The sequence below is a fragment of the Platalea leucorodia genome, assembly GCF_965183815.1.
Source record: "Platalea leucorodia genome assembly, contig: HAP1_HAP1_SCAFFOLD_100, whole genome shotgun sequence".
NCBI lineage: Eukaryota > Metazoa > Chordata > Aves > Pelecaniformes > Threskiornithidae > Platalea > Platalea leucorodia.
Genome location: NW_028121429.1, coordinates 58,878 through 129,115, shown reverse-complemented (window position 1 = coordinate 129,115; position 70,238 = coordinate 58,878). Strand labels below are relative to the sequence as shown.

The 70,238-nt window shown below is 53.9% G+C and overlaps 2 protein-coding genes across 2 annotated transcripts; one reads left to right on the top strand and one right to left on the bottom strand.

Moving 5' to 3' along the window:
* Positions 1-21,389: 21,389 nt before the first annotated feature.
* LOC309603472 (olfactory receptor 14C36-like) lies at positions 21,390-22,316 on the bottom strand (the record flags this gene model as incomplete). The annotated part of the gene is made up of 1 exon (XM_082338313.1): positions 21,390-22,316. The coding sequence occupies one exon, from the start codon at positions 22,314-22,316 to the stop codon at positions 21,390-21,392; it is 927 nt and encodes a 308-aa protein (XP_082194439.1).
* A 30,884-nt stretch (positions 22,317-53,200) lies between these two features.
* LOC309603471 (olfactory receptor 14J1-like) lies at positions 53,201-54,157 on the top strand (the record flags this gene model as incomplete). The annotated part of the gene is made up of 1 exon (XM_082338312.1): positions 53,201-54,157. The coding sequence occupies one exon, from the start codon at positions 53,201-53,203 to the stop codon at positions 54,155-54,157; it is 957 nt and encodes a 318-aa protein (XP_082194438.1).
* Between the last annotated feature and the right edge of the window lie 16,081 nt (positions 54,158-70,238).

Below are 70,238 nucleotides of genomic sequence, written 5' to 3'. Positions count from 1 at the left end.
GGGACTTCTTTCCCAGAAGAAGACCTCAGCATAAGCAGGGGAGTAGCAAATGTGCCTTGGTGCATGGGTCAGGAACGGCGAGGCCATCCTGCACGTGCTCTCCGTCTCTTCCCAGTTCACGCCGAGGGAAGCAAAAGCCTTGCTTTCACCTCTGGCATCCCCACAACCAAAGGAATGCAGATGGGACAAACAGCCTTGACGACGTAGTCTGAATGTCCAGATGTATTTAGCGGGACGCCCAGCAGCTGTGCCCGGTGCGTGGCCAGCAAGGGCAGGGACAGCCCCCTGAGGCTCCTGGGCCCAGGGGCTGCCTCGGGGCCAGCAGCCCAAAGGCCTTCCTGGGAAGGATGCTGGGCGGAGGGCCGGCGGGCGGGGCTGCGCAGGGGGGGCCCCGTCACCCCCGTGTCACAGTGCCAGCACCCGGCAACGCAGCAGTCACCATGCCCCGGGGCAGCCTAAAAGGGAGCACGCTCCCGCGTCGCGCTGCCATAGCTGGCCTGGGGGCAGCGCCAAGACGTGCGAGAGGAAGTCCTTGAGGAGGCGGTGGAATTACTTGGCGAGGGCTGAGGGAGGAAGGCCGGAGGGGGCTCGACGAGGCCGCTGGAGACGAGAAGAACCCCCAACAGCTGGAGGTTCGCGAAGCTGGCTGGCCTTTTCAGCTGGCTAGCAGTGGCAAGAGCAAGGGAATGCCTTCTTGAGGAGCACTGCAGAGCTCGCCGTCCTCATCCCTTGCGGAGCCAGTGTCAGCAGCCGTGAGGAATGGGATGCAGAGATGTTGGCGGGGGTGCCGGTGCTTTGGAGCAGCCGCTGGTGCCTTGCCAGGCGCCGGAAGGATCGTTGTCCCCCAGATGGATGAGGCCGGGGGCGTTTTGCCCCTCTGGGAAGGCCCTGAGGTGGCAGCAGGTGGAGGGAGAATCGGGGCTGGGCATCTCCTGGGAGGCGTGAGCAGCCTGCGGGCCGAGGAGGCAGGTCTTGCTCACGTGCTCAGGGAATAGCCCATGGCCGGCGACGCTGGGGTCAGGAAGGAATTTTGCCCCGGGGCAGATTGGCTCTGGTGCCCGGGGGTTTTTTGCCTTCCTCTGCAGCACTGAGCATGAGCACTTGTCAGGGCTCCTCTGGGCCATTTTGGCTGGGTTACTGCCTGCTGCTCATGCACCACGAAGGTGGCCTCTCGTGCCCTGCAGCTGCGGGGAGGAAGGCTTTTTTCCCCCCACGGTGGGCTAGCAAGTGTCCCCGGGGGTTTTTTGCCTTCCTCTGCAGCACTGAGCACGGCCACGTGCCAGGGCTCCTTTGGGCCATTTTGGCTAGGTGCCTGCTGCTCCTTCTCCACCAAGGTGGCCCTCGTGCCCCGCATGCGGGGGGAGGACGCTTTCTGGACTCCCAGGGCGGACGCCCAGGGTGGCCCCCGGGGGTTGCTGCTTCTCCTGCGTAGCACTGAGCGCAGCCCCTTGTCAGGGCTCCCCTGGGCCCTTTGGGCTCAGTTCTTGCCCGCCGCTCTTGCACCTCCGAGGCGCCCCTCGTGCCCTGGCGCTCCCTGGCTCTTTTGCCCATTGCAGGTTTGGAGCGGGAGCGAGCTCTGCTCTTGCCTTGGCTCCGTTTCCCGAGGTGTCCTTGCTTGTGCAAAACAGCCTGTGCTTGGAAGGGCTGCAGGCTTGCTGCACCATGCGGAGCTGCAGCTTTTCAGCTCTCCCTGCATGCGATGCAAGCGCAGGGCAGGCAGGAGAGCGCTTTTCATGCCTCCCTGGCCAAGAAGCGCAGCGGAGCAAGTTTTGGAAGGCAAAAGGGGTGCTTGTCATCGACACGTGTCCTACTTGCGAAAATAGCCCAGGGCACCACACCCCTCCTCTTCTGCTGCTTTTCGGTGTGTGGTCGGTCCCCATCCTCCTTCTTCAAGTTCTTCTGCACTGTTGAGAAACGAGGGACTGCTTGGCCTGTCTTCCTGCTGCTCCTTTCTGCAGCTTTCCTTTGCCAGACTGCAAGGCATGCTTTTTCAAACTAAACTAAAGAACACATCAGCCTGCTCCTGGCTGCACATGCGCATTGTGTTCATGCTTGTGAGCCTCGGCTCTGAAAGAGATTCAGCAAAATAGCCTAAAAGAGCCTAAACCAAAATAAGATCAAATAAAATGATAAAATGATAAAATGATAAAATAACAAACCAAAATAAAAACGCGTAAAGCAAGGTCAAATAAAATAAGATAAACCAACATAAAATAAAATCATAAGAAATAACCCCAAAGAAAATAGAATCAAATCAAATCCAATAACATCACAGGAAAGAAACGAAACTAAACTAACATAAACCAACAGAACAAGACAGAAAATAAAAGAAAGTAGAAGAAAGTCAAATCAAATGAAATCAAATCCTGTTTCTACTTGTATCCTTTTTGATTTGTGTCCTCGAAAGTGTTTCTGGAGCTGTAAACCCCCTGGCATTTCAGGCAAACAGTGGTCTCCTTGTTATTCGCCTCATCGTGAGTGCAGGGAATAGAACACAAGTGAAGAGAAGAGAAGGGTTGAGTTGGGAGGGACCTGCAGCCATCCTTCCGGACTCTCTAGCTGAGGTGAAGACGACTAGCAGGAGCAAGGCAAAGGCTGAGAGGGCTGCCGTCACTTTCCGGAAAGGTATGGAGGGGGAAGGCCAAGGGAGGAGAAAAGCTCTTGAGTGCAAGGAAAAAGATGGTCAAGAAGAGAAAAGGATTTGGGACTTCTTTCCCAGAAGAAGACCTCAGCATAAGCAGGGGAGTAGCAAATGTGCCTTGGTGCACGGGTCAGGAACGGCGAGGCCATTCTGCACGTGCTCTCCGTCTCTGCCCAGTTCACGCCGAGGGAAGCAAAAGCCTTGCTTTCACCTCTGGCATCCCCACAACCAAAGGAATGCAGATGGGACAAACAGCCTTGACGACGTAGTCTGAATGTCCAGATGTATTTAGCGGGACGCCCAGCAGCTGTGCCCGGTGCGTGGCCAGCAAGGGCAGGGACAGCCCCCTGAGGCTCCTGGGCCCAGGGGCTGCCTCGGGGCCAGCAGCCCAAAGGCCTTCCTGGGAAGGATGCTGGGCGGAGGGCCGGCGGGCGGGGCTGCGCAGGGGGGGCCCCGTCACCCCCGTGTCACAGTGCCAGCACCCGGCAACGCAGCAGTCACCATGCCCCGGGGCAGCCTAAAAGGGAGCACGCTCCCGCGTCGCGCTGCCATAGCTGGCCTGGGGGCAGCGCCAAGACGTGCGAGAGGAAGTCCTTGAGGAGGCGGTGGAATTACTTGGCGAGGGCTGAGGGAGGAAGGCCGGAGGAGGCTTGACGAGGCTGCTGGAGACGAGAAGAACCCCTAACAGCTGGAGGTTCGCGAGGCTGGCTGGCCTTTTCAGCTGGCTAGCAGTGGCAAGAGCAAGGGAATGGCTTCCTGAGGAGCACTGCAGAGCTCGCCATCCTCATCCCTTGCGGAGCCAGTGTCAGCAGCCGTGAGGAATGGGATGCAGAGATGTTGGCGGGGGTGCCGGTGCTTTGGAGCAGCCACTGGTGCCTTGCCAGGCGCCGGAAGGATCGTTGTCCCCCAGATGGATGAGGCCGGGGGCGTTTTGCCCCTCTGGGAAGGCCCTGAGGTGGCAGCAGGTGGAGGGAGAATCGGGATGGGCATCTCCTGGGAGGCGTGAGCAGCCCGCGGGCCGAGGAGGCAGGTCTTGCTCACGTGCTCAGGGAATAGCCCATGGCCGGCGACGCTGGGGTCAGGAAGGAATTTTCCCCCGGGGCAGATTGGCTCTGGTGCCCGGGGGTTTTTTGCCTTCCTCTGCAGCACTGAGCATGAGCACTTGTCAGGGCTCCTCTGGGCCATTTTGGCTGGGTTACTGCCTGCTGCTCATGCACCACGAAGGTGGCCTCTCGTGCCCTGCAGCTGCGGGGAGGAAGGCTTTTTTCCCCCCACGGTGGGCTAGCAAGTGTCCCCGGGGGTTTTTTGCCTTCCTCTGCAGCACTGAGCACGGCCCCTTGCCAGGGCTCCTTTGGGCCGTTTTGGCTAGGTGCCTGCTGCTCCTGCTCCACCAAGGTGGCCCTCGTGCCCCGCATGCGGGGAGAGGACACTTTCTAGACTCCCAGGGCGGACGCCCAGGGTGGCCCCCGGGGGTTGCTGCTTCTCCTGCGTAGCATTGAGAGCAGCCCCTTGTCAGGGCTCCCCTGGGCCCTTTGGGCTGAGTTCTTGCCCGCCGCTCTTGCACCTCCGAGGCGCCCCTCGTGCCCTGGCGCTCCCTGGCTCTTTTGCCCATTGCAGGTTTGGAGCAGGAGCGAGCTCTGCTCTTGCCTTGGCTCCGTTTCCCGAGGTGTCCTTGCTTGTGCAAAACAGCCTGTGCTTGGAAGGGCTGCAGGCTTGCTGCACCATGCGGAGCTGCAGCTTTTCAGCTCTCCCTGCATGCGATGCAAGCGCAGGGCAGGCAGGAGAGCGCTTTTCATGCCTCCCTGGCCAAGCAGCGCAGCGGAGCAAGTTTTGGAAGGCAAAAGGGGTGCTTGTCATCGACACGTGTCCTACTTGTGAAAATAGCCCAGGGCAGCACACCCCTCCTCTTCTGCTGCTTTTCGGTGTGTGGTCGGTAGCCATCCTCCTTCTTCAAGTTCTTCTGCACTGTTGAGAAACGAGGGACTGCTTGGCCTGTCTTCCTGCTGCTCCTTTCTGCAGCTTTCCTTTGCCAGACTGCAAGGCATGCTTTTTCAAACTAAACTAAAGAACACATCAGCCTGCTCCTGGCTGCACATGCGCATTGTGTTCATGCTTGTGAGCCTCGGCTCTGAAAGAGATTCAGCAAAATAGCCTAAAAGAGCCTAAACCAAAATAAGATCAAACAAAATGATAAAATAATAAAATAACAAACCAAAATAAAAACGCGTAAAGCAAGGTCAAATAAAATAAGATAAACCAACATAAAATAAAATAATAAGAAATAACCCCAAGAAAATAGAATCAAATCAAATCCAATAACATCACAGGAAAGAAACGAAACTAAACTAACATAAACCAACAGAACAAGACAGAAAATAAAAGAAAGTAGAAGAAAGTCAAATCAAATGAAATCAAATCCTGTTTCTACTTGTATCCTTTTTGATTTGTGTCCTCGAAAGTGTTTCTGGAGCTGTAAACCCCCTGGCATTTCAGGCAAACAGTGGTCTCCTTGTTATTCGCCTCATCGTGAGTGCAGGGAATAGAACACAAGTGAAGAGAAGAGAAGGGTTGAGTTGGGAGGGACCTGCAGCCATCCTTCCGGACTCTCTAGCTGAGGTGAAGACGACTAGCAGGAGCAAGGCAAAGGCTGAGAGGGCTGCCGTCACTTTCCGGAAAGGTATGGAGGGGGAAGGCCAAGGGAGGAGAAAAGCTCTTGAGTGCAAGGAAAAAGATGGTCAAGAAGAGAAAAGGATTTGGGACTTCTTTCCCAGAAGAAGACCTCAGCATAAGCAGGGGAGTAGCAAATGTGCCTTGGTGCACGGGTCAGGAACGGCGAGGCCATCCTGCACGTGCTCTCCGTCTCTGCCCAGTTCACGCCGAGGGAAGCAAAAGCCTTGCTTTCACCTCTGGCATCCCCACAACCAAAGGAATGCAGATGGGACAAACAGCCTTGACGACGTAGTCTGAATGTCCAGATGTATTTAGCGGGACGCCCAGCAGCTGTGCCCAGGGCATGGCCAGCAAGGGCAGGGACAGCCCCCTGAGGCTCCTGGGCCCAGGGACTGCCTCGGGGCCAGCAGCCCAAAGGCCTTCCTGGGAAGGATGCTGGGCGGAGGGCCGGCGGGCGGGGCTGCGCAGGGGGGGCCCCGTCACCCCCGTGTCACGGTGCCAGCACCTGGCAACGCAGCAGTCAGCATGCCCCGGGGCAGCATAAAATGGAGCACGCTCCCGCGTCACGCTGCCATAGCTGGCCTGGGGGCAGCGCCAAGACGTGCGAGAGGAAGCCCTCGAGGAGGCGGTGGAATTACTTGGCGAGGGCTGAGGGAGGAAGGCCGGAGGGGGCTCGACGAGGCCGCTGGAGACGAGAAGAACCCCCAACAGCTGGAGGTTTTTGAGGCTGGCTGGCCTTTTCAGCTGGCTAGCAGTGGCAAGAGCAAGGGAATGCCTTCCTGAGGAGCACTGCAGAGCTCGCCATCCTCATCCCTTGCGGAGCCAGTGTCAGCAGCCGTGAGGAATGGGATGCAGAGATGTTGGCGGGGGTGCCGGTGCTTTGGAGCAGCCACTGGTGCCTTGCCAGGCGCCGGAAGGATCGTTGTCCCCCAGATGGATGAGGCCGGGGGCGTTTTGCCCCTCTGGGAAGGCCCTGAGGTGGCAGCAGGTGGAGGGAGAATCGGGGCTGGGCATCTCCTGGGAGGCGTGAGCAGCCTGCGGGCCGAGGAGGCAGGTCTTGCTCCCGTGCTCAGGGAATAGCCCATGGCCGGCGACGCTGGGGTCAGGAAGGAATTTTGCCCCGGGGCAGATTGGCTCTGGTGCCCGGGGGTTTTTTGCCTTCCTCTGCAGCACTGAGCATGAGCACTTGTCAGGGCTCCTCTGGGCCATTTTGGCTGGGTTACTGCCTGCTGCTCATGCACCACGAAGGTGGCCTCTCGTGGCCTGCAGCTGCGGGGAGGAAGGCTTTTTTCCCCCCACGGTGGGCTAGCAAGTGTCCCCGGGGGTTTTTTGCCTTCCTCTGCAGCACTGAGCACGGCCCCTTGCCAGGGCTCCTTTGGGCCGTTTTGGCTAGGTGCCTGCTGCTCCTGCTCCACGAAGGTGGCCCTCGTGCCCCGCATGCGGGGGGAGGACGCTTTCTAGACTCCCAGGGCGGACGCCCAGGGTGGCCCCCGGGGGTTGCTGCTTCTCCTCCGTAGCATTGAGCGCAGCCCCTTGTCAGGGCTCCTCTGGGCCCTTTGGGCTGAGTTCTTGCCCACTGCTCTTGCACCTGCGAGGCGCCCCTCGTGCCCTGGCGCTCCCTGGCTCTTTTGCCCATTGCAGGTTTGGAGCAGGAGCGAGCTCTGCTCTTGCCTTGGCTCCGTTTCCCGAGGTGTCCTTGCTTGTGCAAAACAGCCTGTGCTTGTGTTCGGCTTCTTGAGAGCAGTGGCGAAAGCCAGGGTCAGGCTGCGGGGACGTCTGCCGATAGAGTTGTCCCCAAAGCAGGGCAGAAGGGAGACACAGGTACGATGCCTTCAAGATGGAAAGCCAAGCCCCGTGGAAGGGGTTTACTCAGAGAGAGGAGGAGAACTGCAGCGAGCTGCACCAGCTACGCTCTGCTGTGGGTCTTTCAAATTCAATCTAGGGCAGCGTGGGCTCTTCAGAGGGTCACCACCTCCCCCCTTCCAACCGAGAGATGAGCAGCACACAAACCCCATGGCGTCACCAGCAGAAGGCGAAACCTTCCACGCTTGCAAAGTTTCACCTTTTGCCACAGGCTCTGCTTTCCCTGAGGGGAAAAAAAAGAGCAGAGCTGCTGATCGCTGAGAAGGAGAGCCTTAAGGTCAAGCCTTTCTTACCTCCACTTCTTGCATGACCTCGTCTGTGAAACCTCCTGAATTCTGTTTGTAAGCAACTGCCAGTTTGATAGCATCACTGAAGAGCTGAGAAGGAGAACGCTTGTCACCCAGAGAAAGGACCACTGGGCTCCTGTAACGTACGGAAACTGTTCCCACACCCCGAGAAAAATAAAACCCTCTGCAACTACCTAGAGCTCCCAAGAGCTCCCAAGTAGCCAGAGATGTACCGGCCCGCTTTCTGCTCTCTGTGCCTACCGCAGTCTCCGTGTCCTTGGACGGTAGAGGGGTCTCATGGATGCTGAGCCAAATAGCTACGTTTTACCTTCACTGCATTGGTGCCATCCACAGCAGACGCAAACTAAAAGGGCAAACTGAACTTCCAGGCAAAGCTGAAGCTTTTCTGGGTCCAATTCATATCCATTGGGGAGCAAAAAAAGGGAGAAGTGGTCAGTGAGACGTCACTGTAGGCAGAATGCCAACCTATGCAGGAGCGGTGGAACAGATGGAGACCAGAGCCCGATGTAGCCTTTTTAACCCGAACTCCCCCCGACCTTCTGCCGTGTTACCTGTAGCCTTGTGAGGCAAGTGGCACGCTCACAGCCTGCAAATGACTCAACTCTCATATATTTTTACTTAACAGGCGGTTAGGTCCGGCCACCCCAACCCCAGTAGGCCAGAGGCTTTATTTCAGTTTTGGAACAAATCTACTGGATATTTACATATCTACCTGGCTGCGCTCCTGGGCAACGGCCTCATCATCACTGCTGTAACCTGCGACCACCATCTCCACACCCCCATGTACTTCTTCCTCCTCAACCTCTCTGTTCTTGACCTGGGCTCCATCTCCACCACTGTCCCCAAATCCATGGCCAATTCCCTCTGGGACACCAGGGCCATTCCATGCTTGGGATGTGCTGCCCAGCTCTTTCTGTTTGCCTTCTTGGTAGGAGCAGAGTATTCTCTTCTCACCATCATGGCCTACAACCGCTCTGTTGCCATCTGCCCCTGCACTACAGGACCCTCCTGGGCAGCAGAGCTTGTGTCCACGTGGCAGCAGCTGTCTGGGGCAGTGGGTTTCTCCATGCTGTGCTGCACACGGCCAATACATTTTCACTCCCCCTCTGCCAAGGCAATGTCCTGGACCAGTTCTTCTGTGAAATCCCCCACATCCTCAAGCTCTCCTGCTCAGATGCCTACCTCAGGGAAGCAGGACTTCTTGTGGTTAGTGTCTGTGTGGGCTTTGGGTGTTTTGTTTTCATTGTGGTGTCCTATGTGCAGATCTTCAGGGCCGTGCTGAGGATCCCCTCACAGCAGGGACGCCACAAAGCCTTTTCCACATGCCTCCCTCACCTGGCTGTGGTCTCCCTGTTTATCAGCACTGCCATGTTTGCCTACTTGAAGCCCCCCTCCATCTCCTCCCCATCCCTGGATCTGGTGATGGCAGTGCTGTACCCAGTTGTGCCCCCTGCAATGAACCCCCTCATCTACAGCATGAGGAACAAGGAAATAAAAAATGTCCTGTGGAAACTGGCCCAATAAATGCTGTTTCACTGACAATAACCTGCCTGCCCACCTCTGCATGTTTCCCAGAGTTTATCTTAGGCCACAAGTCTGCTTTTTACTCTTGTGATAATTCTACTTAGAGATAGTTTTCTGGGTTTAGACTGCTTCTGTGGAGGTTTGATCCTCTTGTGCCTGACCTCTGCACAACAGTGTGTCAGATATGGCCTGTCAGATAGCAGCTCTTCAATAAAAGTGGATCTCTTGTGTTCAGACCTGTCGAGGACTAACCAGAATTGTCTCGACATTGCTGTTCTACCGCCATCTTCTGGGTCCGACATCCAGCCCCCGACGAAACCACCACAGCCCATGCAGAGACCAGGACACGAAAGGCGGGACCATGGACTGCACGCACGCCTGCGCAGACACCAGGGCGCGAAAGGCAGAGGCCAGGGCGCGGAAGGCGGGGCCATGGACTGCACGCACGCCTGCGCAGAGACCAGGGCGCGAAAAGCAGAAGCGCAAACTGCATGTACGCAGACCTGCTCTGCGCATGTGCATGGCCCTATAAAAGGACCGCGTGCGCCTTTTGAGGTCCTCTCTTTTTCTCTTCTCGTCCTTCACCGTGCACCTCCTTGGAAGCTGCTCCTGCGGACACAGAGGCTGGACTGACTGGACCTTTGATCGATGGGACAACGCCGGACTCGGAGTGGCGGTAGCTAGTTCCCCTATGTGGCTCTTTTCTCACCCACCTGAGCACGCTCTTTCTATTTTTCTCTCTTTTCCTCTCTCTTTTTTTTTTCTTTTTTTTTCCCCCCATCTCCCTACCCGGTCCTCACCCCTTCGTTCGCCAAAATAAAGTCAAAAGGTTGTACGGCATTTGACCTCGTTTGCGTCTTAATCTCGTCCTTGGGATCGTATCGAAACCTCTCCCGACATTGGATCAGGACATTTGAATTGGCATCATGGACAGGATCCCTTGAGACGAGAGTGTCATACAACCTTACAGTGTGCTGAGCGAGTGTGTGTGAACGAGACGTAGAAATAAGTACGAAGCAAGTGCGGAGTTCCGATCCGCGGTTCTGCTCTCCCGCGAGGGAAGCAGCCGGAGACGAACGAAGTGCAACGAAGGAGTGGGTGTTGAGACCTTTGCACTGAAACGCACGTAGCAGTTTGTGATTTGAGCTCCTGAGGGCGTATAGGGGAGACTTGAATTTTATGGTGTGACCCCCTCAGGATGATATCCCCTTTGTAGGCTCTGCTCTGTCTCACACTAGTTTATGGTCTGGCCTCCTGGGGGAGTATAGGGGAAGTTTGGATTGTACGGTGTGACCCCCTCAGGACGATATCCCCTTTGTAGGCTCGTCTTTGTCTTGTAGTAGTGTGCGGACTGGCCTCCTGGGAGCGTATAGGGGAAACTTGGTTTTTCTAAGGTTTGACCCTCCTGGGACGAACTCCCCTTTGTAGGATATGGCCGCCCAAAAGGCAGGCGATTTTTGTGAAGAGACAGAGAAATTATATGAGTTTTTAGAAACGTACCGCTCTCGCCCCTCGCCCCCGGGACGAGATTGGGCACGGGACCATTGGTTCCAACTGCAAAGTGTTATGGACCGAATAGCGGTTTTGCGTAAAGAAGCTAGAGTGAAGAAGGGAAAAGGGAAGGCTATTGTTTGTGCTGTGTTAGGAGCGTGTCTGGCAGCGGCGGTGGAGGACAAGAAACGAGCGCCCTGCCAATCGGAGGCTGTGGCCGCTGCATTGCAAGCGGCGATAGCGCCGCTGCGAGAGCAACTACTAGAGACCAAACGGGCGCTAGAGGAGGAGAAGCGCCAAAATATGATTTTGAAGGAGGAGCTGAGGGTTCAGCTCCTGAGGGAGGCAGACACCCTCGCTGAGGCGGAGGTAATGTTGGAGGAGAAAGGGGTACGCCAAATCTACCCCCAGAAAGACTTAAAGCAATTAAGGGAGACTGTGGATAATGCCCCCCATATGTGCCCGCTGGTAAAAACGGAATATATATATGAGGACGATAGCGACAACCGTCCCCAAGCTGTAACCAAAGAAATCCCTTTTACCACCACCGAACTGGCTAAACTCCGAAAGGATTTTGCTAGGACGGCAAGGGAGTCCGAAACCGAATATGTGTGGAGGATATCCCTGTTGGGGGGGGACGGGATCATGCTATCGGAAAAAGAAGCAGAGGGGTATTGGGGCCCCGGCGTCTTCCTCACCACGGGCGATCGCCAGGCCCCATGGTCTCTGACCCAGAGGGCAGCATATTGGGCGGGGGGGCTGAACCCATTAGAAAGGGGGGATCCCCTAGCTATAACTGGTTCGGTTGAGCAACTGCTAGAAAACATACAAAAGGCAGCATGCCTGCAAATGATGTATGACCGGGAACTTAAACCAAATTTAAGCTCTCCAATGTTGTTACCGGTAGACCCCGAGCGGCTGACACCGCTAATAAGAGGACTCCCCGATTCGTTAAAACCTATCGGGATCCAATTACAGGGGAGAATCCAAAATGTGCCTCACGAAGAGCGAATTGCAGCTGCCCTGGAGGGAACAGTAACACCAGAACAGCGGCAGCGGGGGAGGAAGGTGTGGACCTGGGGGGAGATAGCTCAGGAACTGATAAACTATGGGAGGAAATACGGGCCAGTAGGCAGAACTTACCACAAGGTGGAAACTAGGGCCGTGCGGGCAGCGGAGCCGGCAAATAAACCACTGGCTTTTTCGGGGACAAGCCCCGACCCAACAAAAAGGGAAAAACCCCTGCTCCGACAAGAATTGTGGCAGAAGGGACTGCAAAAGGGTGTGCCCCGAGACCTAATGGATGGGCTCCCCACCAAAAAATTAGAGCTCCTGGTGCGGAGGTGGTCCGGGCAAGGACCCTCTCCCAAACCAAACGCGCCCTCCGTGCTGGCACTGGATAAGAAGGAGGGGTTCAAGGGGGATGAAAGGGTGGCAGGAAACGAAGACCTCCGCCCCCTCAGGGTGAGGGGGGAGGCGGGGGGTGGATGTTTATTAGACAACTCACCTGCAACAATAAAGGGGACCTCCTCATTACCGTCGCAGTAGGGCCGAGGAAGAGGCCCATGACCTTTTTAATTGATACGGGGGCCCAAATCACAGCAATAAAACAAAGCGAGGCAGAACGGTGCGGCATCTCAACTCCTTCTAAGCGCCTGATAGTATTAAACGCCCTAGGGAAAACCCAATCTGTGCCCATGACCCCGGTAACCTTATGGCTACCAGGAGATGAGAGTCCAGTGAACACCATGGCGGCCATAGGACCCTTTCAAATGAACCTCTTGGGCATAGACGTTTTAAAGGGCAGACAGTGGCGCGACACCCAGGGAAATTCGTGGTCTTTCGGCGTCCCGCAGATCAGGCGGTTAGCCGAAGCCCCCGGCGTGGGGGTGCGCCTGTTGCAAGCGGCGCCTGCCCTCCCCCCTTCCAAACTGACAAGCGTGAAACCCTACCCGCTACCGATAGGAGCAAGAGATGGAATCGCGCCAGTGCTGGAGGACTTAAAGGGGAGGGGGATTATAGTTCCCATCCACTCCCCCTTTAACTCCCCGGTATGGCCTGTCCGAAAACCAAACGGCAAGTGGAGGTTGACAGTAGATTACCGGAGGCTGAATGCCAACACAGGCCCGTTAACAGCTGCCGTACCGAACATTGCCGAGCTTATAGCCGCCATTCAAGAGCAATCACACCCTATTATGGCGACTATTGACATTAAAGACATGTTCTTTATGGTCCCCCTGCAGCCGCAGGACCAGGACCGCTTTGCTTTTACCTGGGCGGGGCAACAGTACACCTTTACAGGGCTCCCTCAGGGATACAAGCACTCCCCCACCTTAGCCCACCACGCTCTAGCACAGGAGCTGGAAGCAATTCCCATAAGGGCGGGGGTGAAAGTTTACCAATATATAGATGATGTACTCATAGGGGGGAATCAGGTGGAAGAGGTTGGGGAAGTCCAGAAGGACATCATCACCCATCTAGAGAGCATAGGATTGACAATCCCACCTGAGAAAATACAAACCCCTTCAAGTGAGGTGAAATTTTTAGGACTTTGGTGGAAGGGAGGGATGACATGTATCCCACCAGACACCCTTTCCTCCCTCGACCAAATTAAGATACCAGAATCAAAAAAAGACTTACAGCATGCGTTAGGGCTGCTTGTGTTCTGGAGAAAGCATATCCCTGATTTCTCAATTATCGCGAGACCCCTATATGATTTGCTACGGAAAAGGGCGCAATGGGAGTAGACCCTGGTCCACGATGAGGCGCTACGGCTGTTGGTGTTCGAGGCAAATGCATACCAAGCCCTGGGGCCTATCCACCCGACAGACCCGGTGCAGATCGAGTGGGGGTTTGCCGCAACCGGGCTGTCGATTCATTTGTGGCAACGGGGGCCGGCAGGGCCCATCCGGCCCATTGGCTTTTATTCTCGGAGTTTCAAGGATGCAGAAAAACGGTACACCACGTGGGAAAAGGGGCTGTTTGTAGTCAGCCTGGCTTTACGAGAAGCAGAGCGCACCATTCGCCAGCAACCAATAGTGCTCAGAGGTCCTTTCAAAGTGATTAAACCAGTTTTAACTGGGACACCTCCCCCTGACGGGGTGGCACAAAGAGCTTCGGTGCGGAAATGGTACGCGAAAATAGAACATTATTGTGGTATTTTTGAAGTTTCTGAGGGCGCTGCCAAAAATTTAGTTATCCAAGAGGGAGCGGCCCCAGACTGGGAAGGTGACGTGCCCCCTTCTGCTGTGCAGGTAGCCCCCCCATTTTCAGAACAATTACAGAACGTTTGGTTCACTGATGCCTCTGCTAAACGAGAGGGCAGAACTTGGAAATACCGTGCTGTCGCCCTACAGATAAGGACCGACCAAAAAATAATTACCGAAGGAGAAGGCAGCGCTCAGGTAGGGGAATTAGTGGCCGTATGGAGTGTCTTTCAACATGAAGCCCAATCTGCCTCTCCAATCTATATCTACACTGACTCCTTTGCTGTCTTTACGGGGTGTACAGAGTGGCTCCCCTTTTGGGAACAAAATGGGTGGGAGGTTAACAGAATACCTGTATGGCAAAAGGAAAAGTGGCAAGATATTTTAACCATTGCCAGACAGGGGAACTTTGCGGTAGGATGGGTAGCCTCCCATCAGACGGGAGAAGATCCGTCTGGTCACTGGAACAATAGGGCTGATGAGCTGGCCCGCCTCGCCCCCTTGCAAAGTGATCCAGTAGCGGAGGATTGGGAGCAACTCCTGGAATGGTTGCACCTTAAGAGAGGGCACACTGGAGCCCAAGACCTCTACCGAGAGGCTCAGGCCAGAGGCTGGCCGGTTACCCGAGAAAATTGCAAAACTTGCATTTCGGCCTGTGAGCAATGTCGCATCCGCTTAGACAGGCACCCCCTGGAAGACAGTCCCCTACATTTGAGAGAGGGAAAAGGTTTGTGGGAGGCCTGGCAGGTTGATTACATTGGTCCGTTCCGTAAATCAGAAGGGAAGTGCTATGTATTAGTGGGTGTTGAAATAGTATCTGGCCTAGCACAGGCTAAAGCCTGCGCTAAAGCAACAGGGGAGAATACGGTGAAGGCCCTGAAAGAATGGTTTGGGACCTTCCCTAAACCGCAGTTGATTCAATCTGACAATGGTACACACTTCACAGCCAAGATGGTCCAGGAATGGGCGGCTCGGGAGGGGATTTCATGGGTATTCCACACTCCATACTACCACCCTCAAGCAAATGGGATTGTGGAGAGAACAAACGGCTTGCTGAAGCGCTTCCTGAAACCACACAAACCGGGGTGGGCTGAGCGGGTAGGAGAGGCAGTGACTAGCGTCAATAGCCGTTGGGGAACAAACGGATGCCCAAAAATTACGGCGTTTTGCCCACTAGTGCCGACAATCATGCCCACCTCACCTGGCCCTGACCACTCCGTTAACCCATCCTGTTTCCCCGGACGACCCGTCTTAGTTGAACTCCCCACCGTGGGAGCAGTACCACTAACATTAGACACCCCAGTGAATAAATACACGTGGAAGGCAAAAGACGCTTGTGGAAAGATCCACAAAATTCATGCTAAATGGATTGTCCCTTCCTTCTGACCCAAGAAGCGAGTTTGCTTCTATTTTTGTTTTCCAGGAGGAAGCAGCTGACCTGGACACGCACCACCCGACGGAGACTAGACAGACGCCGATTGCTGCTTAATCAGGATGCGCGCGTTATTGGTGGCTGTACTAGTTTGGAAATGTACCTGTAACAGTGGCGGAGAGCTAATTCCTTCACCCTCCCCTGACCCGTTTGATCCCTTCAAGGACAATGAATTTGTATTATTAGCCAAAGCTATAAGCCGAGCTTTTAATTTAAGTCATTGCTGGGTTTGTGGGGGACCTCTGGGGCTGTCGAGTTGGCCGTGGACGTCCACACCCCTCACCCCAGCCCGAATTGTGAGTAATTATAGTGAAACCACGAATGACACTTGGGGTGATAGTGGAACATGGCCAGTTCAATTTCCTGCTGTGGGGCAATATTGTTTAAATCGTACTCAAAAGGGAGGGGTCTATGTGGGAGAAAGCAAGTGCCAATGGACACTTACGAACAAGTTGGTAAATGCAGATAGGGGTATCTCCATATGGGCATGGCTTGATAGTGCCGGACGCAGTCGAGGGTTCAAAGGGTACTGGGCAAATAAAAATGAAACGTTAGTTTTCCAACAATCTAGGGACCACGCTTACAAGCAAACCTGTGAATGGAAAAGCAGCTTCGGGGCCTGGTATTGCACCGGCCGGATGAATAATAACCCAACCGTCTTTTTTAGCCCTGTGGGCAACGACAAAACAATGTACTTCCAATTCCCCGAGGATGCAGCAGGACCATTCGCCAACGGGGCCACAGCTAAAAGGGGCCATTATTGGATTTGTGGACATACTGCCTATAAACGACTGCCAGCGCATTGGTCAGGGGTCTGTTATGTGGGAATTATCCGGCCTTTATTCTTCCTTCTTCCACAAACGGGTGGCTCTCAGCTGGGGATAAGATTGTACGATAATCTGGAAGATGGAAAGATTGCCCGCTGCAAGCGAGCTGTTGAGGTGAACATAGGTGGAACACAAAAATGGGGGGAAAATGAGTGGCCTCCTGAAAGAATAATCCAACATTACGGGCCTGCCACCTGGAACCCCAGTGAACCGATATCAGGGGCAAGGGAACCAATCTATAATTTGAACCGTATAATCCGATTACAAGCGGTTTTAGAAATTGTTACCAATAAAACCGCCAATGCTATAGATCTTTTAACTCAACAGTCTTAACAAATGCGCACGGCAATCCTTCAACACCGTATGGTTTTAGATTATTTACTGGCTGAAGAAGGAGGGGTATGTGGGAAATTAAATGTCTCTAACTGTTGTTTAGAAATAGACGATGTAGGCAAAGTAGTCCTCCAGTTAACCAAAGACAGTAGAAAAACAGCCCACGTCCCCATCCAGACCTGGAACAGTTGGAATGGTCATTTATGGTCCTGGCTGCCGGGGGCGCCCTGGGTGAAGCAGTTGCTGTTATATTTGCTATGTGCGTTTGCCACTTTAATGTTTTTACCCTGTATAATACCCTGTTTTGTTCAGCTAATACGACATGTGGTATCTAATATGCAGTTCGTACCTACCACCTCACCCGAGGGCATAGAACAAATCCGTGCCATTCACCGGGTAGAACCCACCACAATAGCCATTGTTTAGACCAAAAAAAAAAAAAAAAAAAAAAAAAATTTGCATATTCCTACCCATGTCATACTCACCAGTTCTTCTGTACTTCTTATAATGGTGAACTACCTCGCGCAATGGATTTCTCAGGGTTGTGCTATAAAGTTGAACATTGTTAAACTTAGAAAGATTAAGGAAAAAGAATGTTTACATAGGACAACGTTCCTGTTTGTTTGCAAGTGAACACTCTCTTACCATGTCCCCTGTCACCTTTCTCCTCTACACCTCCCCTTTTTCTCTGCTTCTGTCTCCACCTCTGCTCTGTTCCCTCTCTCTCTCTCTCTCTCCCTCTCCCTCCCCACGTCTCCTACCACTGTGAAGACTGCAATGTCGAGCCACGGGGTGGTGTCGAGGACTGTTATGGAACCAGAATTGTCTCGACATTGCTGTTCTACCGCCATCTTCTGGGTCCGACATCCAGCCCCCGACAAAACCACCACAGGATGGATGCCCATGCAGAGACCAGGACACGAAAGGCGGGGCCATGAACTGCGTGCACGCCTGCGCAGACACCAGGGCGCGAAAGGCAGAGGCCGGGACGCGGAAGGCGGGGCCATGGACTGCACGCACGCCTGCGCAGAGACCAGGGCGCGAAAAGCAGAAGCGCAAACTGCATGTACGCAGACCTGTTCTGCGCATGGGCATGGCCCTATAAAAGGACCGCGTGCGCCTTTTGAGGTCCTCTCTTTCTCTTCTCGTCCTTCCCCGCGCACCTCCTTGGAAGCTGCTCCTGCAGACACAGAGACTGGACTGACTGGACCTTTGATCGATGGGACAATGCCGGACTCGGAGTGGCGGTAGCTAGTTCCCCTATGTGGCTCTTTTCTCACCCGCCTGAGCACGCTCTTTCTATTTTTCTCTTTTTCTCTCTCTCTCTTTTTTCTTCTTTTTCTTCCCCCCCCGCCCCCCCATCTCCCTACCCGGTCCTCACCCCTTCGTTCGCCAAAATAAAGTCAAAAGGTTGTACGGCATTTGACCTCGTTTGCGTATTAATCTCGTCCTTGGGATCGTATCGAAACCTCTCCCGACTTTGGATCGGGACACAAATCTTTCATTTCTTTTGGCCAAGCCCTTCTTTCCTCCCCCAAAGCTCCCATCTGCCTTGTCCCAGCTTCCCTTGACCTCCCCAAATCTTTCAGCTTATTGGGGGCTGTATTGTAATGGCTTTGAAGAACTCCAGGCACCTGTGTCCCCACTGCTAGCCAGTCAGAAGGGACCTCACAGCCAGCATCCAAGCACACTGGTTCTTCAGCTGCCCCAGGGCAGTTGCACCCTCTGTGTGGATAACTGAATCCAACTGTGAATGCAGATTTTAGGAAAAAACTTGAAACTTCTGCAGAAAAGAACTCAATGTAATAGCTGGAAAAGACTTCCTCTCCAGCATTGCTAGGATTTTTATGAATTTTCATTCATTTTTTCATAATTCTTTTATTAAGAGCAGCAAGGGTACATACTGGCAAGCTAATTATGCTCTCTTGTGCTATGGGAAGAGTTTTATGAAGCCACTTATCACAGTACCTTTTCTTACCACTAGTTCAAATGGAGAAACATTGCTCAGAAGATCTACTGTATTTATATTGGCATATTTTCCCTCTCTGCTTTTGCCTCTCTGTCTTTTCTCCTTCCTCTGCCTATCCTGTCTAAAAAGAGCTCTCCACGGGGAAAATTCACTGAATCATCAAATAACTCAGGTTAGAAGAGACCTGAATGTCGTCTTGTCCGACTCTCCTGCTCAAGGCAGGGTGAACTTAGTGCTGGTCACTGAGAGACACCGATAATGACTGGCTGCAAGGAGGACTCTGTACCACTGATGGCATCCGAGCCCGATCATCCAGCCAATCTCCCGCCCACCTCATCGTCTGCTTCTTCAGTCCAGATATCACCAATCTGGCTCTAAGGGAGACCATGTTAAGGCCTTGCTAAAGTCCACGTACGCAATCTCTCTGAGGGCTCTGGCCTTTACAAGGTGTTTGAGAGAGGTCTCACAAGGAAACCAGCCAGCCCTGCCAGCACCTCACTGCCTGTTCCCACACCAAACCCCTCCATCTCTCACAGTTCCAGGAGAGGGCCCAGGACACGGCACGCCTCTGTCCAGGTTTTCTGGGCCTGTTTAGAAGAGAACCAGAAGCTGTTTCTTCCAGCAGGCCAACAACTCTGATGGGCTCTCTGTGCAGCTCACAGCTTTCCTGAGTGTTTTTCTCAGTGTCTCCCTCCCCTCAACCTTTCTGCTCCTCCGGCTGTAGATGAGGGAATTGAGCAGGGGCCCGAGGATGGTGTGGAAAAGGGGCTTTGTCAAACTATCTCAGGGCTGCAGTTCTGGGCATCACACAGACGAGGATGAGGATGCTGTCGAAAACAGTGGCATGAGTGAGGTGAGAGGAGCAGGTGGAGAAGGCTTTTGGCCTGCCCACGCTGGGCAGGACAGCTGCCCCAGGGTGGCAGCTCTGAGGCACACACAGGATGACCGTGTGAAGAGGAAGGGGAGGACTGGATCTCAAAAGCAGGTTATGAAAGCAAAGGACAGGAGTGTCATGGTGTCACTGCAGGAGAGCTCCAGTGAAATTGCAGAAGTAGTGCAGTACCTTGGGACCACAGGTCTGTATCTGGGATGAGAATGAAGTGATTACTGTAGATGACAGAAATCTCCCTAGCCAAGGTGCAGCCGCCTCCTCAAAACAGACCTTGCACTCCGTGAGTCTTGCAGAGAGAAGCAGGTGGCACACAGCCCAGCACTGAGCATAGGATGTGGCCACCTGTCGTGGTTTAATCCCAGCGGGCAACTCAGCAGCACACAGCCACTCCCTCACTGCCCCCGGCGGGATGGGGGAGAGAACCGGAGTGCATCGCAGCAGTGATAGTGTCTCTCTGGCCTCCTGTTGCCACTCCCAGAGCTGGATGCAGGGCTCCAGGTGGGGTCTCACGAGAGCTGCTGGATGTCAGGTTTTTTGGCAGCCCAGGATATGGTTGGCTTTCTGGGCTGCAAGCACACATTGCCAGCCCATGTCCAAGTTTCTACCCACCACTATCCCCAAGCATTTCTCTGCAGGGCTGCTCTCAATCCATTCATCTCCCAGTCTTTACTGAGAGGGGGGATTGCCCCGACCCAGGTGCAGGACCTTGCACTTGGCCTTGTTGAACGTCATGAGGTTTGCACAGACCTACAACTCAGCCTGTCAAGGTCCCTCGGGATGTCGTCCCTCCCCTCAAGCGAATCAACCGCCCCACTCAGCTTGGTGTCATCTGCAAACTTGCTGAGGGTGCACTCAATCCCACTGACTATGTCATTGATGAAGATATTAAACAGTACTGGTCCCAGTACGGACCCTTGAGGGACACCACTTGGTACTGGTTTCCACTCAGACATGGATCCATTGCCTGTAACTCTTTGGATGCACCCATCCAGCCAGTTCCTTATCCATCTAAGAGTGCATTTGTCAAATCTGTATCTCTCCAACTTAGCACCAGCAAGAACGTTGTGGGGGACCATATCAGAGGACTTACAGAAGGCTAGACAGGTGACATCTGTAGCTCTTCCGTTGTCCATTAGTGCAGTTACTCCATGTAAGGCCACTAGAGGAGTCAGGCACAAGTTGGCCTTTGTGAAGCCATGTTGGCTTTCTCTAATCACCTCCCTCTCTTCAATATGTTTTGACATGTCTTCCAGGAATATCTCCTCCGTGATCTCACCTCTGTACAACACAAACATGGACTTCTGACCTAGTCATTTGGTGAGCCAGTGTGGAGGGATAAACAACCTGTACGAGGTGGGGTGACAGTCCAGTGCTGGAAATGCTGATTGTTATTGGGTGTCTGTGACGGTTGCCTTGGGGCAGCTTCCCTGTGGTGTCCAGCGACCACGGGCTCAGCCCAAAGCCTGCTCTGCTGGTCCTTCCTATCTCCCCCAGGAGGCCTGGCTGTGCGAGGACACTGCCACGTGCTCCCACACTGAATACTCCAACAGTTTAGCTGTGTTTTCCTCTTGAGGGCACTTTCCTGGGCTTGCTCTTGAGAGAAAAGATAGAAGACCTTAGCTTTCAGGCACTGCCATCAGGAGATCCCCTTGTATGATGGAAACTCTGTTCTGGAGGTCAGCTCTGTCACAGAAGTGCCCATTGCCTGTCCCTGCCTGCCACACAAAAGGACTGCCACACAGGACTGCCACACAAAAGGACTCTGACCAAGCTGCCAGAGCAATCCTTCCTTACACCAAGAGAGGGGCTCAGAAAGAGAGTGCAGAATTTAAAAGAGAGCAGCTCTGGAAAGACCAAGCGCTGGTGCTGCCTGGCCGTGCTGCTGTGCCGAGACTCTTTCCCCCTCCACCTCCGCACACAGGCAGTGCCGTGCAGCTCCAGAGAAAGTCTCAGGAAAAGGAAAGTCTCAGATACAAAGTCGCTGCAAGGTCCTTTATTTTTTAAATGCACAGAGAACATGGCTCTCCTTTCAAGCCTCTGAGTAACACTGGAAAGGCAGATAGTAAATTAGACATGGTATGAATAATGACAGTTCTTTGTGCACAACATTATCACAAGTAAAACCGAGCAAAAAGACAGCCACCATGACCACCGAACCTCCAGAAGACAGGCTGACCCTGTAATGAGATACATTATAAGTGATATGCATTTAGAAAATGGACACTTTATTGCTTCAGAAAAAACATTCAGTTATCATTTTCCACACTGCATCCTTGAGCTCCTGGTTCCTCAAGCTGTAGATGAGGGGGTTCACTGCTGGAGGCACCACCGAGTACAGCACTGCCACCACCAGGTCCAGGGATGGGGAGGAGATGGCGGGGGGCTTCAGGTAGGCAAACATGGCAGTGCTGACTAACAGGGAAACCACGGCCAGGTGAGGGAGGCACGTGGAAAAGGCTTTGTGGCGTCCCTGCTGTGAGGGGATCCTCAGCACGGCCCTGAAGATCTGCACATAGGACAGCACAATGAAAACAAAACATCCAAAAGCTAACAAAGAACTTAAAATAAGAAGCCCAACTTCCCTGAGGTACGTGTCTGAGCAGGAGAGCTTGAGGATGTGGGGGATTTCACAGAAGAACTGGTCCACATCATTTCCTTGGCAGAGGGGCAGTGAAAATGTATTGGCTGTGTGCAGTCCAGCATTGAGAAACCCAGTGCCCCAGGCAGCTGCTGCCATGTGGACACAAGCTTTGCTGCCCAGGAGGGTCCCATAGTGCAAGGGTTTGCAGATGGCAGCATAGCGGTCATAGGCCATGACAGTGAGAAGGCAATACTCTGCTGAAATAAAAAATGCAAACAGAAAGACTTGGACAGCACATCCTGCGTAGGAGATGGCCCTGATGTCCCAAAGGGAATTGGCCATGGCTTTGGGGACAGTGGTAGAGATGCAGCCCAGGTCAATAACAGAGAGGTTGAGGAGGAAGAAGTACATGGGGGTGTGGAGGTGGTGGTCACAGGCTACAGTGGTGATGATGAGGCCATTGCCCAGGAGGGCAGCCAGGTAGATGGCCAGGAAGAGCCAGAAGTGCAAGAGCTGCAGCTCCCGTGCGTCTGTGAATGCCAGGAGGAGGAACTGGGTGATGGAGCTGCTGTTGCACATCTCCTTCCTCTGGGCATGGGACACTGTCCAAGGAAGAAAATGGAGTGGGAAGTTAGGATACACTTCTCTGAGCAAAATCAACGCGATATTCCCTGGACCTTCTCCCTGACACACGCACCCACCTTCTTCCTTTTTGAAGAACTTCCTTCAGCTCTGTGCGTGGAGCTCTGATTGACGTGTGCTGAGTGTGCCATGAGGAGCAGGGGCTCTTCCCACTGGCTGCCGAGGAGTCAGCCCTGCTCTGCAGGAAACAGTTCATGAGAACGGTGCGTCCAGGGTCCAGTGCTGGTGTTTGACTTTGTCAGATGAAACTGCTCCCACCCTAGAAGGGCCTGTCAGCTTCTGCACTCCTGCTAAGGAACGGGGATGGCAGAAGGCAGTTGGAGAGGTTAGTTTTACAGCTTCCCTCCATCTCCCCTGGGGAGTGTGTTTGGATGTCAGAAACCCTCAGCATTTCTGCTGCCCTTAGGGAGAACACAGGGAGTCCTACAAGGCAAGAGGGTTGCCTGTGGCTTAGTGCAGAGGGAGGAGAGCCGGTCTGTTTCTTCATCTAGTTCCCAGCTGCCCTGGGCTTGCATCTTTCTGAGGTGGAGGGCGATCACACTCCCACATTACCCTGAAAAGCCACCAAACACTGCTGAGAGCAGAGGGATCCAGTACAGACCACTAAATGTCTCCATTTCTCAATTTCTCAGCACCCCACTTTGAGCCTAGGGCACACATGGCTCATTTCACAAACCCAACAGTATTTTCACTGTTGTAGCATCTCTGCACTTCTCCATAGGGTCTTCAGATAACATAAGGTGCTATAGGGCAGGTTTGCATCCTGGAAGGCAGCTCACAGCCTGGAAGGACACCCCAAGGAGATAGCCAGCTGTGCTAATGATGGCATCTGGTTAAGGGAGGGTCAGCTCATTCCTTAGCCTCACAGACTGCTTTGCCCAGAGCGTCACAGGTTAGAGGAAAGCTGGGACACCTCATTGCCATAAACACACCCGAATGGGAGGACCCACAAGATTAGTGCCTGACTCTGCAGCTGAAACTCCCATTCCCAGAGCGCCTGACAGCAACACCAAGAGCAGCTGAGGGAGGCAAGGAGAGAGATAGGGGGCACGCAGGAAAGCCTTTCGCTTACCCAGCACTGCGCACCACCTCCCGGACGGTGACAGTGCAGGGCAGTCACCCTCAGCCCCTGCTCAGCGGGAAAGGGGCACATGGCAGGAGAGATGCACTTTGTGCATCTCCTGCTGGCAGATGGACGAGGAGGTGACCAACACCCTAGACCCCACATGCTGGCTGGGGGCTTTGCTAGGCAGAACAGGAGACAAGAGGGGTGTTGCTCAGGGAAGGCATCGGCACTGCAGGGGTGGCCGGGAGGTGCCCATATCTCCCCTGCAACAGGGTTTCCCTTAGCATTTCCCTCCCTCCCTCCCTGCCCTTGTCTCCACTGCCTGGAGCTGTCCCAGCCGGGAGCTGTTTCTCTGGCCCCGCGTCTCTTCCCTGCCAGTGCTCACAGACCCCAGCCCAGCCCCTGCGCGCAGCGCTGCACTGCCCTGCTCTGTGTGTGCAGGTGTTAAAGAACAGGTCACGCAAACCCTGATGAACCTGGAAAGGTGATGCTGGTGTTATCTGTGGGCTGGTGGGGGTGAAGGCACTTGCTGAAGTTCCCAGTAAACCTCAGTGTGATGGCTTAGGAGTCTCAGCCCTTTCTCTAATGCACACAACTGTGTTTCCATTCCCACCAAGCCGAGCCAGGGAGAAGTGGAAGCACAAATTGAGGAAAGCGCAGACTGAAGCAGGAAAGCCCTGCCCTGAATGGACTCATGAAAAGTGCCCTCGGAAATGACCTGGGCACAAGCTCAATCTGTGAGCCACACTCTCCCATGCAGCACCCTCCCAGCATCATGAAGTCCCTGCACTGCCCTGCCAGCACTCCCTCCTTCCACCCACAGCTTCTTCTCGTAGAGCTGTGGGGGTCTCCTTGGGAGGGCTGAGTGCTGACCCTGGCAGGTGACAGAGTCCCTGCCCCAGCACTCAGCCCCCTGGGGTGCAGGGACCCTGCTCAGAAGGACAGCCCTGGGCACCCCTGGCTGCATACCCGTTTTTACACCCCTGCAGCCATCCCTTGGGAGAAGGCAGCTGTCATGTCCTGTCCCTCTGATGGTGCAGCAGGGAGTCCCTGACCTGGAGCATGTCCTCCTCTACATTACAGAAACTGTGAAAGTCCTCCTGAAAGATCCCATAGGCTGTGGGACGTGCAAGCTTCTGGAGATTCCTCCAGGAACACCAGCTACATTTTCCTGCATCCAGGGACTTACCATGTAGAGGGATGTGAAGATCTCTCCCACGCAGTGAGCTCTCAGCTCAAAGCCTTCCCACTCCAGGCTGCCTTTAACCTCTCTCTGCCTGGCTTCTCTCCCCTCGCTGCCCGCAGGCAGTGCCCTCAGCCCTGCTGCCCTTTGCAGAGGAGCTGCTCCTGGGCAGAGCTGTCTCTCTGCAGCGCTGCCCACTTGCCATCAGCTCCCTCCATCCCAGGAGCCCAGCCCAGCTCAAGGCACCACTTTCTCTGCCCCTCTGGTCTCCCTCCAGGTGTCCCTGGGGCTCCAGGGGAACCTGCTGTGCAACAGGCTGAAGGCATCTCTGATGTTCCCTCCCTCAACTTCTCCCCTGCAGTGTCATTATTCCTATTAGAAAAATAGTTGGGCATAACAATCACTTTTTTTGTCCCATCCTTAGACAGGACACCCAGGAAGGTGCCAGGGAAGGATGTAATTTCTCCAAGCTGGGAGGATGTGTTCTGCTGAGTGAATTTATGCATTTCATCCTGGGTCCTTGGACCTGGGGCTAGAAAGACACGCAGCTCTCTTTTGCCCATGCCACATCTCTGCTTTTGCACACACGGGGTCTTGGACACTTGGTACCATGTTTCTTTATAGCAAATATGAGCTTGCCTGGTTCCACAGCTGTGTTGCTTCAGTCCAAATGTGTGCCAGTGCCCTCAGCCAGGGGCACAGACAGGATAAGCGGAATGTTAACGTTGGAGACGGAGGTGTTATGCTGATGGAGTAAACTGCCAAGGTGTGGTGGCAGAGCTCAGGACAGCTGGTCTTCAAGGACAGCATCCTCCAAGCTCAGCAAGGGTCCAGATGGAAACTCAGTCTAAACTTGAGTTGCAATTGAAGGGCACCACGATGAATTTTACTGCTTCAGGAACAGTTAAAGAAGAAACAAAGATCCTGTGTGGCCAGTGCTGAATTTAGGAAGAGCAGGTGTAGATAGATGTGAGACTCTCTGTGTCCTCTTTGCCTCAGACTTCCCCAGCAAGGTCTCCCAGGCCTTTGTGCCTTGAGGCAGGACTCCGGAGGAGAACAGCCAGCGGTGGATGGGGATCAAGTGAGGGATCACTTGAGCAAACCATCTTTTACCAGTGCATGGGACTGGAGCAGTGGCATCGCAGGGAGCTGAGTGAGCAGGCCAATGTCACAGCGAGGCCACTCTCCAGCATCTTTGAAAGGAGATGCTGGGGACTCCCTGACGACAGGCAGCACCCACACATTGCATGCACCTTTCAAAAACTCCCAAATGATGAGCAAGGGAATGAAAGGCTGTGCCCCAGAGCATGTCCACTCGAATCCCATTTCTGGGTGTCTGAAAGAGAAGGGGACAGGGTTTACCCAGGAGAGCTTGTTCCTGGCCATCCTCTTTGCTTTCTGTGATGAAAGGACAGGATTGCTGGATGCGGGGAGAGCAGAGATGCTCTTTTACCTGGAAGTCATCAAGGCTTTCAGCATCATCCCTCCAGAAATTTCTTGTATCCATGTTAGGACAGTATGGGCCGCATGGGTGGATAAGTCGTTGAGGAAAAACCAGCTGGAGAGCAGTTGGGCTTGGAGGAGTGTGGTACATGCGTGGTGCTCTGCCTGGAGGCATCTAGGTAGTAGGGTCCTGCAGGGGTCTAGCTTGCAACCTGCCCTGTTTCACATCTTTTGAGTGACCTGGAGGATTGGAGAGAGTACTTTTTGATAACATTTGTAGAAGACATCCCAATGAGGAGAGCCGGGCAGGGCTGGAGGGCAGGGCTGCCATCCCAAAGGATATATAAACCTCATGATATCCAGTAAAGTTTAAACCAAATCCCGCTCCTGAAGTGGATGTAGGCCCTGAAATGTCCTAGGACAGGGACTGGCTAGGCAGGTAGCAGCTCCACAGGAATGGGTCTGCTGGTCTTTGGGTTCCATTAGGCAAAAGATGAGCCATCAGCAAAGATGGCCAACACCATCCTGGGCTGTGTGAGCAGGAGCACAGCCAGGGCAAGTGATTCTCTCCCTCTGATCAGCACTTGTGGCACCACATCCAGAATACTTGCTCTGGTTTTAGTTCCCTGCTATACCAGAGGGACATTGGAGAGCTGGAGGGCCACAAAAGTTCAGTGGAGGGCTACAGATGTGGCCAAGGTTGGAGCACTGGTCCTGTCAGAAGAGTCTGAGGGAGCTGGGCTTGTTCACCCTGGAGAATGGAGGGCTTTGCGGGGAGGATGGCAGAGACTTGCATTGCCTACGGTGAGGTTCCCAAGAAGACGCTGTGGTGCAAGGCAGGAGCACAGGAGGCAATGAGCTGAAACATGAGGGGGTCAGGCTCAATATAGGGAGAAACTTTTGCAAGGTGAGGACAGCCAGACATGGAAGCCATTTCCCAGAGCGTGTGCACTCTCCATCCCTGGAAGTTTCTCAGACCCATCTGGATAAAACCATGAGCAACCTGGTGTGACCCTGCTTTGAGGAGGATGTTTTCTACAGATATCTAGCAAGGTCCCTTCCAGCCTGAATGACACTCTCATTCCTCACCTCTCCGTGTCCTCAACATGAGGGAAAGCCCTCAGGTTCCCTCTGACTGTGGAAATAATTCACATCAGGTACAAGGCAGCAGCACAGGCACCCCAAACAGTCCCGAGGCCATCCCTGGCCTCACCTTTAATTTACTGCTTCCCTTTTTCCCCCTCTCAAATTCTTCACTGTTCTCATTCTCACACCTTCCAAAAAGGCCAGCCTGCCCTGGCTGGCTGGGGTGGAGTTCATTGTCTTCATAGCAGCCCGTAGGGCTCCATGTTTCAGATTTCTGACCAAAACTCTTTTAGCTATTGCTGAACAGTGCTTAAACAACAGGAAGGCCTTCTCTGTTTCTCATGCTGCCCTTCTAAGAACTGGGTTGGGGTTTTGGCTAGAAGTTAGGAGGGGAAACAGCCAGGACAGCTGACTCCAACTGACCAAAGGGATGTCCCACACCATATGACATCATGCTCAGCAATAAAAGCTGGGGGAAGAAGGAGGAAGACGTTTGGAGTTTTGGCATTTCTCTTCCCAGGTAATTGTTACTCATGATGGACCCCTGCTTTCCTGGAAGTGACTAAACACCTGCCTGACGATGGGAAGGAGCGAATGTATTCCTGATTTTGCTTTGCTTGTGGGCACAGCTTTTGCTTTACCTGTTCAAGTCTCCTCATCTTGACCCATGAGTTCTTCCTCACTTTGCCATTCCAATTCTCTCCCCATCCCTCAGGAGACGAGAGTGAGTGAGTGACTGGCTGGGGGCTTAGTGGCCACATTACAGACTTATTTCTGTTTTCATTAAAAGCAGTAACAGTACAATGCTCTAAAATTTCCTCTTCTTCTTCATGATGATAAATTTAATTCCTTTCATTTTATTTTTGTCATTCATTCTGAATTCACAAGGTAGCTATAACTTAAGAGTATTTAGATTCTGGCATGAAGTGTTTAGAACACTGCTTTTTCTCTCATAGCTAACACTTTCTTACCATTTCATGGTAATACCTGTCAGACAATGTTGCCCTTAATTCACTTCTGCTGTCTGTCTTTCATCCTTCTTTCAAGTCTGTGTGTGTGTGTGTGAGGAGTTCATTGTTTTACCAAAAAATGTCAAGGGGCAGATCCCAAACTGGTGAAATGGAGAAAGCAAGACAAATTTTTCTGTGGTGGACACTGACACAACACCGTTATCTTCATTTTGGATACCTGAAGACCTAACCCTTCCACAGAGTGCCTGGAAGGTCTGAAGTCCCTCCATCTGTCCTGTATGTCAGCATCGAAGGTGAAATTACTCCAGTCAGAGGTGCTGTTTGGATTCCCCTCACAGCCTAAACCACCACATGGGTCAGGGGATATTCCAGGACTTCTCAAGGGCCATCATATTCCTCTGGACCAAAAAGTGGAATCTCAGGGGTCATGGCATACCAATACTTGCGTTCAGGGACCTGGTCAACTGACCCATCTCCATTTCTGTAACGGTGCTTGAGTTTACTCAAGGAACCTTTGAGTCAATCCCCATCCACTGCTGGTTCTTGTCCTCCACAGGAGGAGAACACAGGGGGCATCCCCTCAACATAGGGGGCATCCCCCAGACTCATCCTCTCTGCCAGTCTCTCCAGCAGAGCCTGTTTTCCTCCATTGCAGAACCCCACACAAGCAAGCTGTCCCACCACATCTCATTTTATCCCAAACCACCACAGTTGTGTGACAAGCCACGGGGCTCCAGCTCCTCCTGCCTGCGATCCACCTCCTCCTGCCTGTGCACGGTTTGGCCGCAGCAGCTCAGCTGTGGCACCAGGGTGGAGCGCAGACTTCTCACAGGGAAACCTGAGCAGTGACCCTGACCAGAAGACCACGGTACAGCCAGCTGGGATGCACTGCACGTACAGCCTGGCCTTCACGCCTGTGCTGTGCTGCACAGATCCCTTGGCCGCAGGACAACCTCAGCAGCTCGTTGTCCCAAGGGGCCTGCAGGCAGCTCCCACTCAGGACCAGCCCTTACGCCTCCTGCGTAGCCTTGCCTGTACCTAACAGTGCAGCAAGGAGTTCTCATGAGAACTTCCTTGCTCTTTGACTGTAGAGATGAGGAAAAGAGGTGGTTTCTTGTAAACAAAGCAAAGAGCAGCTTGAATGACCAAACCAGGAGACTGTCTTCTATGGGTGGGTCTGCATGGCATGCTGTGTGGGGGTCAGAGGCCTGTAGTTTGCTCAAGTAACCCCTGCCTTGATCCTCATCCACTGCTGGTTGCTCTCCTCCAGACTTCTGCTTCAAAGCAGAAAGGTCTGGAGACCTTGCTTTGTGGCAACTGAGGCAAAGAGTGCGTAGAGTATCTCAGCCTACCTACACCTACTCTTACTACATTTAGCAGTGGTCCCACAGTATTTCTGATTCTTCTGTAGCTGTTCCTGAAGTAGAAACAGCTCATCTTGGTGCCCTTGCATGCCCTTTTCAGTTTCAGTTGGGTTTTGGTGGGACCCGTTGCTGTGCTTGGGGGATACTTTCTTTGAAGACAAGGTGTATCCAGGCACACGGTGCAAATGGTTCGTCTGTTCCTTGGCTGTATCATCGTGGGTGTGAGTAAAGACCCCAGTGTGATGTGCTTTGTGTTCAGGCAATGCCTGCAGCTCTTGGGTAGCGAAGGGACAGACCTTGCCTCTCTGATGGCATCTGATGACTGATGCCTCTGACTGATGGTATCAGTCAATGGCACACAGGCACCAAATCGCACTGCTTGCAATGCCTTCTGGGGTGTCTGTCACACACTCACGCTGAATGGGAATTGCTTTCCTGTTGGTCATAGAATCATCACAGAATCACAGAATTGTTTGGGTTGGAAGGGACCTTAAAGATGATCTGGTTCCAACCCCCCTGCCATGGGCAGGGACACCTTCCACTAGACCAGGTTGCTCAAAGCCCCATCCAAGCTGTCCTTGAACATTTCCAGGGAGGAGACATCCACAACTTCCCTGGGCAACCTCTTTCCATGCCTCAGCACCCTCATAGAGAAGAATTTCTTCCTTGAATCTAATCTAAATGTACCCTCTTTCACTTTAAAACCATTACGCCTTGTCCTAGCACTACAATGCCCTTATAAAAAGTCCCTCCCCAGCTTTCTTACAGGCCCCCTTCAGGTACTGGAAGGCTGCTAGAAGCTGCCCCCAGAGCCTTCTCTTCTCCAGGCTGAACAACCCCAACTCTCTCAGCCTGTCTTCATAGGAGAGCTGCTCCAGCCCTCTGATCACCTTCATGGCCCTCCTCTGGACTCAGTCCAACAGCTCCATGTCCATCTTCTATTGGGGACTCCAGACCAGAATGCAGTACTCGAGGTGGGGCCTCACGAGAGTGGAGTAGAGGGACAGAATCACCTCCCTCGCCCTGCTGGTCATGCTTCTTTTGATGCAGCCCAAGATATGTTTGGCCTTCTGGGCTGCGAGAGCACATTGCCGGGTCATGTTGAGTTTCTGATTAACCAACATCCGCAAGTCCTTCTCCTCAGGGCTGCTCTCAATCCATTCTCGGCACAGCCTGTATTTCTGCTTGGGATTGCCCCGAACCATGTACAGGACCTTGCACTTGGCCTTGTTGAACTTCATGAGGTTCGCATGGGCTCAACTCACCAGCCTGTCAAGGTCCCTCTGGATGGCATCCCTTCCCACCAGCGTGTCAACTGCACCCCACAGCTTGGTGTCGTCAGCAAACTTGCTGAGGGTGCACTCAATCCCTCTGTCCAAGCCACCGACAAAGATGTTAAACAGCGCCAGTCCCAAGACTGACCCCTGGGGAACACCACTTGTCACTGGTCCTGTGCTGTCTCTGCAAGCCTTGGCATCTCATGTAGTTCTGTGGGCCTGGATTTAAACATTACATTGAGTAGACACCCGGATCTCTGTAAGGCAATGTGGGGATGAACATGAGGCAACTGCCAGTAGAGTGAGTGGAGACCTAGTAAATACAGCTGATGGAGAAGAGAAAGAGGGAGCCTGAGCTCTCCCTGTGGCACATGGCTCCAGTGGTTCAGACGAATAACTCTCAAGGCTGCCCTGAACATAATGAGTGGGGGCAGGTTCACTTGCCCTCATTTGGGTGTCAGCTGTCATTTCAGTTGGCCAAAGAAAATTCCCAGCGGCCTTTAAGAGGATTCCCCCAGATGTTGGCCTGTCTCTACAAACGGCTCCATTAGAGCTTGCAGCTGCCTCCACAGATCTTTGACCACCCCTGACACCTTCAATGTCACCAGGGGTTGTGTCTGAACAGCCCAGTCCTGCCCTCCATCTCCATTAACAGGCATGGGAACTGAGACAAGGTGCTCACATGCGGGTGCCTATTCTGTGCCCACTTGAACACCTGATGCAAGAGGAATCTCACCTCCTGTTGGCTTGTGTTGTGCGTGGGAGGGAGCTAAGTCCCCTTCTAGCCCCAGGACTGCAAACCCACAAATGAGATGTGTCTATTGACTCATCTGCATCCCTTCCCTCAGCAGGGGAAACGCAGATCCCTCCTTCTCACTGTCTGCTTGTCCTGTCTCATGATGGGACAAGGTAAGCTGTCTCTCCTGCCCAAATCTTTTCCTGATAGGAGAAATGACAGTGCTGGGAATAATTGTGTCTCCCCAGCTGAGAGAGGGAAAAGAAGTGTTTTCATTCAGCCTGTTTCTCAGCAGGTTCCCCTGAAGCCCCAGGGACCCCTGGAGGGAGCCCAGAGGGGCAGAGAAAGTGGTGCCTTGGGCTGGGCCTCTGCTGCTGAGCTGGGCTGGGCTCCTGGGATGGAGGGAGCTGCTGGCAAGTGGGCAGAACTTCAGAGAGACAGCTCTGCCCAGGAGCAGCTCCTCTGCAAAGGGCAGCAGGGCTGAGGGCACTGCCTGCAAGTGCTGAGAGGAGAGGAGTGAGGCAGAGACTGTAAGGCAGTGTGGAGTGGGAGGATGCTGAGAGCTCACCGCATGGGAGAGATCTTCACAGCCCTCTACATGGTAAGTCCCTGGTTGCAGGACAATGTAACTGGTGTTCCTGGAGGGATATCCAAAGGCTGCTACATCCCACAGCCTATGGGATTTTCAGGAGGACTCTCACAGTTTCTCTAATGTAGAGGAGGAGGACATGCTGCACAGGAGGACTTCCCTGCTGCACCATCAGAAGGAAAAGGCAATACAGCTGCCTTCTTCTGGGGTTTTGAAGGTCGGTGTGCACCTGTGGGTGCCCAGGGCTGTCCGTCAGAGCAGGGTCGCCGCGCCGCAGGGGGCTGTGCACCAGGTCAGGGACTCTGCCGTCTGACCGGGTCAGCACTCAGCCCACCCAGGGAGCACCCTTCAAAGCTGCGGGGAGAAGCTGTGGGTGGAAGCAGGGCAGGATCCCTCCGCTGCCCAGAGGGTGCAGCGTGGGTCAGGGCTGCTCAGACTTCTACATCACCAGGAGGATATTTGCACAGGGTCATTCTAAAGGGGGATGTCAAGGTAGGGGATTGCCTGAAAGGGAAGAAATCCCTGCTTTGGGCTTTTCCATTCCTGGTTGGCTGGGTGGGCAGTGCGAGATGGGAATTTATTTCTCTGCTCTGGAGTAGGCAATGAGACCCCAAATCTTGTCAGGACCTCTCTGAGCTGCTCCTTAGCCCCTGCACACACAGAGATGCCCCTGGGCAGTGCCCCTGCTGCCACAAGGTGCCTGAAGGGCAGAGCTGAGCACACAGCAGGTGGGATGGCCTCTGTGAGCATGGAGAGGGAGGAGATGTGGGGACAGAGAAAGAAGTCATGGCCAAGAAGAGCTCCAGGCAGCAGAGACATGGGCAGGAAGGAAGAGAGACCCGCTCCCAGAAGTGGTGTGGGAGTGGGCATTCAGGCATCTCCCTGCCATCCCCTGCAGTGCAGGTGCTTTCCCTGGAGCAACCCCCTGGTCTTCTCACTCACACAGCAGAGCCTCTGCCCTTAATTTCTTGGAGACTTGGCCATGGGTTGCCTTCCCATCAGCCTGACCACCAAAGAGAGTTAAAACTCAAGGGTCTCTCTCTGTCTCCCTCTCCTGCCTCCCTTGGCAGGGCTCCTTTGGCTTGTTCTCCTCTTCTCCCTGACGCCCTTCTTCTTACTGGTACACTCACTGCTGTGGGGGGGGTGCGGGTGAGGATTCAAGTGCAGCTCAGACACCAACGCTGCGTGTGCTGTCATGCACATATGGCCATGGAGGAAAAGCATCCAGCTCGCACCCTGTTCACCTGTGGGGCTCTGGGTACTGCAGTGTGTGCGGCTGGCAGGGATCTCACCCTCCCTTCAGGACTCTGTCCTCAGGAGGTCCTGCTGGGCTGCAGGCTGCTCTCCCATAGGGCATCTCTGTGTTATGCAGGAGCCCCATGGAGAAGACACCTCGGTGCTAAGGCCATTGAGATGCTGCTGGGTGGCTGCATGTGGGCAGCTGTCATGAGCCCTCTGTGTCCCTGGTTGGGAGGGCAGAGCTGAGATCCTCCTCAGGTACGATGAGATGGGGTGAGGGGTTTGGACAATTGCACTGGGAAACTGCATTCCTCTGCTCCCAGCAGTGGCCTCTTTCTTTTGGGGGAGAACACGCGAGTGCGATAGTCCTCCAGGTGGAAGAGCTGCCAGCACAGGGCAGCTGAGAGCAGGGCTGATGGACAGAGCGGCTGTCCTCACTCTGCACTAAGGGACAATCCCTGTGCCCAATCTCAGCACCCACAAGGTTTCCCTTGCAGTGCAGCAGAAATGCCAGGCATTGCTGCATTCAAACCACTCCTCAGCTGTGCTGGGGCAACTAGAGCAGAAGGCACAACCCAAACTCCCCACAGCTCTGCTCTGCCATCAGATGAATTGGGAGCGACAATGCTGAAAAGCTCTTAGATATCAGGATTGGATGTAATCTGAGATCACCCCGAGTTCCTATTTACCTGTTGCTGTAGGGCAGGACTGAGTCCTGCAGAGCTCCCAGCAGAGCCTCCTGCTCCCTGGGGCACCCTCAGCCAGCACCGACTAGAGCTCACCAAAGCTCTTCCTGAAAAGTGAAAGGCTCTTTGGGGGGATCCTATAAGAAATTCAATAGATTTTTCTGAAAGCAGTCTGCCCTAACTTTTCACTTCTTTTACCTCCTTGAACAGATCTCCATGCCCAGAGGGATACAATGTCCAACAGCAGCTCCATCTTCCTTCTCCTGGCATTCGCAGACACACGGGAGCTGCAGCTCTTGCACTTCTGGCTCTTCCTGGCCATCTACCTGGTTGCCCTCCTGGGCAATGGCCTCATCATCACTGCTGTAAACTGTGACCACCGCCTCCACACCCCCATGTACTTCTTCCTCCTCAACGTCTCTGTTATTGACCTGGGCTGCATCTCTACCACTGTCCCCAAGTCTATGCGGAATTTTCTGTGGCACACCAGGGCCATCTCCTATGCAGGATGTGCTGCCCAGCTCTTTCTGTTTGTCTTTTTTATTTCAGCAGAGTATTGCCTTCTCACTGTCATGGCCTATGACCGCTACGTTGCCATCTGCAAACCCCTGCACTACGGGACCCTCCTGGGCAGCAGAGCTTGTGTCCACATGGCAGCAGCTGCCTGGGGCAATGGGTTCCTCAATGCTCTCCTGCACACAGCCAATACATTTTCACTGCCGCTCTGCAATGGAAATGCTGTGGACCAGTTCTTTTGTGAAATCCCCCACATCCTCAAGCTCTCCTGCTCACACTCCTACCTCAGGGAGGTTGGGCTTATTATGTTTAGTCTCTTTGTGGACTTTGGGTGTTTTATTTTCATTGCGCTGTCCTATATGCAGATCTTGAGGGCTGTGCTGAGGATTCCCTCACAGCAGGGACGCCACAAAGCCTTTTCCACATGCATCCCTCACATGGCTGTCATCTCCCTGTTTTTGATCACTGCCATGTTTGCCTACTTGAAGCCCCCCTCCATCTCCTCCCCTCCTTGGACCTGGTGGTGGCAGTGCTGTACTCGGTGGTGCCTCCAGCAGTGAACCCCCTCATCTACAGCATGAGGAACAAGGAAATAAAAAATGTCCTATGGAAACGGGCCCAATAAATCATGTTTCACTGACAATAACCCGCCTCCCCACCTCTGCATGTTTCCCAGAGTTTATCTTAGGCCACAATTCTGCTTTTTTCTCCTGTGATAATTCTACTTAGAGATAATTTTCTGGGTTTCTACTGCTTCTATGGAGGTTTGATCCTGTTGTGCCTGACTCTTGCACAACACTGTGTCACATGTGGCCTGTCAGATAGCAGCTCTTCGATTAAAGGAGATCTCTTGGGTGCAGTGCCAAGAAAATGTCCAAGGAATTCGTTTCTGTTCTCTTTGTGTTCTCAGTGGTTTTGGGGCTAAGCTCATGATAATGTTGAGTTCCATTGGATCAAAAGATCTGCTTTTAAAGGCTCTCTTCTTGGTGTCCAATGGCAGGGGAGATGGTCCATCAGCTCCCCATTATCTCCTCAGGTTGCTTCATGTATGACAGGACTGATGGTATGTACCAGACTCTCTGGAAATGAATTTGGAGGGGTGAGGAGAGGATGGGGACTTCCCACGTGCCCTGGGGTTGGAATGAATGGAGACTCAGAAGGTGAAACACCCTCAAATCTGAAGTTCCCCAAAAGTAAAGCAGTAAATCGAAGCATGCACGAAAAAGGACTCTGCAGTGCCATGGGAGTAAGAGGGGACTCAGCAGGCACAGGGAGGGGAGAGTGGAGAGCTACAGGAGCTGCCTGAGGACCCCCAGGGCCAGGACGCTGGTGCTGTCCTGGGGAGTGGGGCTGGTGGGAGCAGAGGAGGGGGAAAATTCAGTAGGGGCTGGGGATCACCTACAAGATGAATTGAGGAGAGTGAGAGAGTGCCTAGCCTCTGCTTCCTCATGGCCTTGTGGCCAGCACCAGCCATGGGGCTGATGGGGAGCCTGAACCCCGCTGCCTGCCCCCCAGCAGCTGCTGTGGCCTTCAGAGGGGCTGGGGCTGTGGGGTGAGTGCCCAGAGCTCTGCAGCAGCCTGCGCTGGGCAGTGCCATGGAGCCAGCCCAGGCTGGGCTGCTCTGCTGGGCTGGGCTGGGCTGGGGAGAGGGCAGGGGAGGTGGGGAGAGGTGGGGAGGGTCTGGGCTGGGCTGGAAAGAGCCTGGGAGAGAAAAACACCAGTGCAGAGCAAAGGTGTGTGAGTGTGCAGGGTAGGGGCAGCCAGCACTCCCAGTGCAGAGCCAGGTGACATGGTGAAGGAAGCAAGGCATGAAAGGTGCAGAAGAGAGGGGCCTGTTCTGCGCCATGTTCCCTGAACACCCCGGGGAAGTTGCCCCAGGAAGATTGTCCCAGACCCGTCCCACCCACTGGCCATTTCCATCTCTGGCCATACACCCCAGCTCTGAGGAAGGACCTTTGCTGCATGGTCACCCCCATCCTCCTCTGGGGCTTAGTGATACCCAACTCCACTGCCATTATTAATCAAAATGAAAGTCATTTCCTCCTGACTCTCATTACACACCAAGTCCCACAGCTCTTGCCACAGCTGGTCTCTCAGCCAAGCCTCTTCTCAGACAGCTCCAGCCCAATCAGGTGCTTGTCTCAACGAATTTTGAAAATCTGCATTGACTGAGATCTCCCCAGCTGGCCTGGGTCCTTGCTCTGGTGTTTGGCTCTGAGGGATTTCTGATAAACCCAGCTCTCTCAGCCTCTCCTTCTCCATTATGTGCTCCAGGCCCCAGCCATCCTTCCGGCCTCTGCAGGACTTGCTTCAGTCTGTCAGGATCTTCCTTGTGCTGCTGAGCCCCAGGCTGGACACAGCAGTCCTGCTGTGCTGGTCCTGTAGTGGGTTAGCCTTGGCCAGCAGCCAGACACCCACCCGGCTGCTCACTCACAGCCCCAGCTCAAAAGGACAAAGGGAGAAGATAAGGTGGTCTAGCTCATGCGTCAAGATAAAGACAGGGAGATCACTTACTCATTACTGTCATGGGCAAAGAAGAGTTGACTTGGGGAAGATCAATTGAATTTATTGCCAATTAAAAGAGATTCGGATAGAGAGAAAGTATAGGAAAAATATTCAAGACCATTTCCCCACCCCACTCCTTCTTCCCAGGCTCAAATTACTCCATTGCTCCCAATTCTTCTACCCACCCCAACCCCAAGAGGAGCTGGGGGGATGGTGAATGGGGCTTATGGTCAGCACAGAACATCTCTGCCACTCCTTCCTCCTCACACTTCTCCCCTGGTCCAGCGTGGGCCCTCTTCACAGGATCCCACTGTGTTTGCCGTCAAGGCTATGTGCTGTTCATTTCTTTCCATCTTACTTTTCTCCTTCACACTCACAGAATGACAGAGTTGTTGAGATTGGAAGGCACCTCTGGAGTTCATCAAGTGCAACTCCCCAGCTGAGACACGGTCAGCTAGAGCAGGTTGCTCAGGACCTTGTCCTAGGTGGGTCTGGAATACCTCCATGGATGGAGGCTCCTCAGCCTCTCTGGGCAACCTGTTCCAGTGTTTGACCACCCTGACAGTGAAAAAGTGTTTTCCTGGGTTCAGAGGGAATTTCATGTGTTTTTATCTGTGTCCATCAGCCCTTGTCTTGACAGTGGTTAATACTGAGAAGAGTTTGGCTCCCTTGTCTTCATTCCTTCCCATCAGGTATTTATGCACATTCATAATACCCCCCAAGCAATTCTTTTCTCCTGGAAAATTAGTGAAAAAAATAAGTTTTTTCTAATTTTTCTCCAGAGCACTCAGTACAGGATAGACATGGACCTGTTGGAGCTGGTCTAGGGAGGGCCACGAAAATGATCAGAGGGATGGAACACCTCTGCTGTGAGGGAAGGCTGAGAGAGTTGGGGTTGTTCAGCCTGGGGAAGAGAAGCCTCTGGGAAGGCCTTCTTGCTGCCTTTCGGTAATTAAAGGGGGCTTAGAAGCAAGATGGGGACAGACTTTTTAGTAGGGCCTGTAGTGACAGGACAAGGGGTAATGGTTTCAAACTAAAGGAGGGGAGACTGAGACTAGATATAAGGAAGAACTTTTTTTGCAATGAGGGCAGTGAAACACTGGCACAGGTTGCCCAGAGAGGTGGGAGATGCCCCATCCCTGGAACCATTCAAGGTCAGGTTGGACGGGGCTCTGAGCAACCTGATCTAATTGAAGATGGCCCTGCTCGCTGCAGGGAGGGTTGGACTAGATGACCTTTAACGATCCCTTCCAACCCAAACCATTCTATGATTCTTTCTATGATTCTATGGTAAGTAAGTACAGTGCTGGGATACCTTAGGTGACTGAGGAGCATTAGCTTTGAAAGCAGCTGGATGTGTTGCTTGGGGATTCACAGCTTTGGCAAGTCCCCAGAAAACGACAGCTTTGTGTTAGAAGCAAAAGGCAGGGAGGACAAAAAGACATTTGTAAAGCCTAGGTACACAGCGAGGTGGGGAATCTGGGGGGTGGCCAAAGTCTGCAGGAGAACTGCTGCAGGCATGGGACAGCATGGAAGAGCCCCTGGTGGGGATGACTGAGGGCCTTGGTGGGGCTGGGACTTGCCCAACACAACCAAGGTCTCTCTCCTCTCAGCTATGAATATCGCTGCCACCAAGAGCCACGAGGGGACACCATTTCCTTACAGCCCCATGGCCTCGATGCTTCCTCATCCCCCCCTAGAGTCCAGGCATTCCTAGGGTTGTCCTGCACTCATCATCGCACACCCCCACATCACACTGCTCCATCAAGAGCCCTGAGCAACGCATGAGGAAAAGGATCTCCCTTCCCAGGTGCCAGGGATCAGAGCTTGCCCATCCTTCTTGACGAAACCCATCAAGGGCTGACGTGGCAGCAGAGCCACCTGCACATTGCCTTTGTCACCTGGAACCAGTGCTGACCTCTTGCCAGTTTAAGGCAGCCCCCAGGGAGGGGTACCTCCACCCGTGCTTCCCTTCATGGCTTCACCTGTGATGGCCCTCAGGGGGCCCACTGACACCCTCAGAGTCCTGGAGATTTGAATCACATTTTAAAGGCTTCTTCCGCGGCTTGTTCAATCTCCTTTCGGTAGCTGCAGTTCGGGAACTTGGCACCAGAGGGCTCACGGAAATGCAGATACCCTAACATGCCAAGGCCCTCTGCAGTTTTCTTTAATGCCTCCCTTCTTGGGCGGTTCATTAGGGAGAGTTCAGGAGTATAGTCTAAATGAGAAGATGTCAAGGACAAATAACATTTTTAAAAGATTTATGCATTTCATTATTTTTCTGCTTACAGAATAAATGATATAGACAATCTCCAAGTCATATTGATCCCGAGGGTCTCATGATGAAGTATGAACATGCGGGAAAAGCAAGACCCTTTCTGTCAGACACTCTAGAGACACTCTTCATCCTGCCCACCCCACCCCACCCTGCCATTTCTCTCGCCGGTCACCTGAAACTCACATCACTCATGTTCAAATGGAAGCTTTTCCCACTCAGGCTGGAGCTGAATGTCTCAGCCTCCATTTCCTTCTGCTTTCCTTGGACAAGTGGCTGCACAGACACACAGCATTTCTCCATTTCTCTTAGTTAACAAGAACAAAAGCAAAAACAAAAAACAAAAAAAAAAGAAAATGAAAAGAATAGTTCAGTAAAGAATAAAAAGCATTCCTCAGCTGTCTATGAAGTCCAAGTTGCCTCCACTAAATCCCACTTGTACTTTTGAGGGGAAAATCTTCAGTGAGATGGGAGGAGGAAAACCAGAGGGACACTCAAAAAGGCATCTGTGCAGACAGTCTGCTGGAGAAGATGACTTGAGAAATGGTCAGTTGAATCAGGACATGTGGGAATACCTAGAAGATTAGTGAGATTCTGTACACTCTATACTGGAGAGAGCAGTGGCCAAGCAAGTGCCGGGAAGATCAAGGTTTCTTCTCCCGAGAGCAGTACACATCCTGGAGAGTTTCATGATGGCAGCACAGGAAAACATTCTCTCTCTATAACAGTACTCAAACATTTCAGCTGATGAAAATGTTCCCATACTACATAAATGTTGAGAAAGTTGCCTCATCTTTGCAGGCCAAGCTCAGTTCCTGACTCTTAATGGTTTGCAAGGACCTGATCCAGGTGAGCATCATCTCTGTTGGTCCAGCTGGTGGCTTTGCAAAGAAATTGCTCCAACACCCTCCAGAAACCTATTGGGCTGTTTTCACAGTGCTGTGTTCCCCCTCCAATGAATGTCAGGGTCATTAAAGTCCCCTCAAAGAGCCCCATGTCACTGATCTGGAGGCTTCCATGGGTTGCTTAAGTAAGAGCCTGTCCACCTCCTCCCCTTGATCACCAGTTCCTTATCTCCTACCACAATGTCGCCCTAACTGGCCTCTCCTCCGATCCTCACCCACAAGGACTCACCCAACCTGTTGACTTTCCCAGCAAGGAGCTCCATACATCCAAGCAACTCCTTCACACAGAAAGTATTCCTCTTCTGGTGCTCCCAGCCTGTGTCTCGTGAAGAGCCTTTATCCATCCACTGCAGCACACCAGCTGTGGGAGGTGTCCCACTGTGCCTCAGAAGTCACAGCTTGTGACAGACCTCGGGGCTCCAGCTCCTCCTGGCTGTTCCCAGTCAGAGGAGAGTGTTGCACATCTGGGCTGCAGCCCCTGAGTTGTGGCTCCAGGCCAGCCTCACCCTTGTCGTGCTGAACAGGGACACCAAGCACCCAAGAGCCCATGTGCGCAAAAGCTTTGCTGCATGGCAGAGACATGCTGGAGCGGATGGCAGACGGCATTGTAAGAAAGACTTGAGGTGCCCCAAAAGAGAGCAATGCCTGCTGTCCCCAAGGTCAGAGAGCAACAGGGCTGGGCTGGGCAGCCCTGGCAGGAGAGGCCATTGCTGTCTGTGGTGTCCCTGCATCCCTGGAGGGCCTTTGGTGGAGAGAGGCACTGATCTCCTGGAAGGACAAGGTGCTGCTGAAAGCGTCCTTGGGCGTGGACATCCTGTGATCTACGCCCACTCGAAATTCACTGGGCTCTTTGAAGACTGTATCGTCAAGAGGGTGAGTAAAGGAAGGGGCAGAGGAGAACTAGAAGAAGCTGAGAACATAGGCTCACAAGTGGAGAGCCCAGTGCAATGTGCTTCTTATCATGCGGTGCCTTGCATCTGCTGGATAGAGATGGGACAGGGCTGGCCTCACTGCAGGGGTGGCAATCAGTCACTTGCACACAAGCACCGAAGGAATCTGAGATGGTGCCTGGGGTGTCTGTCACACACCCGCTTGGAGAGGACATGGCTTTCCTGCAGGTCCTGTGCTGTCCCTGCCAGCCACAGGCAGGTTTGGTGGAGAGCCTTGGCATCTCACAGAGCCCTACAGGCCTGTATTTGGCCATTCAATGAGCAGCTGCCCTGAATTAGGTTAGGCTCCATGGGGCTGTGTGAGACAGCTCTTGTTACAGACAACGGACAGCTAGTTAATACAGCTAAAGGAGGGGAGAAAGGGAAACACTTCCCTCTCCCTCTGGCACAGACCTCCATTTGGTCAGCTGGACACCTCTCTAGGCAGCCCTGAACAGCGTGAGTAGGGATGGGTGGTGATGTCCTAAATGTGGGCATCTGCCGTCATTTCAGCTGGCATCCTCACCAGGCTGCGGGGTGCTGCCCCCAGATGTTTCCTAGTCTCTCAGTACTGCTCCATTGTCATAGAATACACATGGCACCTTAGATGTCACCAGGTGTTTGTGTGTGAACTCCTGGTCTCCATCTCCATCAGTGACCATGGGACCACAGAAAAGGAGTGCAGGTGCCTATGTATAGCAGACACCATGACTGAAGCAAGAGGAATCTCACCTCCTGTAGGTTTGTGGCAGGCATGGGAGAGAGCTGAGGTCCCTTCCAGCCCCAGGGCTACAAATCCAGAAGGAGATGCCTCCATTGACTCAGCTGATTGCCTTCTCTCAGCATGGGTAAAGGAGACCCCTCCCTGCCAGTGCCCAGGTGTCCTGTCTCATGATGGGCCAAGGAAGGGGGATTCTCAGACCTAACTGTGTCTCGGAGAGGAGAAAGGGCACTGCTGCAAAGAAACGTCTCTGCAGAGGTGAGACAGGCAGCATCGGTGATTCCTTCAGTCTCTTCCCAAGGAGGTTCCTGGAGAGCCCCAGGGACACCTGGAGGGAGCGCCGAGTGGGGTGGGGGGCAGAGCAAGTGATGTCTTGGGCAGGTCCTCTCCTCCAGAGCTGAGACGGGCTCCTGGGGTGGAGGGAGCTCATGGGAAGCAGGCAGCAGTGCAGAGAGACAGCTCTGCCAAGGAGCAACTCCTCTGCCAAGCGCAGCAGGGCTCTGGGAAAAGGAGTAGGGCAGAGAGAGATTAAAGGCAGCCTGGAGGGGGAGGAGAGAGGAGAGCTGCAAGGGAAGAAATCTTTCCAGCCCTTGACACGGTAAGTCTCTTGGGGCAGGGCAATGCAGCTGTGGTTCCTGGAAGGGTCTCCTAAAGCGTTCATAGCCTCCAGCCTACGGGATCTGTCAGGAGGCCCCCCAGCCCAGGGGCTCATGGTAGACAAGGGGGAAGGGGTGAAGGCAGGGTGTGCAGCCAGAGCTGCCCAGGGCATTTCAGGGGGACTTTTCCAGAGGAAGAGCAAGGCAGGGGATCCCTTGAAGGTAAAGAGCTTTCCTGAGTCTATGCTTTCAGTTTCCTGCTGTTTCTGGAAAAAGGGGAAAGGCGCTACTGCCTTTGAAGAGGGAGAATGAGAGTCCTGAGCTGCTACACTGAGAGATCAGTAGGTCTGGTGGGAGGCAAGTCAACTGCTTCCATCCCCTCCTCTACCTCCAGAGAGCACCAGCATCACCTTTGCTGTCCTCAGCAGGGTTTGTCTGACCTGCTCCTCACTGCCTGCAAACAGGGAGTACCTCTAGAGAGTGCCTGGAACGGGGAGGTTTCTTCAGGTGAGAGCTGAGCAGACAGGAGTCGGTGATGGGGTCTGTGATCCCTGACAGGGAAAACTTGGAGGGAGAAAACAGTTCCCACCAGGGATAGCTCCAGGCTGCAAACACATGGGCAGAGTGTTGTAGGAAACTCCAACCAGCAATGTCATGGGAGGGAGACTTTGGAAAGCTCCCTGTCATCCCCTCCAATGCAGACACCTTCCTCCGAGCAAGACCCCTGCTCTCGTCTCCCACCCAGCACAGCCTCTGCCCTCAAGGCTGTGTGGTCCAGGGCAGGAGGTGCCTCCTCTGCAGCCAGAGCTCTGGCACAGCAGAGGGGCATCTCCCCTGACACGGGGCCGCTTCCCTCTGCAGGGCAAAGGGGCTGAGAGCGACTGCCCTGGGCTTTTGCTAACCAGGAGGTGCTGAGCTCTGCTGGGTGAGGAGAAGGCTTTCCTGAGTGCCCGGCTGCCTTTCCTCTCCTTGCTTCCCTTAGGAGGAGAGTCACAGGGTTTTCCTTTGTTTCTCCACGTGCTTGTGCTGCTCTTCTTCCTGCTCTTGGGCTCCCTGGCAGTAACAGTGGTGGTGTGGGGCAAGGGGTGGGGGTGCTGAGTGCCTGCTCTGGCCCTGACCTGGAGGGCGCTGCCCTGGAGGTGTTTCCATGGGACCAAGGTGCCCAAGCCCTCTCTTCATTTTCTTGGCTGCAGTGAGTGGTTGGGCAATGAGACACTGCTTCCCTTAGCAGACAGCACCTTCAGACACCTGATCAGGCTGGAGAGGGAGTCCTGCGGGGCTGTGAGCATCACTCCAGAAGGGCACAGCTCTCCTGTAGGACCTTGGTGATGTCTGAGAGCACTCGATCTGCCCATGCCAGTCAGCATCCTTGTCCTGTGCTCTCCATCATACTCTGCAGAGCTGTGCTGGAAAGGAGAGGTGTTTTCAAATCTGCACCTGGAACAGGACCCTCTGCTCTCAGGACAGTCCAGGTTTTTTTATTGGAGAAACCTGTGGGTGCAGCCCTCCTCCAGCTGGGAGAGGTGCAAGCACAGAGCAGCTGGGCACCAGGCTGATGGACAGAGCAGCCCTCCTGGATGGGAGCACTGACAAAGGTTTACACAGAGAGCAACGAGGCAACGGGGGAATTTCTCCCTTTCAAAGAGTATTTCCCAAGCGGGATTAGGGTGTCTGAATACTAAAACACAGTGTACCGAGACACATTTGCTGCACCTCATCTCCCACCTTCCTCTGGGGAAGAAAGTGTCCTTCGGAGCTTTCATCCTGCACTGTAGTGCAGTACAGGGAACTCCTCCCCAGGAAGCCTCCCTCCAAACACACTGGGCTGTTGCTGCCTCCATGGGTCATTGCTGTAAAGCAGGGCTGACCCTCAAGGAGCCCCTGGGGAGAGGGCACGGCTCTGCACAGCACACTCAGCCATCCTCCCCATCCCTGGACTTGGTAACGGCAGTGCTGTACTCAGTGGTGCCTCCAGCAGTGAACCCCCTCATCTACAGCATGAGGAACCAGGAGCTCAAGGATGCAGTGTGGAAAATGATAACTGGATGTTTTTCTGGAGCGATCAACTGCCCATTGTCTTCTTCATAGCTGTTATAATGTAACTCATTACAGGCCCAGCCTGTCTTCTGTCTTTTGTGTTGCTGGTGGTGTTTACTTGGGATAAAGTTGTTGTCCTCTTTCTAACTCATTTTCTGCTTTTCTTTTCTGACTGAGTGGTTGTTTGAATGAGGAGCCATGCTCTCTGTGTGTTTAAACAAAACAAAGGGCCCTTCAGTGACTATTTTTTTACCTGAGATCCTTCCTGAAAGGCCTTTTTGGAGCTGCAGGGACAGTTCCTTTATGCATGGGTGGAGCAGAAAAGAGTCCCGGCATGGCAGCACTGCCAAGGAGCACCAGCACTTGGTCTTCCAGGGCTGTTCTCTTGCCACTTCCACACTCTCTTCCTGATCCCTTGCCTTGGTGTCAGCCCTTTAAGCTCTGGCAGCTTGGTCACAGTCGTGCTGTGTGGTTGTCCTGTGACCACAGGCAGGGACAGGCAATGGGCACTTCCGTGACAGAGCTGGCCTCCATAAGAGCATTTCCATAAAGAAGGGTGATTTCCTCAGACAGTGCCTGAAGGCTTAGGTCTGCTTCCAATTTTTTCTCAAGACCATGCCCAGGAATATGGCCTGTACATGGAAACACCAGTATACAGCTAAACAATGTGAGTGTGCAGGGTTGGGGCCCGCAGCAGCGTCCTCGCACAGCTGGGCCCCCTGCGTGAGACCTGAAGGACCAGCAGAGCTGGGTCTGGTCTGTGCCTGTGTTCGCTGTGCACCCTGGGGAAGCTGCCCCAGGGCAATCATCCTGCACTAGCCCCTCACAACCACCATTGCCAGCACTGGCTTCTCACCCCAGCCTGAACAGGTTCTTTGTCCCTCCGTGGAAGGTCACCGAATGAGTAGGTCAGCAGTCCATGTTTGCATTGTAGAGAGGAGATGTAAGCATGCACATCACATACGTGAGCTGAGATGAACCTGAGTGAGCACAAATGCCATCAGCTATTCCTTGGCATTCCATGAAGGCCTGTGGGACAGACAGTGCCTCGAGGTCACTTCCCGTTGGGAGCAACATCCCATGGGAAACCACCTGAATGCAGCACTGGGATGTGCTTCCTTGAACTGAGGTCCCTGTGTCCATTCCTCATGACAAGGGGCATCTCAGGTGAGTGCAGAGCAGGGCGATACACCACAGGGCTATGGTGCCTCCCAGCCTCTGGCAGTGGCAGCAGGAGGCCAGAGAGTCCCTATGACTCCTGCTGTGCCCTGCCTCTGTGTGTAAGAGGGAAAGACTGTGTCTCTGAACACCCCTGGGTGCATAAGGAGTCCACGAGGCCAGCTCAGATGTGGACACCTGACAGAACCCTGCCCTTTCTGTGTGTGACTCCAGGAACAAACCCCACTGGCCCAGGGAGATTCATCTCAGCTGCCTCAGACAGGCTCATTGCAAGGGCTCCTGTCTGCTAAGTCACCCTTGCCCATGATCCTGGATTGTGCTCTCAAAAGTGCCTGAGCCATCAGAGAGGTTCTGGGGTCCCTGGAAAAGGCAGAGGTCAATCCCATTTGGAGGAAGGACAGGAATGGGAACTGGGAGAATTACAGGCTGGTCAGCCTGCCTCTGTCCCTGGGAAGGGGATGGGCCAAATACTGCTGCAGCCATTTCCAGGCACTTGAATGACAAGAAAGGGATTGCTGAACCACAACGGGCAGGGGAAAGAAAGGCGTGTTGTGTACATGGAATTTTGCAAGGCCTTGGTCTCCCGTGGTGTCCTTATAGCCAGATTAGTGCTATCCGGGCTGAAGAAGCAGACATTGGGCAGGAATCTGGCTGGACGATCAAGCCCAAATGTCACCAGTGGTACAAAGTCCTCTGGGCAGCCAGCTGCTGATGGCATCCCTCAGTGACCAGCACTTGGGCCAACACCGTGGAATGTCTTTATTATCGCCCTGTATGATGTGATGGAGTGCACTTTCAGCTCCTTTCTGGATGATGCAAAGCTGGGCGGAGGCCTTGAACAACCTCATCTAGTTCACCCTGCCTTGAGCAGGAGAGTGAGGCAAGATGATGTTCAGGGCTCTCTTCAGACACGATTTATTCTATGGCTCAGTGAATCTTTCCCTTGGAGAGGTTTTTGAAGAGAGAATAGGTGGAGGTCTGTGATGATCGCCCTGGGGCAGCTTGCTCGCGGTGTGCAGGGACTATGGCACAGACCGGGTCCTGCTCTGCTGGCCCTTCAGGTCTCTGCCAGGCCTGGCTGTGTGAGGACACTGCTGTGTGCCCCCACCCTCCACACTCACACAGCTGAGCTGTACACTGGTGTTTTCGTTTCCTGGGAACTTTCCAGACCAGCCCTTCCCCAGCTCTCCCCACCTCCTCTGCCCTCTCCCCATCCCATCCCAGGAGAGCAGCCCAGTCTGTGCTGGCCCCATGGCAATGCCAGCCACGGGGTACTGCAGAGCTCTGGGCACTCACCCCACAGCCCCAACCCCTCTAAAGGGCACAGCATCTTTTACAGGGCAGAGAGGTGTCTCAGCCTCCCCAGTAGCCCCAGGCTTGGAGGCTGGCCATGACAGCAGGAAACAGAGGGCTGTGACAGTGTCCCTCCTGCTGTCATGCTCAGGAGATCCCCACCACCAGCAGCCTGCTTCCGCCCTGTGCCAGTCCTGCTCCCCAGGACAGCGCGAGGGTCCTGGCCCTGGGGCTCCCCTAGTAGCTCCTGCTGCCCCAGCAGCACAGAAGCCTGCCCCAACTGGTCACGCAGGAACGGGGTTCTCCCCTCCACAGCCTTGGTGCCCTGCTCTTCTCCCTGGACACCCCTTCTCCCCAGAGAGCCTTTCCCCAGGGGAGTGTGTCCATGCTGGCCTGGCCGGCCATTCCTGCACCCCTGGCCACGCTCCCCACAGGGCCCTGAGCTGGTGGTGCTGCTCTGCAGAGCGAGGGGACTGTGGTGCCCTGGGGCCATGGGGTGGCCCTGCACTGGCCATGCTGGTCAGGGTGAGAAGCAGACCCAGCCAGGCAGGGATCACTGCTGCTCAGCCCCTTTCCCTCTTCCACTTCCCAACTGGCCTGTGACCAAGGAAGGTGCTCAGTAGGACCCTGACACATTTCCATATGCCTCTGTGTTTGGCTGCTGCACTAAACCTGACATGTGGTATTTCAGCTAGGGTGTCATGGATCACTCTCCAGTGTCACGTCCCTTGGCCTTCTGCTTGCTAACAGCCCATCCTGGGATTGCAGAGAAAGAGCGCCCTTGGATGCAGCCCATGTGCTCAGTAGACTCCGAAGGGGTGAGCTTGCTTAAGGAGCCCCTGACTTGATCTTCATCCACTGCTGGTTGTTCTCTTCCTCCTTGAGTCCTGCCTGAGGGCACAAAGACCTGGGAGAGCTTGCTGGTGAAGGCAGAGGAAAAGAAGACATCGTGTACTTCAGACCGAGCTGCATCTACTCTTGCTAAATTCAGCAGTGGCCCACTTCACCTTTCTGTGGTTTTGTCATGGTTAAGGAAGATGTAGCAGCTTACCTTGTTGCCCTCTGACATCGCTTGCAAGCTTGACCTTTTGGGGAGCTTTGATTCTCCTAATACAATCCTTATTTCTCCAGACAACATTTCTAAACTCCTCCTTTGGAGCCTCTCCCTGCTTCCACCTCCTAGTGGCACTGGAGCTCAGCCATGAGGTTCCTGTTCAGCTCAGTGGGTTTCCTGAGGTGAAGGGTTGTTTCCCTGCGTATGAGGACAGACCCTTCCTGTGCCCGGAGGAAGATGTCCTTAAAGGTCTCTCAGCTTTCATAGATTTTTCCCTCTCAGGGCTTCCTCTCCATGGGATCTCCTACTACCAGAGCCCTCAGCAGGACAATGTCTGCTTCTCTCAGAGAGAGATCCCAAACCTGAGCTCTGCTGGTCTTCTGCCTTACATCCCTTGGGAACTGGGACGCAACATTTTCATGGTCATCACAGCCAAGGCTGACACTTCAACATCCCTGACCGGCCCTGACTCACCCTCTTGGCCAGCTTGGCAGCTGGGAAAAGAAGTTGACCCCAAGACTCTCCAGGACCCCATGGGACTGTTTGCACCCAAGCACTTTGCCCATCCAGTGAGTGCAAGGGTCGCTGATATGGGGACTTCCTCAGGCTGCCTACAGAAGACTTTGTCCACTTCTTCACCCTGACTGAGTGGGTCTAACTCCCACCTTCATGTCACCTTCACTGGTTTCTCCTCTGGTCCTCACCCACAAACGCTCACGCAGCCTGTCTTCTGCCCCACCATACATTCAACCTGCCCCATCCTTCATAGAGGGCATGCCCCGGTCTCATTCTCCCACCTTCCCCAACCACCTCCAGTGTCTCCTAAAGAGCCTGTATCTATCCATCACAGTACCCAAAGCTGTGCAACCTCTCCCACCACGTAACCGCCGTGGTTCCCTCAGAAGCTCTGTGATGGAATAAGGGGCTCCAGATGCTCCTGCCTGTGTCCCAGGCTGAGGGCATTGGTGCACACTCTGGTTGCAGCAGCTCAGCAAAGGCTTCTCATGGAGAAAACTGGAACCAAGCACCCAGGACCCCGCATATCCAAAGGCTTTGCTTCAGAGCAAAGGTGTGCTGGGAAGGATGGCAGGTGGCAATGTAATGATGAAATGAGATGCTCATGAAGACAACAAACCCTGCAGTCCCCGAGGCAGAGAAACGCAGACCTGGGTCATAATGGCCTTGCAAGAGAGAAGTTTGCTGCCTGAGCTGACTCGGCAGCACCTTGTGCCAATCTCCAGGAACACAAGGTACCCCTGAGAAAGTCCCTAGGTGAGGTAAGCCTGCACTCCAGCCAGCCTGTGGACATCAGTGGCATGGGGTTTTTTCAGTATCATCAGGTAGGTGGGCAGAGGAGAGGGGAGAAGAGAACTGTCAGGGGTTGAGAGTACAGGGACATGAGTGGAGACCCTGGTGTGATGCGCCTTCCAATCTTGCAGCAGATGTGGGTGTAGACGAGATGGACCTTGCCTCCTTGCCGGGGTGTTGGCATTCAGGTGCTGGCACAAAGGCACTGGACTCCTTTGGGAGGCCCTGCTGTGTCTGCCCAGACCCCACTCTAGTGGGACATGGCTTTCCTGGAGGTCCTGTGCCATGTTTGGCAGCCACAGGCAGTTTCACTGGGCACCCCAGCCTCCCCTGGCATGGCACTAGAGGCCTTTCTGATGCCATTTAAAACAGAGCCTAGAAACAAGGTAGGTGCCTTCACTGCAGGGATGTGCACATGCCTGAATTTTGCAGTGAGCTGAGCTCTAGGGAGTGCAGAGGATGGTGCTGCGAGGCAGATCTGACCCTCCTTCTCGTGCACTCCTCCTCTTGGTCAGCTGAAAGTCCAGCAGCTGCCATGGAAATGTGGGTCTGACAGACGTTCAGATGCCCTAAACATTGGGTGTAACCTGAGGTGGCCAAGGGACCCTCCCCACCAGCCTCACAGCTGATGCTCAGGCAGGTGTGGGTGTCCCAGGTATGCTCCATCAGAGCCTGCAGACACATCCACAAGTCTTGGACCACCCCTGGCACCTCAAATGCCACCAGGAGTTTGTGTGAGAGCAGCTGACTGCCACCTCCTATCCCCACAGATCCCAGTGGGTGCTCAGGGCAGGGGCTGGTCTGCAGGCACCTATTTTGTGCACCCTGAGCTGAAGCAAGAGGAATCCCAGAGGCTGTGGGTCTATGGGGTGCATGGGGGAGAGCCGAACCCCACTGCAGTCTCTGGTGAGGAGAAACCTTATGGGCACAGCTGAATCCCTGCCCTGCGCTGGGGGGGAAATGATCTGTTCCTGTCACTGCCAAGGTGTCCTGCCTGGCAATGTGATGGGGAGAGGGGTAAAGGGACGGGAACATTTCCACCTCTCGTAGACCACCACGCCATGTTTGGGAAAATGCCACTTCTAAAATGCATCTCTCCAGCATTCAGAGAGGGACAGGCAGTGATGACATCAGTCTGTGTCAGCCCTCCCTCCCCAGGAGAGACCCTGCTGCCTCTCAGGCGCTGTCAGCGCTTAGAGCCCCAGGGACACCTGGAGGGAGCCCAGAGGGGCAGAGAAAGTGGTGCCTTGGGCTGGGCCTCTGCTGCTGAGCTGGGCTGGGCTCCTGGGATGGAGGCAGCTCATGGCAAGCAGGCAGGGCTGCAGAGAGACAGCTCTGCCCAGGAGCAGCTCCTCTGCGAAGGGCAGCAGGGCTGAGGGCACTGCCTGCAGGCACCAAGGGGAGAGGAGCAAGGCAGAGAGAGGTTGAAGGCAGCCTGGAGTGGGAATGCTTTGAGCTGAGAGCTCATTGTGGGAGAAATCTTCACATCCCTTGACAAGGTAAGTCCCTAGAAGCAGGGCAGTGAAGCTGCAGTTGCTGGAGGGATCTCCAAAAGCTGCTACATCCCACAGCCTGTGGGATCTTTAAGTGTTATTCTCACAGCTTCTCAAGGGTAGAGGAGGAAGACATGTTGTAGAGCAGGTTTTCCCTGCTGCACCATCAGAGGAACAGGGCATGATGGCTGCCTTCCTCTGGGGATGACTGCAAGGATGTTAAGCCTGGTGCACAGCCAGGGATGCCCAGGGCTGTCCTTCAGAGCAGGGTCCCTGTGCCCCAGCGGTCTGTGTGCGAGGGTCAGTGCTCAGCCTGCCCGGGGAGCTCCCAACGGCGCTGTGGGGAGAATCTGTGGGTGGAAGAAGGGACCTGTGGTAGAGCAGGGTCCTTCTGCTGTTGAGAGGGTGCTGCATGGGTCAGGGCTGCTCACAGCTCCAGTTCAGCCCCAGAATATTTCCTAAGGGATGTTTCAAGGAGAAGGTCATGGCAGGGATTGCCATAAAGATAATGAAGATTTTCTCACTTTGTGTTTTCAGTTTCCTATTTTGGGTGGGGGTGTAGTGGAAAAGGGATAAACGGGAAAAAAATCTATTAACTTGAAAGAAGTGACCGAGTGATCAGTAAGTCTGATAGGAGCCTCCTAAAGTGCCCTCAGCCACTGCTCTGACAAAGGACAGCACCAGCATCACCTCTGCTGGACCCATCAGGGTTCTTCTGACCTGCCCTTTTCCACCTGCAAACAGGAACATGCACCCAGCCAGTGCCCTGCAAACAGGCAGGTTTCTGGAGGGCCAAGGTGAGTGCACAGAGGTTGGCATGGGGTCTGTTAGCGCTGACAGGGAAAAGCCATGGGACAGGGAAACACCTCCCAGCAGGAAAATCTCCAGGCAGCAGGGATATGATCAGGAAATGAGAGGAAACTAAAAGCATAAGTGCTATGGAAGAGAGAACGCAGAAAACGCTGTATGATCCCCTCCAATGCAGACGCCTTCCTCTGAACAAGCCCCCTTGCCTCCTCTCCCACCCACCAAAGCCTCTGCCCTCAGGGCTGGGGGCTCCAAGGCGTGAACCACCTCCTCTGCAGCCAGAGCTCCAGCAGAGCCGTGGTGCAGCTCTGCAGCCACGGGCCCACTTCCCTCTGCAGAGCGCAGGGGCTGAGAGCAGCTGCCCGGCAATGGTGGTGTCTGGGAGGTGGCGTGCACAGCTGGGGAAGGGGAACGCTGTCTGAGTGCCCCAGTGCCTCTGCCCTGGCCTCTCTCAGCCACACCCTCACTGTATATTTGCTTGTTTCTCCACTGGTCTGTGTTCTTGCTGTGGTTCTTGCTGCCAGGCTCTCTGGGGACGGGAGTTTCAGCTACAGTCACACACTGATCTTGTGGGTCCTTTCATGCAGTTCTGTCCATGGGAACAGATGTCCCAGCTTTGATGCTATGGACATTGAAGCCTGTGGGGCTGGGGAACGAGCTGAATCTCCCTTACTCAAATGCCATCATTAGCAAATTTGGCTATCTCCTTGAAGATTCCTTCCAAGTTGTGAGCGTCCCTGCAAGATGCAAACCTGCCCTTAACAACTTTCTGTTATCTGAAATCCCCATGGAGAAGTGCACACATGCTATGACAGGGAAAATGGTGATGGGGTTGTGAAATGAGCCATGTGTGTCCTGGGCTAAATGTTGAGCGTTGAGACCTTGAGAAAGGGTGAAACATTTAGTGGTCAAAGACGGATCCCTCTGCTCAGAGCAGTGATTGGTGGCTTTTCAGGGTTATATGACAATGTGATCACCCTCCACCTCAGAAAGCTGCAAGCCCAGAGAAACTGGGAACTTCATGGAGGGACAAACCATCATCCCTCACTTCACTAAGCCACAGGCACTCCTCTTGCCTCGCAGAACTCCCTCTGTTCTCCCTGAGTGCAGCAGAAATGCTGAGGCTTTCTGACATCCAAGAACACTCCCCAGGGTGGGAGGGGAGGAGGAGATGTAAAAAACCCCAACCTCTCAACCTGCCTTCTGCCACCTCAGTTCCTTATCACTGGGAGTGCAGATGCTGACAGGACCTTCTGTGTTAGGAGCAGTTTCATGAGACAAGGTCAAACACCAGGACTGACCCTGCCCCCACTCTTCCCATGAACCCACTGCTGCAGAGCAGGGCTGACCTCTCGGCAGCCAGCGGGCACAGACCCTGATCCTCATGGCATGTTCAGCCAGCACCAACCAGGGCTGCAGTCACAGAGCTGAAGGAAGGTCTCCTAGAAAAGGAAAAGGGTGTCTGTGTGTATGAGAAATGGCTTTGATTTTGCTCAGAGAAATCTCCCTAACTTGTCACTCTCTTTTCCTTCTTGAACAGATCCCCATGCCCAGAGGCAGCAAATGTCCAACAGCAGCTCCATCACCCAGTTCCTCCTCCTGGCATTCACAGACACACGGGAGCTGCAGCTCTTGCACTTCTGGCTCTTCTTGGCCATCTACCTGGCTGCCCTCCTGGGCAATGGCCTCATCATCACTGCCATAGTCTGCAACCACCACCTCCAAACCCCCATGTACTTCTTCCTCCTCAACCTCTCCCTCCTTGACCTGGGCTCCATCTCCACCACTCTCCCCAAATCCATGGCCAATTCCCTCTGGAACACCAGGACCATATCATACACAGCATGCATTGCACAGATGTTTCTCTTTCTGTTCTTGATGTCAGCAGAATATTCTCTCCTCACTATCATGGCCTATGACCGCTACGTTGCCATCTGCAAACCCCTGCACTACAGGACCCTCCTGGGCAGCAGAGCTTGTGTCCACATGGCAGCAGCTGCCTGGGGCACTGGGTTTCTCAATGGTCTCTTGCACACTGCCAATACATTTTCCCTCCCCCTCTGCCAAGGCAATGCTGTGGACCAGTTCTTTTGTGAAATCCCCCACATCCTCAAGCTCTCCTGCTCACACTCCTACCACAGCGAGGCTAGGCTTATTGTGGTTAGTCTTGCTTTAGCTTTTGGGTGTTCTGTTTTCATTGTGGTGTCCTATGTGCAGATCTTCAGGGCCGTGCTGAGGATCCCCTCTGAGCAGGGACGCCACAAAGCCTTTTCCACGTGCCTCCCTCACCTGGCCGTGGTCTCCCTGTTTATCAGCACTGCCATGTTTGCCTACGTGAAGCCCCACTCCATCTCCTCCCCATCGCTGGACCTGGTGGTGTCAGTTCTGTACTCAGTGGTGCCTCCAGCAGTGAACCCCCTCATCTACAGCATGAGGAACCAGCACCTCAAGGATGCAGTTTGGAAGCTGATAACTGGCTGTGTTTCTGAAGCAATAAAGTGCCCATCATCTTCTTCATAGCAGGTATAACGTAACTCATTACAGGCCCCGCCTGTCTTCTGTATTTTGTTGTTGGTGGTGGGTTTTTGCTTGTGATAATGTTGTCATCCCCCTCCTAATTTACTGTCTGCCTTTATTTTCTGACTGAGTGGCTGTGTCAATGAGGACCTGTGCGCCCTGTGCGTTTAAACAAAATAAAGGCCTTTCCTTGACTTCTTCTTTCCCAATATCCTTCCTCCAAGGGCTTTTAGAGCTGCAGGGACAGTTCCTGTGTGCATGGGTGGAGCAGAAAAGAGTCCCAGCATGGCAGCACTGCCAGGGAGCACCAGCACTTGGTCTTCCAGGGCTGTTCTCTTGCCACTTCCACACTCTCTTCCTGATCCCTTGCCTTGGTGTCAGCCCTTTAAGCTCTGGCAGCTTGGTCACAATTGTGCTGCATAGTAGTCCTTTGACCACAGGAAGGGACAGGCAACGGGCACTTCTGTGACAGAGCTGGCCTCCATAAGAGCATTTCCATAAAGAAGGGTGATTTCCTCAGACAGTGCCTGAAGGCTTAGGTCTGCTTCCAATTTTTTCTCAAGACCATGCCCAGGAATATGGCCTGTACATGGAAACACCAGTATACAGCTAAACAATGTGAGTGTGCAGGGTTGGGGCCCGCAGCAGCGTCCTCGCACAGCTGGGCCCCCTGCGTGAGACCTGAAGGACCAGCAGAGCTGGGTCTGGTCTGTGCCTGTGTTCGCTGTGCACCCTGGGGAAGCTGCCCCAGGGCAATCATCCTGCACTAGCCCCTCACAACCACCATTGCCAGCACTGGCTTCTCACCCCAGCCTGAACAGGTTCTTTGTCCCTCCGTGGAAGGTCACCGAATGAGTAGGTCAGCAGTCCATGTTTGCATTGTAGAGAGGAGATGTAAGCATGCACATCACATACGTGAGCTGAGATGAACCTGAGTGAGCACAAATGCCATCAGCTATTCCTTGGCATTCCATGAAGGCCTGTGGGACAGACAGTGCCTCGAGGTCACTTCCCGTTGGGAGCAACATCCCATGGGAAACCACCTGAATGCAGCACTGGGATGTGCTTCCTTGAACTGAGGTCCCTGTGTCCATTCCTCATGACAAGGGGCATCTCAGGTGAGTGCAGAGCAGGGCGATACACCACAGGGCTATGGTGCCTCCCAGCCTCTGGCAGTGGCAGCAGGAGGCCAGAGAGTCCCTATGACTCCTGCTGTGCCCTGCCTCTGTGTGTAAGAGGGAAAGACTGTGTCTCTGAACACCCCTGGGTGCATAAGGAGTCCACGAGGCCAGCTCAGATGTGGACACCTGACAGAACCCTGCCCTTTCTGTGTGTGACTCCAGGAACAAACCCCACTGGCCCAGGGAGATTCATCTCAGCTGCCTCAGACAGGCTCATTGCAAGGGCTCCTGTCTGCTAAGTCACCCTTGCCCATGATCCTGGATTGTGCTCTCAAAAGTGCCTGAGCCATCAGAGAGGTTCTGGGGTCCCTGGAAAAGGCAGAGGTCAATCCCATTTGGAGGAAGGACAGGAATGGGAACTGGGAGAATTACAGGCTGGTCAGCCTGCCTCTGTCCCTGGGAAGGGGATGGGCCAAATACTGCTGCAGCCATTTCCAGGCACTTGAATGACAAGAAAGGGATTGCTGAACCACAACGGGCAGGGGAAAGAAAGGCGTGTTGTGTACATGGAATTTTGCAAGGCCTTGGTCTCCCGTGGTGTCCTTATAGCCAGATTAGTGCTATCCGGGCTGAAGAAGCAGACATTGGGCAGGAATCTGGCTGGACGATCAAGCCCAAATGTCACCAGTGGTACAAAGTCCTCTGGGCAGCCAGCTGCTGATGGCATCCCTCAGTGACCAGCACTTGGGCCAACACCGTGGAATGTCTTTATTATCGCCCTGTATGATGTGATGGAGTGCACTTTCAGCTCCTTTCTGGATGATGCAAAGCTGGGCGGAGGCCTTGAACAACCTCATCTAGTTCACCCTGCCTTGAGCAGGAGAGTGAGGCAAGATGATGTTCAGGGCTCTCTTCAGACACGATTTATTCTATGGCTCAGTGAATCTTTCCCTTGGAGAGGTTTTTGAAGAGAGAATAGGTGGAGGTCTGTGATGATCGCCCTGGGGCAGCTTGCTCGCGGTGTGCAGGGACTATGGCACAGACCGGGTCCTGCTCTGCTGGCCCTTCAGGTCTCTGCCAGGCCTGGCTGTGTGAGGACACTGCTGTGTGCCCCCACCCTCCACACTCACACAGCTGAGCTGTACGCTGGTGTTTTCGTTTCCTGGGAACTTTCCAGACCAGCCCTTCCCCAGCTCTCCCCACCTCCTCTGCCCTCTCCCCATCCCATCCCAGGAGAGCAGCCCAGTCTGTGCTGGCCCCATGGCAATGCCAGCCACGGGGTACTGCAGAGCTCTGGGCACTCACCCCACAGCCCCAACCCCTCTAAAGGGCACAGCATCTTTTACAGGGCAGAGAGGTGTCTCAGCCTCCCCAGTAGCCCCAGGCTTGGAGGCTGGCCATGACAGCAGGAAACAGAGGGCTGTGACAGTGTCCCTCCTGCTGTCATGCTCAGGAGATCCCCACCACCAGCAGCCTGCTTCCGCCCTGTGCCAGTCCTGCTCCCCAGGACAGCGCGAGGGTCCTGGCCCTGGGGCTCCCCTAGTAGCTCCTGCTGCCCCAGCAGCACAGAAGCCTGCCCCAACTGGTCACGCAGGAACGGGGTTCTCCCCTCCACAGCCTTGGTGCCCTGCTCTTCTCCCTGGACACCCCTTCTCCCCAGAGAGCCTTTCCCCAGGGGAGTGTGTCCATGCTGGCCTGGCCGGCCATTCCTGCACCCCTGGCCACGCTCCCCACAGGGCCCTGAGCTGGTGGTGCTGCTCTGCAGAGCGAGGGGACTGTGGTGCCCTGGGGCCATGGGGTGGCCCTGCACTGGCCATGCTGGTCAGGGTGAGAAGCAGACCCAGCCAGGCAGGGATCACTGCTGCTCAGCCCCTTTCCCTCTTCCACTTCCCAACTGGCCTGTGACCAAGGAAGGTGCTCAGTAGGACCCTGACACATTTCCATATGCCTCTGTGTTTGGCTGCTGCACTAAACCTGACATGTGGTATTTCAGCTAGGGTGTCATGGATCACTCTCCAGTGTCACGTCCCTTGGCCTTCTGCTTGCTAACAGCCCATCCTGGGATTGCAGAGAAAGAGCGCCCTTGGATGCAGCCCATGTGCTCAGTAGACTCCGAAGGGGTGAGCTTGCTTAAGGAGCCCCTGACTTGATCTTCATCCACTGCTGGTTGTTCTCTTCCTCCTTGAGTCCTGCCTGAGGGCACAAAGACCTGGGAGAGCTTGCTGGTGAAGGCAGAGGAAAAGAAGACATCGTGTACTTCAGACCGAGCTGCATCTACTCTTGCTAAATTCAGCAGTGGCCCACTTCACCTTTCTGTGGTTTTGTCATGGTTAAGGAAGATGTAGCAGCTTACCTTGTTGCCCTCTGACATCGCTTGCAAGCTTGACCTTTTGGGGAGCTTTGATTCTCCTAATACAATCCTTATTTCTCCAGACAACATTTCTAAACTCCTCCTTTGGAGCCTCTCCCTGCTTCCACCTCCTAGTGGCACTGGAGCTCAGCCATGAGGTTCCTGTTCAGCTCAGTGGGTTTCCTGAGGTGAAGGGTTGTTTCCCTGCGTATGAGGACAGACCCTTCCTGTGCCCGGAGGAAGATGTCCTTAAAGGTCTCTCAGCTTTCATAGATTTTTCCCTCTCAGGGCTTCCTCTCCATGGGATCTCCTACTACCAGAGCCCTCAGCAGGACAATGTCTGCTTCTCTCAGAGAGAGATCCCAAACCTGAGCTCTGCTGGTCTTCTGCCTTACATCCCTTGGGAACTGGGACGCAACATTTTCATGGTCATCACAGCCAAGGCTGACACTTCAACATCCCTGACCGGCCCTGACTCACCCTCTTGGCCAGCTTGGCAGCTGGGAAAAGAAGTTGACCCCAAGACTCTCCAGGACCCCATGGGACTGTTTGCACCCAAGCACTTTGCCCATCCAGTGAGTGCAAGGGTCGCTGATATGGGGACTTCCTCAGGCTGCCTACAGAAGACTTTGTCCACTTCTTCACCCTGACTGAGTGGGTCTAACTCCCACCTTCATGTCACCTTCACTGGTTTCTCCTCTGGTCCTCACCCACAAACGCTCACGCAGCCTGTCTTCTGCCCCACCATACATTCAACCTGCCCCATCCTTCATAGAGGGCATGCCCCGGTCTCATTCTCCCACCTTCCCCAACCACCTCCAGTGTCTCCTAAAGAGCCTGTATCTATCCATCACAGTACCCAAAGCTGTGCAACCTCTCCCACCACGTAACCGCCGTGGTTCCCTCAGAAGCTCTGTGATGGAATAAGGGGCTCCAGATGCTCCTGCCTGTGTCCCAGGCTGAGGGCATTGGTGCACACTCTGGTTGCAGCAGCTCAGCAAAGGCTTCTCATGGAGAAAACTGGAACCAAGCACCCAGGACCCCGCATATCCAAAGGCTTTGCTTCAGAGCAAAGGTGTGCTGGGAAGGATGGCAGGTGGCAATGTAATGATGAAATGAGATGCTCATGAAGACAACAAACCCTGCAGTCCCCGAGGCAGAGAAACGCAGACCTGGGTCATAATGGCCTTGCAAGAGAGAAGTTTGCTGCCTGAGCTGACTCGGCAGCACCTTGTGCCAATCTCCAGGAACACAAGGTACCCCTGAGAAAGTCCCTAGGTGAGGTAAGCCTGCACTCCAGCCAGCCTGTGGACATCAGTGGCATGGGGTTTTTTCAGTATCATCAGGTAGGTGGGCAGAGGAGAGGGGAGAAGAGAACTGTCAGGGGTTGAGAGTACAGGGACATGAGTGGAGACCCTGGTGTGATGCGCCTTCCAATCTTGCAGCAGATGTGGGTGTAGACGAGATGGACCTTGCCTCCTTGCCGGGGTGTTGGCATTCAGGTGCTGGCACAAAGGCACTGGACTCCTTTGGGAGGCCCTGCTGTGTCTGCCCAGACCCCACTCTAGTGGGACATGGCTTTCCTGGAGGTCCTGTGCCATGTTTGGCAGCCACAGGCAGTTTCACTGGGCACCCCAGCCTCCCCTGGCATGGCACTAGAGGCCTTTCTGATGCCATTTAAAACAGAGCCTAGAAACAAGGTAGGTGCCTTCACTGCAGGGATGTGCACATGCCTGAATTTTGCAGTGAGCTGAGCTCTAGGGAGTGCAGAGGATGGTGCTGCGAGGCAGATCTGACCCTCCTTCTCGTGCACTCCTCCTCTTGGTCAGCTGAAAGTCCAGCAGCTGCCATGGAAATGTGGGTCTGACAGACGTTCAGATGCCCTAAACATTGGGTGTAACCTGAGGTGGCCAAGGGACCCTCCCCACCAGCCTCACAGCTGATGCTCAGGCAGGTGTGAGTGTCCCAGGTATGCTCCATCAGAGCCTGCAGACACATCCACAAGTCTTGGACCACCCCTGGCACCTCAAATGCCACCAGGAGTTTGTGTGAGAGCAGCTGACTGCCACCTCCTATCCCCACAGATCCCAGTGGGTGCTCAGGGCAGGGGCTGGTCTGCAGGCACCTATTTTGTGCACCCTGAGCTGAAGCAAGAGGAATCCCAGAGGCTGTGGGTCTATGGGGTGCATGGGGGAGAGCCGAACCCCACTGCAGTCTCTGGTGAGGAGAAACCTTATGGGCACAGCTGAATCCCTGCCCTGCGCTGGGGGGGAAATGATCTGTTCCTGTCACTGCCAAGGTGTCCTGCCTGGCAATGTGATGGGGAGAGGGGTAAAGGGACGGGAACATTTCCACCTCTCGTAGACCACCACGCCATGTTTGGGAAAATGCCACTTCTAAAATGCATCTCTCCAGCATTCAGAGAGGGACAGGCAGTGATGACATCAGTCTGTGTCAGCCCTCCCTCCCCAGGAGAGACCCTGCTGCCTCTCAGGCGCTGTCAGCGCTTAGAGCCCCAGGGACACCTGGAGGGAGCCCAGAGGGGCAGAGAAAGTGGTGCCTTGGGCTGGGCCTCTGCTGCTGAGCTGGGCTGGGCTCCTGGGATGGAGGCAGCTCATGGCAAGCAGGCAGGGCTGCAGAGAGACAGCTCTGCCCAGGAGCAGCTCCTCTGCGAAGGGCAGCAGGGCTGAGGGCACTGCCTGCAGGCACCAAGGGGAGAGGAGCAAGGCAGAGAGAGGTTGAAGGCAGCCTGGAGTGGGAATGCTTTGAGCTGAGAGCTCATTGTGGGAGAAATCTTCACATCCCTTGACAAGGTAAGTCCCTAGAAGCAGGGCAGTGAAGCTGCAGTTGCTGGAGGGATCTCCAAAAGCTGCTACATCCCACAGCCTGTGGGATCTTTAAGTGTTATTCTCACAGCTTCTCAAGGGTAGAGGAGGAAGACATGTTGTAGAGCAGGTTTTCCCTGCTGCACCATCAGAGGAACAGGGCATGATGGCTGCCTTCCTCTGGGGATGACTGCAAGGATGTTAAGCCTGGTGCACAGCCAGGGATGCCCAGGGCTGTCCTTCAGAGCAGGGTCCCTGTGCCCCAGCGGTCTGTGTGCGAGGGTCAGTGCTCAGCCTGCCCGGGGAGCTCCCAACGGCGCTGTGGGGAGAATCTGTGGGTGGAAGAAGGGACCTGTGGTAGAGCAGGGTCCTTCTGCTGTTGAGAGGGTGCTGCATGGGTCAGGGCTGCTCACAGCTCCAGTTCAGCCCCAGAATATTTCCTAAGGGATGTTTCAAGGAGAAGGTCATGGCAGGGATTGCCATAAAGATAATGAAGATTTTCTCACTTTGTGTTTTCAGTTTCCTATTTTGGGTGGGGGTGTAGTGGAAAAGGGATAAACGGGAAAAAAATCTATTAACTTGAAAGAAGTGACCGAGTGATCAGTAAGTCTGATAGGAGCCTCCTAAAGTGCCCTCAGCCACTGCTCTGACAAAGGACAGCACCAGCATCACCTCTGCTGGACCCATCAGGGTTCTTCTGACCTGCCCTTTTCCACCTGCAAACAGGAACATGCACCCAGCCAGTGCCCTGCAAACAGGCAGGTTTCTGGAGGGCCAAGGTGAGTGCACAGAGGTTGGCATGGGGTCTGTTAGCGCTGACAGGGAAAAGCCATGGGACAGGGAAACACCTCCCAGCAGGAAAATCTCCAGGCAGCAGGGATATGATCAGGAAATGAGAGGAAACTAAAAGCATAAGTGCTATGGAAGAGAGAACGCAGAAAACGCTGTATGATCCCCTCCAATGCAGACGCCTTCCTCTGAACAAGCCCCCTTGCCTCCTCTCCCACCCACCAAAGCCTCTGCCCTCAGGGCTGGGGGCTCCAAGGCGTGAACCACCTCCTCTGCAGCCAGAGCTCCAGCAGAGCCGTGGTGCAGCTCTGCAGCCACGGGCCCACTTCCCTCTGCAGAGCGCAGGGGCTGAGAGCAGCTGCCCGGCAATGGTGGTGTCTGGGAGGTGGCGTGCACAGCTGGGGAAGGGGAACGCTGTCTGAGTGCCCCAGTGCCTCTGCCCTGGCCTCTCTCAGCCACACCCTCACTGTATATTTGCTTGTTTCTCCACTGGTCTGTGTTCTTGCTGTGGTTCTTGCTGCCAGGCTCTCTGGGGACGGGAGTTTCAGCTACAGTCACACACTGATCTTGTGGGTCCTTTCATGCAGTTCTGTCCATGGGAACAGATGTCCCAGCTTTGATGCTATGGACATTGAAGCCTGTGGGGCTGGGGAACGAGCTGAATCTCCCTTACTCAAATGCCATCATTAGCAAATTTGGCTATCTCCTTGAAGATTCCTTCCAAGTTGTGAGCGTCCCTGCAAGATGCAAACCTGCCCTTAACAACTTTCTGTTATCTGAAATCCCCATGGAGAAGTGCACACATGCTATGACAGGGAAAATGGTGATGGGGTTGTGAAATGAGCCATGTGTGTCCTGGGCTAAATGTTGAGCGTTGAGACCTTGAGAAAGGGTGAAACATTTAGTGGTCAAAGACGGATCCCTCTGCTCAGAGCAGTGATTGGTGGCTTTTCAGGGTTATATGACAATGTGATCACCCTCCACCTCAGAAAGCTGCAAGCCCAGAGAAACTGGGAACTTCATGGAGGGACAAACCATCATCCCTCACTTCACTAAGCCACAGGCACTCCTCTTGCCTCGCAGAACTCCCTCTGTTCTCCCTGAGTGCAGCAGAAATGCTGAGGCTTTCTGACATCCAAGAACACTCCCCAGGGTGGGAGGGGAGGAGGAGATGTAAAAAACCCCAACCTCTCAACCTGCCTTCTGCCACCTCAGTTCCTTATCACTGGGAGTGCAGATGCTGACAGGACCTTCTGTGTTAGGAGCAGTTTCATGAGACAAGGTCAAACACCAGGACTGACCCTGCCCCCACTCTTCCCATGAACCCACTGCTGCAGAGCAGGGCTGACCTCTCGGCAGCCAGCGGGCACAGACCCTGATCCTCATGGCATGTTCAGCCAGCACCAACCAGGGCTGCAGTCACAGAGCTGAAGGAAGGTCTCCTAGAAAAGGAAAAGGGTGTCTGTGTGTATGAGAAATGGCTTTGATTTTGCTCAGAGAAATCTCCCTAACTTGTCACTCTCTTTTCCTTCTTGAACAGATCCCCATGCCCAGAGGCAGCAAATGTCCAACAGCAGCTCCATCACCCAGTTCCTCCTCCTGGCATTCACAGACACACGGGAGCTGCAGCTCTTGCACTTCTGGCTCTTCTTGGCCATCTACCTGGCTGCCCTCCTGGGCAATGGCCTCATCATCACTGCCATAGTCTGCAACCACCACCTCCAAACCCCCATGTACTTCTTCCTCCTCAACCTCTCCCTCCTTGACCTGGGCTCCATCTCCACCACTCTCCCCAAATCCATGGCCAATTCCCTCTGGAACACCAGGACCATATCATACACAGCATGCATTGCACAGATGTTTCTCTTTCTGTTCTTGATGTCAGCAGAATATTCTCTCCTCACTATCATGGCCTATGACCGCTACGTTGCCATCTGCAAACCCCTGCACTACAGGACCCTCCTGGGCAGCAGAGCTTGTGTCCACATGGCAGCAGCTGCCTGGGGCACTGGGTTTCTCAATGGTCTCTTGCACACTGCCAATACATTTTCCCTCCCCCTCTGCCAAGGCAATGCTGTGGACCAGTTCTTTTGTGAAATCCCCCACATCCTCAAGCTCTCCTGCTCACACTCCTACCACAGCGAGGCTAGGCTTATTGTGGTTAGTCTTGCTTTAGCTTTTGGGTGTTCTGTTTTCATTGTGGTGTCCTATGTGCAGATCTTCAGGGCCGTGCTGAGGATCCCCTCTGAGCAGGGACGCCACAAAGCCTTTTCCACGTGCCTCCCTCACCTGGCCGTGGTCTCCCTGTTTATCAGCACTGCCATGTTTGCCTACGTGAAGCCCCACTCCATCTCCTCCCCATCGCTGGACCTGGTGGTGTCAGTTCTGTACTCAGTGGTGCCTCCAGCAGTGAACCCCCTCATCTACAGCATGAGGAACCAGCACCTCAAGGATGCAGTTTGGAAGCTGATAACTGGCTGTGTTTCTGAAGCAATAAAGTGCCCATCATCTTCTTCATAGCAGGTATAACGTAACTCATTACAGGCCCCGCCTGTCTTCTGTATTTTGTTGTTGGTGGTGGGTTTTTGCTTGTGATAATGTTGTCATCCCCCTCCTAATTTACTGTCTGCCTTTATTTTCTGACTGAGTGGCTGTGTCAATGAGGACCTGTGCGCCCTGTGCGTTTAAACAAAATAAAGGCCTTTCCTTGACTTCTTCTTTCCCAATATCCTTCCTCCAAGGGCTTTTAGAGCTGCAGGGACAGTTCCTGTGTGCATGGGTGGAGCAGAAAAGAGTCCCAGCATGGCAGCACTGCCAGGGAGCACCAGCACTTGGTCTTCCAGGGCTGTTCTCTTGCCACTTCCACACTCTCTTCCTGATCCCTTGCCTTGGTGTCAGCCCTTTAAGCTCTGGCAGCTTGGTCACAATTGTGCTGCATAGTAGTCCTTTGACCACAGGAAGGGACAGGCAACGGGCACTTCTGTGACAGAGCTGGCCTCCATAAGAGCATTTCCATAAAGAAGGGTGATTTCCTCAGACAGTGCCTGAAGGCTTAGGTCTGCTTCCAATTTTTTCTCAAGACCATGCCCAGGAATATGGCCTGTACATGGAAACACCAGTATACAGCTAAACAATGTGAGTGTGCAGGGTTGGGGCCCGCAGCAGCGTCCTCGCACAGCTGGGCCCCCTGCGTGAGACCTGAAGGACCAGCAGAGCTGGGTCTGGTCTGTGCCTGTGTTCGCTGTGCACCCTGGGGAAGCTGCCCCAGGGCAATCATCCTGCACTAGCCCCTCACAACCACCATTGCCAGCACTGGCTTCTCACCCCAGCCTGAACAGGTTCTTTGTCCCTCCGTGGAAGGTCACCGAATGAGTAGGTCAGCAGTCCATGTTTGCATTGTAGAGAGGAGATGTAAGCATGCACATCACATACGTGAGCTGAGATGAACCTGAGTGAGCACAAATGCCATCAGCTATTCCTTGGCATTCCATGAAGGCCTGTGGGACAGACAGTGCCTCGAGGTCACTTCCCGTTGGGAGCAACATCCCATGGGAAACCACCTGAATGCAGCACTGGGATGTGCTTCCTTGAACTGAGGTCCCTGTGTCCATTCCTCATGACAAGGGGCATCTCAGGTGAGTGCAGAGCAGGGCGATACACCACAGGGCTATGGTGCCTCCCAGCCTCTGGCAGTGGCAGCAGGAGGCCAGAGAGTCCCTATGACTCCTGCTGTGCCCTGCCTCTGTGTGTAAGAGGGAAAGACTGTGTCTCTGAACACCCCTGGGTGCATAAGGAGTCCACGAGGCCAGCTCAGATGTGGACACCTGACAGAACCCTGCCCTTTCTGTGTGTGACTCCAGGAACAAACCCCACTGGCCCAGGGAGATTCATCTCAGCTGCCTCGGACAGGCTCATTGCAAGGGCTCCTGTCTGCTAAGTCACCCTTGCCCATGATCCTGGATTGTGCTCTCAAAAGTGCCTGAGCCATCAGAGAGGTTCTGGGGTCCCTGGAAAAGGCAGAGGTCAATCCCATTTGGAGGAAGGACAGGAATGGGAACTGGGAGAATTACAGGCTGGTCAGCCTACCTCAGTCCCTGGGAAGGGGATGGGCCAAATACTGCTGCAGCCATTTCCAGGTACTTGAAGGACAAGAAAGGCATTGGCGAACCTGTGTGGGTAGGGGAAAGAAGGGGATGTTTTGATCCTGGACCTTAGCAAGGGTTTTGACATGGTTTCCCATAGTCTCTTTATAGCCGGATTGGTGATATCTGGACTGAAGAAGGGGGTGATGTAGTGGGTAGGAAGGTGGCTGGTGGATCCAGCCCAAATGTCAGCAGTGGTAGAGTCCTGCTGGTGGCCACTTCCCAGTGGCATCCCTCAGTGCAAGCACTGGGGCCAACACTGTTGACTGTCTCCATTAACTGCCTGGATAATGTGCCGGAGTGCCTTTTCATCTCCTTTGTGGATGATGCCAAACTGGGCAGACCCGTTCCGCAGCCTCATCTGGTTCACCGTGCCTTGAGCAGGATAGCTGGACAAGGTGATGTTCAGGGGTCTCTTCCAAGCTGAGTTATTCCAGGATTCAATGACTTTTTTCCTTGGAGAGCTTTTTGAAGACAGAAGAGAGAGAAGAAGAAGGAAAAACAGAGAGGCAGAAGTAGAGGCATAAAATGCACCAATATAAATATAGCAGTTCCTCTGAGGAACATTTCTCTACTCAAACCATTGGTAGGAACTCTATTAGATAAACATGATGAAACAAGCTTACTTTTATCTGCTCACTTACTGGGCCACAAAGAGAGTGATGGCTGGGTACAGTATCCTGTGGTCACTTGTGTCTCGGGAACTCATAATCCATTAGGAAGCCAATGGCTGTGAAGGGGGCTGTGAGGTCACTTCTGCCTCTGGAGGTGAGAGGCCAACAGGAGGAATGTGTCTGGGAAAGGCACTGTGAGGTCACTTCTTCCGGAAACCGCCGATAGGTCAGCCCTTGACTCATGGCTGGGATATGTGCTTCTAAACTCACCTCTGCCAGTGTCTCTGACAGGCCAGCAGAAGGCACCTGGTTGGCACATTGGCTGGGAGACCCCCTCTGCCGAAGGACCTAGGCTCAGTGCAGGAAGGGGGCTTGTATTTTGGCTGTCCTGTCTCTTCTGCCTGAGTACAGGATGGGACAGCAGCAGGCACGCAGCTCCGTCATGTCTATCCGAGAAGCAGAAAGGCTTGCAGCCTCACAAGGGGTGAGGTTACTTCTGTCTGTTCAGGTGAAGGGCTGCAAGAAGGCTGGTGGGTTTGGATGCCTGTTTAGAAGGGTGGTTTCCCAGATGGTGGAGCTTTCCTTGGATGTAGGAAAGAGGAGGAGAGAGAAACAGTTACACACAGTGCAGCTTGGATGGTGGAGATTGGACATGAGGAGGAAGAAATGTCACTCCGAGGGTGGTGCTGTGGTACATGAAGTCCTCCAGAAGGAGCATGAGGTCAGTCCGTATCCTTGTGTTTCAAGGAACAGAGTGTGAGGGTGGACAGCCGTCGGTGAATGTACGGAAATGCCAGGGTGAGAGCAGGGTGAGGAAGCGAGATGGGTGTCTGCAGCCTGCAGGGCAAAAGAGGCAGCTGTGGGACAGCGTAGGACAAGCTGTGGTGGAGATGGCAAAGAGCACTGGCAGGGCTGGAAGTGGCCAAGAGAACCCAAGGCTTTGTCCCCCTGGGTACAGCAATCGTCCCTGCCACCAAGGCCTATGAGGAGACATGTTGTCCTGAGGCAGTGGGGGGGCCTCATTGCCTCCTTGCACACCCCCAGTAAGGCTGGGAGCTGCCATAGCCTTGTCCTGCACTCAGCATCACCCCCCCACATCCCACTGCCCCAGGAAGAGCCCTGAGCAATGCGTGAGGGACAGGACCTGCCTTCCCCGGGGCTGGGGGTCAGCGCTTGGCCTTTCTGCTTCATAAAACAAAGCCAGGGTTTTCTCAGCAGCTGAGCTGCCTGCACATTCCCTTTGCCTGCCTGCAATCCTGGCCTCCAATTCTCTGCTCTAACGAGTCCCTGGGGAGGCTTTGCCAGTAATGGCCCTCAGTGGGGCTTATTAATACTTCAAGGTACTTTGGGTTTTGCTTGTGATGCTGACTCTTGGAGAGGTTTGTGCAATCTCTTCTCAGTACCTGAAGTTCAAGGACTCAGCACAAATACTCCATGGGGCTCATTGAAAGAAAGCAAGCCCTAACGAGCCATGTCTCTTCCTGTCATTTTCTTCAGGTCTTCAAGAGTTGTACAGATAATTGGAGCTGTTTCCTAGCATAGTTATGGGGAAAGATTTCAAAGAGCTTCTAATAAAAATGAGGTTTTATTTTCAAGGGTGTAATTTATTATTTTTCAGTTTAGAGAAGAGGTGACAGCAGCATTCTCCAATAGATATTGCTGCAGGGTGTCTCCTCAGGACGTCTGGACTGGTAGGAGAAGCTGTCCCTTGAGCTCTGACAACCTCCCACCTCACCTCCCCAACCCCACCATTTCTCTCCGTGCCCACCTGGGACCTTTCCTTACAGCAGACTTCTCCACTGATCTCTGCAGCTGGATGGTACAGCTCCTTTGCACCATCTCCCCCCTGCTCTCCTTAGAGACCTGGCTGCACACAGGCACAGAAGGGTTTTTCCTATTTGCAAGCAAAGGAAAAGTCAAGCATGGTCAAGTTCCATAAAGAAAACCGACTCTGCAAGCATCTGCTAAGCACAAGCTGCCTCTAATGAGGTTGCCTTTCTACAGGGGATAATCTTAGGAGAACTATTTCAGGTAGGGAGATCCAAAGAAGAGAGATATAAACATAATTAAAGAGTTGGCTAAGGATACAATTAGACCTCTGAAAGAGAGGCAAACTTTTAAGTCCCTGATGTCAAAGCAGCAACTGGATGGGTGAGAGGAATCTGAATGAACCAAGAGTAAGGGGAGGAGAAAACAGGAGATTAAGGGAAAGGGCTTTTGTCTAGGCAGTGTGCCTGTGAAAAGATGATGTTAGAAATGGCTCTTCTATCAAGAGAGGTGAAAACATATGAAAGATAAAAATTAAATTAATAAAAATAATATTAATTTCTTTTAATAATTTAAATTTAATTTTAACTTCAATTAAATACACTATATAACAGGTAGAATAGTGGTAATGAAGTGACACTGGAAGATCGATATTTCTTTGGAATATCCCTTTTGAAAGGTCACGGGATTGGTAGAGGTCTCTTGGGAGTGAGGACAAGCCAATGTTGCAGCCATCGTTGAAAGAGGCCAAAAGTGCAACCCCGGGAACGCCAGGCTGTACAAGCTCACTTGGGGGAGGAGTGAGCCTTCCCCTGAGTGCTCTTGGGGGACATTGCTGGGCACCTCAAAGAGCAGAAGGTGTCCAAATGCAGTCAGCATGGATTAGCCAAGGGTAAATCCTGCCTCACCAACCTGATGGCCTTCCTGATGAAGGAACTGCTTTTATGCACGAGGGGAGAACAGTGGGTGTCCTTTACCTCCACTCCAGCAAGGCTTTTGGCATGGTCTCCCTCTATATCCTGGTACCCACATTGGGCCATTACAGTCTGGATGGGTCAACAAACAGATGGGTGAAACCCCAGTTGGAAGATGAGGCTGAGAGAGCAGTGGAGAAGGGGTCATACCCTACCTGGAGGCCAGCGGGCCATACTGGGGCATTGTGGGGCAGCACAGGGGCCTCTCCTGAGCCCTGTGCAGTTTAACACCTGTCTCCATGACCCGGAGGAGGCAACTGTCACCACGTCTGTGGATGGCACTAAATTGGGAGGACCATTGCTGTGCCCTAGGGATGCCATTCAGGGCAAACCTGACAGGCAGAAGGACTGTCGTGTCAGGAACTTCAGGAGATAGAAGACGGACCACAGCCTAACAGCCTGCAGTTCCAGGGCCTGGGGAGGCCTGGCTGGGGAGCAGCTCTGTGGAAAAGGCCCTGATGGTGGTGGGGGACAGAAGGCAAAACATGACCCAGCAGTGAGACCTGGTAGCCAAGGCAGCCAGCAGAGTCCTGGAGTCTCACCAAAAGAGCGAGGGCAGTGATTGTCTCCCCCTGCTCATCGCTCCTTAGACCACCTGTACACAACCGTGTCTATTTTGGGCCCCCACTGGGGAAGGGGAGGAGGGAGGGAGCGCCTGTGGGGCTGCTGGGCTCTTGGCCAGAGATCACCAGCACAGCAAGGGAGGTGTTGGTAAGTGGCAGGGAGTTGAGTGGAGAGTCATCGAGCTGCTGAGGGGCTGGAGCACTTGCCTGGGAGGAGAAAGTGGAGGAAAGGGCCTTGTTCAATGTGCAGAAGGGAAGGCATTGGGAACCTCATCGTGACCTTCCAGTCCCCATGGGGAGGCTTTCAGGAAAGTGAAACCGGTCTTCTCATGGTATTGCTTGGCAGGAGAATAATAGGCAAGAGTCAGATGTTGAAATGAGGAAGTTTCTGGCCAGAGATAAGGCAATGAGATATCTGCAGAGCATGGGGTGCTTTAGGCTGTAAACAGAATGTAAACAAATCCCCTGACTTGGGATCTCACTCAATGGAAATTTTCAATATTTGTCATGACCAAGCCATGAGCAGCTGATCTAGCTGGAGCTGTCCGAGAAGAGGCTTGGCTGAGAGTCCAGCTGTGGCAAGAGCTGTGGGACTTGGTGTGTAATGACTGTCCAGTAGGAAACTAGTTCCCTTTTTATTATTAATGGCCAGAGATGGAAATGGCCGGTGGGTGGGACTGGTCTGGGACAATTTTCTTGGAGTAGCTTCCCTGGGGTGTTCAGGACACATGGCACAGACAAGGACCCTATCTTCCGCACGTTTGATGCCTTGCTTCCTTCACCATGACGCCTGGGTCAGCACTGGGAGTGCTGGCTGCCCCTACCCTGCACACTCACACACCTTAGCTCTACACTGGCATTTTTCTCTCCTGGGCTCTTTCCAGCCCAGCCCAGACCCTCCCCACCTCTCCCCACCTCCCCTGCCCTCTCCCCAGCCCA